Source organism: Diadema antillarum, unplaced genomic scaffold (assembly GCF_040938485.1).
Source record: "Diadema antillarum isolate AM-2024a unplaced genomic scaffold, OU_Dant_1.0 seq00000471_RagTag, whole genome shotgun sequence".
NCBI lineage: Eukaryota > Metazoa > Echinodermata > Echinoidea > Diadematoida > Diadematidae > Diadema > Diadema antillarum.
Genome location: NW_027271439.1, coordinates 752379 through 824467, shown reverse-complemented (window position 1 = coordinate 824467; position 72089 = coordinate 752379). Strand labels below are relative to the sequence as shown.

The 72089-nt window shown below is 39.2% G+C and overlaps 3 protein-coding genes and 1 pseudogene across 3 annotated transcripts in view; 2 read left to right on the top strand and 2 right to left on the bottom strand.

Annotated features, from left to right (window-relative positions):
* Positions 1–10112: 10112 nt before the first annotated feature.
* Positions 10113–23437, bottom strand: LOC139733316 (mitochondrial ribosome-associated GTPase 1-like). The gene is made up of 11 exons (XM_071644153.1): positions 23341–23437; positions 22390–22500; positions 21631–21695; positions 21047–21151; positions 20222–20311; positions 19347–19494; positions 16014–16075; positions 13935–14031; positions 12221–12302; positions 10984–11090; positions 10113–10214 (listed from the first exon to the last, which is right to left on the bottom strand). Exons 2-11 carry the CDS (start codon positions 22472–22474, stop codon positions 10120–10122), a joined length of 936 nt encoding a protein of 311 aa, XP_071500254.1. The 5' UTR covers positions 22475–22500; positions 23341–23437; the 3' UTR covers positions 10113–10119.
* A 1508-nt stretch (positions 23438–24945) lies between these two features.
* LOC139733331 (deoxyhypusine hydroxylase-like) lies at positions 24946–29292 on the top strand. Its single transcript, XM_071644168.1, has 4 exons — positions 24946–25245; positions 27492–27568; positions 28148–28400; positions 28946–29292. The coding sequence occupies exons 1-4, from the start codon at positions 24969–24971 to the stop codon at positions 29290–29292; spliced, it is 954 nt and encodes a 317-aa protein (XP_071500269.1). The 5' UTR covers positions 24946–24968.
* A 5549-nt stretch (positions 29293–34841) lies between these two features.
* LOC139733315 (receptor-type tyrosine-protein phosphatase alpha-like) lies at positions 34842–63555 on the top strand (annotated as a pseudogene).
* A 5281-nt stretch (positions 63556–68836) lies between these two features.
* The window catches only part of LOC139733330 (tyrosine-protein kinase receptor Tie-1-like), an 18618-nt gene continuing 15365 nt past the window's right edge, over positions 68837–72089 (bottom strand). The window contains exons 11-15 of the mRNA XM_071644167.1: positions 71583–71817; positions 70581–70819; positions 70019–70097; positions 69345–69468; positions 68837–68906 (exon numbers count right to left, since the gene is read on the bottom strand). Coding sequence (XP_071500268.1) covers positions 68837–68906; positions 69345–69468; positions 70019–70097; positions 70581–70819; positions 71583–71817 — 747 coding nt within the window. The remainder of the gene's footprint in view (positions 68907–69344; positions 69469–70018; positions 70098–70580; positions 70820–71582; positions 71818–72089) is intronic.

Sequence of the window (72089 nt, the reverse complement as noted above, 5' to 3'; positions counted from 1 at the left end):
ATATTCCATTTCCTTTTTTTACATTTAGGCATGTGCTCAAGTTCGCAATGACTGGGAATTCAGTTACTACAGTGCTAACAACATATTCCCACGTTTACACTTGACAATTTCTCACACCAATTTCCTTAGTACAGTGGACTCCCATTATAATGAAGTTCTCGGGACCGGCAGTTTTTTTTCCGTTATATCGAAATTTCGTTATAACTGAACAAATAAATAATAAAAATATATAGAGTGGATAATGTTGCGGCCTGAATCTTTACTTTGTTGTAACCGGAATTTCGTTATAACCATGTTCGTCATAATGGGAGTGCACTGTATTCAGATCAGTACTTTTCTGTGGTAATTTTTAGGGGTATCTAGTACAATGTACTTACTTTTTCAAATCAAAGACAGTGAAGAGAAAATAGTTTAAGGAATCTGGTCAAAGGAGCCAGTTGCACGAAGCACAGGCATACTGGCAAGTTACTTTGAGAAAACGCAGAGAGAGATTTGTTGTAATTGATATGCAACCAAGTTGCCTGAATGGTTGATCAACAGATGGGCAAGATGTGTCGTGAGCTGGAGGAAGGATCAAGGTAGATTCCCGCCCTTTCACGTCTTTTCCAAGTTCATAGACGAAGAATCGACCATTGCTTGTGATCCTGCTGTCTCGCTTAGCAGTCTTAGAGATGACAAACTGAGACTTACGAAGGAGAAGTTCGACAGAGGAAAGGTTGATCTATGCTCTCTTAGATACCCAATCCGACACCACATTCATACTGGAGTCTACAAAGAATGACTTGGGATTGCGAGGAGTAGATGTGAATCTTCGTTTTTCTACAATGTCGAGCAGAGATGAACGGATCCCAAGTGAGCGTATAGATGGTCTCTTTGTAAGAGCACATGATGGTGAGAAGAGGATAAGTCTACCACCCACTTATACAAGAGACATCATGCCTGCGAACAGAGGACACATACCTACTTGTGAAATGGCTGAATCCATACCCCATCTTCATAAGCTTAGTCAGTATCTTCTTCCGATGCAAGATTGCAAAATTGGACTCTTGATTGGGTACGATTGTGCTACAGCTTTGATGCCTCATGATGTCATTCCAAGCCCACATGATGATGGTCCATATGGCATCAAGACAGACCTTGGATGGAGCATAGTAGGTACTGTGCAACGTGACTATGAAAGGAGAAGTGAAGACCGTTTTGGCATCAGTCACCGTTTGATGGTCAGCGAAGTTCCTGTCAACCTAAGAACGGAAAGGAAAGGAGTCCTTTTCTCTGAGAGAGTGACTGTGAAGGAAGAAATTATCCCCTCAAGGGTAATTAAGGTCATGGAAGCAGACTTTCTCCCAGACAGTCATGAAAAGCCATACTCACAAAATGACAAGAAGTTCTTGAAGGTTATGGGAGAAGGCATTCACGTCACAGAGACAGGTCAATATGAAATGCCATTACTATCCAAGATGGATGATCTGGAATTGCCCAACAATCAGCTCCAGGCTGAAAAGAGACTAGAGAGTCTGAGAAGGAAGTTTTCCAGAGATGTCGTATACCATGCTGAGTATACGAAGGTCATTGATTCTCTTATTGCCAATGACTATGCTGAGTTCATTCCAAATCCTACACTCTATGAGAAGTCTAGATGGTACATCCCCCACCATGGTGTACAACAACCGAATAAACTGAGGGTAGTATTTGACTGCAGTGCCCAGTATAAGGATGAGTCTCTCAACAAGCACCACAGAACTCATTTAACAGGTGCTGAACCCTTCTCCAGCGCTTTCTGGAATACAAGTCCTCTCGAACGAAATGTCCAGGCGGGGGTAGAAGAACCCTTGTTTTCATTGTCAACAGATGATTTGGCGTAATCGGTTCAGGATACCCAGGATCATACAGGTTATCGACTGTCGATGGTCTCCCATTTACTATAGCGGCAGCTTCACACATAAACGTCCGTAGACTCTCATCATCAAGCTGATGGCAGCCTGATGCATCAACCCATCAAGAGCTTGTCGTATTGAGCGGATCTGCCGCTCCCAACTGCTTCCCATATGACTGGCGGAAGGCACGTTGAAGTTGATAAAGTCACATCCCTCTCTCATCAGAAAGTCCTTCACCTTCTCGTGGTTCGTCTGAGCCCATCGTTTGACAGGGTCGCCAACTGTGCCTGCTTGTACGAGATCAGCTTAATGATAAATCACTCAGACTCAGGTTTCTACAGGAGTGTCATAATTTAATCTTGTCTTCTTTTATCGCAACTCACTCCTATCCACTCCACTCCGTGAAAACTGTAACAGAGAATGATATAAACAAAGGCATATAATTAATACATGTGTTAACATACTGGCATAAATGAATGACTCATTTCATGTGTATGCATAGAAAGATAAAGAACTGTTTGTACCGGTACCAATAAATGCATCTTATAAGTTAACACTCAGTATCTGACTCTTTACTTGTGTGTCTTGTTTGCATTTATCTAACTCAAACCTCAACTCTATCTATATTGTTTTCATAATTTCTTATAACATTTCTATTATAACAGTTCTTTCAATCTGAGACTTCGCATATAATTAAAACACATTCAACTTTAATTTCTGTCCTAAGTTGATACGCAACTCTGTGTTTAAAGACAACTCTAAAATACTCAGAAAGTCACCATGGCAACGTTCTGATATTGATAAACCTTCATAAATTCTTCTCAAATTTTGTTAGAATAATTTCAGTGCTGTTTTACTTGGCAGCCTTAACATGTACAATCTGAACAAACAGCTGTGTGTGACTTTGGCTTGACCTTGAGCCTGATTCATTTGACATTTAACTTTCATACGTGCACAAACGTGTTCTCCAATTAAAGGCTTTTCAACTATCTAAATTTTACCAACCAAAACTGCAAGTGCTTGTTGCATAATCGTGTTCTTACACTACACCTAAATTTCTGTAATGTACATGTTAAGGCTGCCAAGTAAAACAGCACTGAAATTATTCTAACTAAATTTGAGAAAATTTTTTGAAGGTTTATCAATATCAGAACGTTGCCATGGTGACTTTCTGAGTATTTTAGAGTTGTCTTTAAACACAGAGTTGCGTATCAACTTAGGACAGAAATTAAAGTTGAATGTGTTTTAATTATATGTGAAGTCTCAGACTGAAAGAACGGTTATAATAGAAATGTTGTAAGAAATTATGAAAGCAATATAGATAGAGTTGAGGTTCGAGTCAGATAAATGCAAACAAGACACACAAGTAAAGAGTCAGATACTGAGTGTTAACTTATAAGATGCATTTATTGGTACAAACAGTTCTTTATCTTTCTATGCATACACATGAAATGAGTCATTCATTTATGCCAGTATGTTAACACATGTATTAATTATATGCCTTTGTTTATATCATTCTCTGTTACAGTTTTCACGGAGTGGAGTGGAGTGGAGTGGAGTGGATTGGAGTGAGTTGCGATAAAAGAAGACAAGATTAAATTATGACACTCCCGTAGAAACCCGAGTCTGAGTGATTTATCATTAACCTGATCTCGTACAAGCAGGCACAACTAGCAAAAAAGTAGGGAAAGTCTAAGAATACATGCTCTGTTTTATAGTTGATACAGTGTGTAGCGGCATAAGAAGTATACTATTGACAACACTATCCCTCAATAGGTAGACAGTGGCACCCCCAAAATATTGCAACAATCCCAAAACCCCAAAATGATGCATGCTCTGTTCAGTACCCTAATTTGCATAGAACACCCAAGCTAATTTGCATAGAGCACCCTCACCCCAAGAGAGTGCATACTCTTTGTTTATATAGCAGAGTGAGTTTGGAAGCTTTAAGGACAAGCAGTGTCTTCTAAGAGTAATGAGGAGAGTTATATTTATTGACCAGGATACATAACAGTTGTGAACCACTTCACTTCATGTTACACATCACTCTACTGTATACACATCACATCACACAGATGACATTATGCTGTTGTGAGCTGCATGAGCCAGATAACTGAATAAAGTCACTTTAATAGCCAGTGGAACGTAAAGGACTGTGTCTATAACAAGTGTTACGATTCAGATTCTGACTGTGCGTGTATGGACAGTGCATTTGCAACGTTAAATCTACAATTGTAGTAAAGGTCCTCTGGACAAGGCTAGATTTTTAAGTTCACACTCAAACTCAAGTCGCTCCCTTGAAACTATATGGATGGTTTCACAAAGGAGAGCAATGAGCATGAATCTGAAATCTCTCAACCAGCTCAAGATGAGATTAGATCATTGTGACAGTCCTGTCAAGGCTACCTGGGTAGCATTACTAGAATGTACAAGAAACTCAAGGTTCTTATGGCGACGTTTGATAACAGAGATGCAGTTTTGAAGAAGTACACTCGTCTTGAAAGTGTATTCCAGCTGTATGAAGGCAGATTCAGAGAATATTATAGCAAGCTAGTTGGTGCTGATGCAGAAGCTGCATTAGAGAAATTTGAATAGAGCAAGGAGAACTTAGAGGAGTTTCGTGGCAGACTGAAGGACTGGAAGGAGGCTGGAGAGAGGCATGGCGCTGAATCGGTTCGACATGACGACAACGCTTCTGTGAGGTCTGCGACCACGACTAGCAGCCGGTCATCTCGAAGGAGCAGTGCGAGTTCATTGTCTACAAGGCTGAGGGAGGTTAAAGTGAAAAAGGAACTGGCCAAACTCACGAAAGAGCAATTTGAAAGATCACAAAGGATGAAATTGGAACAGTTTCAGTTAGGTCAAGAGTTGGCTAGGATGGAGATCGAGGATGAGTTCGCAAATACAGAAGTGTAGAAGAAAAGTTGTGGGCAGAAGAGGTAGTAAATGAAGAACTTCATTCAGGTGAGCCTCTTAAAGAACTTGATGTGCAAAATCAGGATGTTCAAGTAGAGACTAGAAATCTTGAATCCTCCCCAACAGTAAAGAAAGAGTTCAACCCACATACCCCCGTTTTTTCAAGTAGAGATTATAAATGTGAAAATGATGCTGCTACTCTTGATAATAATATGTCTCATATGTTTCAGGCCTTCAATTTGGCAATGAATATGCCAAAACCAGAGCTGGTGACATTCAGTGGTAATCCAGTGGAGTATTGGAGTTTTATGAACAATTTTGATGTATTCGTAGGAGACAAGGCATGTGCTGATCGTATGAGACTAACATACCTGATACGATACTGTACTGGTAAGGCAAGACAAAACATTGAGAATTGTGTTTTGTTGGGTGCAAGGGAAGGTTAGTGTAAGGCCAGAGAGATTTTGGATGAGCAGTTTGGCCAACCATATGCTGTTTCTCATTCCCATATACGGCAGGTTTTGAATCGACCACAGGTGAAGCCGAAAGATGGAGTGAGACTGTGGGTCTTGGCAAGGGACATGCGGCGATGTCAAATGGTCCTCTGCCAAATGGGATTTTCAGCCGATATGAATAGCTCTGACAATCTTCTCCAGATCCAAGACCTCCTACCAATGCACCTACAATCTGAGTGGGCCAAGCAGGCACACAGGATGATGAGCAACGGGGTCTGCCCAAGCTTCGAGAGCATGACTGAGTTCGATGAGCAGTCTGCAAAGCTTGCGAGCAACATGTTTGGACAGACCATAAGGAAGTCATTAAAGACAGCTGTCGGAAGTGGGCCAAAGAAGGAACCTCAACGGATGACTTTCACCACTCAAGCAAGTATGAAGGGTGAGTCTACCAATGCACACCCACAGAGTGTAAAATGTCCTTGCTGTAACCAGCAGCATGGACTCCAGAGATGCCAGAAATTTAAGGAAAGACCCTTTTCTGAGCGCATAAAACTGACCAGGCAACTACATCTGTGTGATAACTGTCTTCAACCTTCTCACTTTGCTGTTGGATGTTTAACAAAACCGCAGTGTGAAAAAGCCGGTCGCCACAAGAAACATCACACACTGCTTCACCCTCCACAAAGCGGAAAGAAGGAAGAAAGACAAAATGATTCCTCCACGCCTACACCTTCTACTGGGACCAGCAGGGTGACTGCAACCAGTGATCCTACGACATCCAAGACAGAAGGAGGTCAATGTCTCAGCACATCTTCATCAAGGAGAAAGGTCTGCCTCCATGTTGTTCCTGTAAATGTTGCAGCAAATGGCCAAGTAATCTTAGCGTGGGGATTACTGGATGAAGGGAGTGACGTGTCTCTCTGCAGTGACAGACGAAGTGACAGACGAAGTGACAGGTGAAGCAGCTACCGTAGGCATACAAGGAGCTCCAAAAGACTTCCAGTTGACCACTGTCAGTAACAGTCTATTAAACCAGAAGGGCTTGGAAGTTGGGCTGATGGTGAGCAACATCACAGACAGAGAGAACATCAATCTTCTGAAGGTTTGGACTGTCAAGGAGATGAATATCTCACACTCTTGCATTCCTACACAGGCAGACTTGGCAGGATAGCCACACTTGAAGGGGATCACACTACCCTGCATTCATGAGGAAGATGTACAGCTTCTGATTGGAGGAGACACCCCAGAAGCTTTCTGGGTGTTAGACCAATGTAGGGGCAATCCTAAGGAGACATATGCTGTGTGCACAACATTGGGATGGAGTCTGTTAGGACCAACGTCATACGTCATCAAAGAGCAGAATCCTCATCAGTTAGTGTCAACTTGTAAGAGACGAAGAAGATCCTCTCCACAGCCAACTGAAAGTTTTGGGAGCTGGCTTTTGGAGGCTATCTGCAGGAGGAGAGGACGGGCATGTCAATCAAGGACCAGCGGGCATTGAAGATGATGGAAAATACAGCAAGGAAGGTTGGTAATCATCATGAAGTCAGCCTACCATGGTGATATTGGCCACCTGAGATGCCGTCCAATCCCTATCTGGCAGAAGTCATCTTGAACTACATGTACCTCACATGGAAGCTGGAGAGGTGAAAGACGAGTCTGATCACCAATCCAAGAGTTCAGACGATGGAGAAAAGAAATCAAAGGAACCTAAGGAGTTGAAGTGGTACCTCCCATGCCATGCAGTCATGCATCCACACAAACCGGTGAAGGTGAGAGTAGTCTTTGATTGCGCTGCTCGCTGTCATGGCACAGCTCTCAACGATCAACTACTACAAGGGCCTGATCTAACCAACAACTTGACTGGAGTACTTACAAGATTCAGGCAGGAACGAGTTGCCTTTGTTGCAGACGTGCAAGGGCTGTTCCACCAATTCAAGGTTTCAGTCAAAGACAGAGATGCGATGAGACTCCTGTGGTAGAGGGATGGTGACCTATCCAAGGAGCCTACAGAATATCGCATGACAGTACATCTTTTTGGTGCGACTTCTTCGCCAAGTTGTGCAGGGTTTGCACGAGGATGCTCGGGGACAGTTCAACAAAGAAGTCATTGATAGAGTCCTGAACAACTTTTACGTTGACGACTGTTTAAAGTCAATGAAGTGCCGAGATGATGCAATGAGTCTAGTGGAAGATCTGAGGCATCTTCAAGCACAAGGAGGTTTCAGACTCACAAAATGGCTCTGCAATGATCGAGACGTCCTTGAGACGTCCATTCCTGAGTCGGAAAGGGTTGAGTCCTGAACAACTTTTACGTTGACGACTGTTTAAAGTCAGTGAAGTGCCGAGATGATGCAATGAGTCTAGTGGAAGATCTGAGGCATCTTCAAGCACAAGGAGGTTTCAGACTCACAAAATGGCTCTGCAATGATCGAGACGTCCTTGAGACGTCCATTCCTGAGTCGGAAAGGGTTGAGTCAGCGCTGAACCTAGATCTAAAGAGGATTTACCAGTTCAACAAACCCTTGGCATCATGTGGAACATGGAAACAGATTCTTTCAAGTTCATGGTCCAGGTAAAGGAGAAGCCGGCAACAAGATGCAGGATTTTGTCTGTTGCAAGCTCCCTCTATGACCCATCGGGTTTCCTCGCCCCATTCGTGCTACCAGCTAAGGTACTCCTACAGAACCTATGCAGATAGGATTCGACTTGGGATGCAAAGATTTCACCGGAAGAAGGAAAACAGTGGCAAGAGTGGCTGAGTGATTTGCCTTTGCTGACCAAGATCCAGATAAGTAGGTGTCTGAAGCAGGAGGGATTCCAAGAACTTGAATCCGCTCAACTCTACCACTTCTGTGATGCATCTGAACTTGGATATGCAGCTGTGTCCTACTTGAGCCTGACAGACAGATCAGGTGAAGTACATTGTGCGTTTGTCTTACGGAGGGCTAGATTAGCACCCATGAAGGTGGTTTCAATTCCAAGACTGCAACTGATGGCTGCTGTCCTTGCAGTGACTATAGACCAATGCATCAAACGTGAGGTGGGAGTCAATATCGATGAGACCGTGTTCTGGACCGATTCTACAGTGGTGCTTCAGTACATACAAAGTAAATGCAGATGGTTCAAGACATTCGTCACAAACAGAGTTGCTCAAATCCACAGAACCTGAACAATGGAGACATGCTGACACCAAATCAAATCCAGCAGATGACGGATCTTGAGGTCTGAAAGCATCAGAGCTTCTCAACAATCAACGATGGATCACCGGACCGGATTTCCTCATGAAGGAATAGAAATTCTGGCCTACACCTCAAGAAGTGCTAAAGCTTGCACGAAGTGACCCAGAAGTGAAGAAAGAAATCCATGTGTATGCTACTTCACTGAGAGGTAACTTGCAAGATCTCTTCAGTAGATATTTTTCATGGAATAAATTGAAGGGTTGAAGGGAGTCGTGGCATGGCTTCTCTGCTACAAGAGGTGGTTTCTCGCCAAGGCAAAGGGTAAACAGAATGGAAAGTTGAAGTCTTCATTGCCAGCAGAAGAGCTGATGCTAGCTGAGAAAGACATCATCAAAATCGTGCAAAGAGGTGTGTTTGGTGATTATCTTGATGGCAAGGATCTGAAAGGCTGTGCTTTGAAAAAGCTGAATCCAATCATAGTAGACAAAATCGTCTGAATAGGTGGCAGGCTCAGCAATGCTCCTTTTGACATCGATGAGAAACATCCCGTCATCTTGCCTCATGAACATCACGTTACGAGGCTCATTTCACACTGTACCATCATCTGGAAGGACACTCTGGAGCAGAAATGACGTGGTCTCCCCTGAAAACCAGGTATTGCGTGATGAGAGGAGTTGCAGTGAGGAAGGTTGTAGGAAAATGTTTCAGGTGCGAGAGGAGGAATGCACCGAGAATGAAACAGATGATGGCAGAGCTTCCGTTGCACAGACTTACACCAGCCAAGCCTTCCTTCACATATGTAGGAGTCGACTATTTCAGACCAATTCTGGTAAAAACAAGGCCATGGCACAGTAAAGAGGTATGGCTGTTTGTTCACCTGCATGAACAGCAGAGCAGTTCATGTTGAAGTCGCTCACTTGCTCGAAATGGATTCTTTCGTCAACGCTTTGAAACGATTCATTGCTAGGAGAAGCAAGCCCGAGAAGATAGTGAGTGACAATGGGACAAATTTTAGGGGCGCAGAAAAATAGTTGCGAGAGAGCTTGGAGTCCCTCAACCAGTCCAAGGTGAACAACTACCTTCTTGATCAAGGAATAAACTGGACTTTAAACACCCCAACGGCAAGTCACATGGGCGGGGTGTGGGAGAGAATGGTGAGGTCAATTCGGAGAGTGAGAAGATCACATATAAAGCAAACTGGGAAAATAAGCTGGAAAAAATGCAATGCCTCCTAGACAACTGGAGGAAAAGAAGTTTGACTTTCTTTGGGAGAGTGATAGTATTGAAAAATTTGGTAGTTAGTCAAATAGTACATTTGCTTATGTTCGATTCAGCTCCAGTAATGATTATGAAAAGGTTGAATATGATGTTTTTTAGATTTTTATGGCAAAGTCAGGCAGAAAAAGGAAGAAGGTGTGATGTTATCAAAAATTATTCAAATAGTGGGAAAAAAATGGTGGATGTGGAAAAGCTGGTGTTAAGTTTTAGAGCCCTTTGTCCATCCACTTTACTGTCCTGCATGTTCCTCTCTCTTCTCTATTTGACAGTTCAATTCATGCCACGTAAAGCCGGAAAATGTCTCCTCTTAGTAGCAAGAAAAGCAAAGGCCACTTGTTTTAAATGTTTCCAGAGACATCTCAAAGTGTGTTGAGTCACTGAGAGACTATAGTTCATGTTTTCTGATCCCACGTTTCAATCCAGCGATATTCTCCCAAGCGCACCATTCCTGAAATCACGCACAAAGATGGCTGCTGCTGCCTCAAGGTTCAGAACCTCTGTCCTTGATCCTGTACGAAAAAAAAAAGGATAAAATTGGGTGCTTTTCAGTTGTAAAGAACTTAGTTATTATCTATCAAATCACAATCCCCTCAGCAACTATCTAATGCACTTTATGATTTTACCAGAAAGAGGCACTCGATATGCACATACACAATGAGTCTGATGAAGAATATTATTACTAAAATTGCAATTCCTCTTTCTCTGGATCATCATATTTCATTTTTTTAACTCATTGAAGACTAGTCCCAAGTATACTTGAGCCTGTGTCTATGGGAAATACATGTTTTAGCAAAATCAGCTGGTCCTCAATGGGTTAATTTTTTTAATTTCTGTATCATTAAGTCTCCTGTGAAAGCAATATATTTTGCATTGTATGTTAGGATGCTGTGTGTGAAGTTCTGCGTGTTAAAGAGCATTTGTCATGAGGTATTGTATGCATATAATGCAAAGGCTGCAGAACATTTTTTAGGGTGGGGGCTGAAAAACAGGAAGAATCTAAGGATGAAACCTTTGGAAATAAATTGGTGTTGTGATTCCCCCCGTCCTTCTTTTTTTGATGAGCCAAAAAAAGGATGAGCCCCCCCATTTTGTTGCCCCTGTAATGGCAGGCTTATCACACATACTGATATCCATAACCTTTTTAGCATTACCCTAGACCATACAGTATCATATATTTTTAGGATAAAACAATACAAGGTTAAAGGTTAAAGAAAGGAAAACTGAGAAACTTGTGCACAGATACATTCACTTGCACTCCCAACTTACAGTAATACATACCCTCATATGTCCGCAGCTTCCTTGTCTTTCCAAACTTTATTGCCACATCTCTGAGCACACTATCGATGCTATCACAAGGCTCTGAAAGGCTGTAAACATCTACATAGCTGGAGAGGGAGAGAGGGACACATGATAGCAGTGAACTCCAGGGCACTCTACTATCACTACTGAGCTTTTTCTGCATGGATTCATCAACTGTGATATAGATATTCCCATCATCTATTCCTCCCCTCTGGAAAAAAAATGACCACATTTTCATATTTCATTCAAGATATCCACATTATACTTTACAGTTTGTGACACTGTCCACTTGTAGAACCATTTTGGTGTGAATCTTACTCACGAGGTCTTTATATAGATACTGTCAGTAATACATTCTCATATTTGGATATGATTTTGCAAAGGAAAACACCACTGTGCTAAATATTATATCAAATATTTCACATTTTGTTATTTTCAAAATACATTTGAAGTGACACATACATCAGTTTCTATTGAAATAACAACTTCAGAAAACATCAATCAGTTTTCTTGACAAGAACAGCAAAATTGAATGATATCACATACATGCTTGCACATTAAACCCGTTGAGGATGGTTTGATTTCGCTACAACACTCATTTCCCAAAGACACCTGCCCCCGAGTATACTCGTCTTCAACGGGTTAAAAAGAAATTAAGTATGACATTTCTTTATTAATTACTGTATATGCTATAATAATTAATTAATGAGTTGAATTTTCTGCACATCGGGACTTTCTGATAATTTTGCTAGGGTTAAATTCATGATCATGGAGTACAGTAATGAATAGAGAAATGTAGGGATACAGAGTACAGGTTGCATTTATGCAGGATCAGAGTTAATATTTTTGTGTGTTGTTAAATTTAAGAGCAGGGGTCGCATTTAACTTTTTTTTTTACTAGCCAGGCGGACTACTTAGAATCAATTTTGACACTGAAGCAATATTTTGGCTAGCCAGACGGACTAGTTACTTCAGAATTTTATGATTTTTAGCTAGTCCGACGTGATTTTGGGTGGCCAATGGCCAGCGGACCATTGCCAATTTCGATCCCTGAAGAGTAGCATGCGACTAAAAAATTTGGCAAGATAAAAACCCCACAAAATAAATGGCGTATACAGCATCATGCAATGATTTTGGTTTGCTTGTTTTCATAATGTTTACCTAACGATATAAGGAATTAACGGGAAAAAAAATCTCTGAAAATTCAGAAACTTACTCAAACTTTTGCATGCTGTTTAATGTGAAGAGGATGTAGTCAGCAATCATGTCCATACCAACCATATGGTCCTGTAACGTTCCTGCATGAAGAAGTAATGATCAATATTGGTTTGTAACTCCCGAACCCCCATACTAGTAATCTAAATCATTGTTGACCAAGTCATTTGAGTCTGCAACAACAGACTAGCCTACTTTGCAGGCACAAACTCTTGTTTGTTGAATAGGAGTCCGTGCCAAGACTAATTAATACATGCACCACTGGGGTAGCATGTGCTGCAGCAATGCTCAGCCGAGGATATCAAATGTTTTAGGATTAGGGTTAGAGTTAGGGTAACATTGTTCTCACTGTCCTAGGGTAATAAACTGAGTAAAATCTAACCCTAATCCTAAAACATATTTCATATCTTCGGCTGAGCATCGCTCCAACATAATGCTTCCCACCGCTGGCACTGCAGCCTCTCTCTCGTTGGGAGAGGCTACAGTACAGGGCCTATATGGGACAGTGCCAGTGCATAATAGTATTGGCATAGACTCCTTTATGACCAACAAGGGTTTGTGCCTGCAAACTAGACTGGCCCTAACTTTATCTGCCTCAAGTCAACAGGCTGCATAGTCTGCATGTTGGCTGCATCAAACAGAAGTGTGGTGACTAGAGCATAATGTACTGACATTTTTGTGAAAGCAAGAGTTTGATATGAAGCACTATACCTGCTAGATATCACAGATATTATAAAGTACTGCAGAAAATGACAAAAATCACATACCCATTAAAAAATTGTTTTACTTTGCATTTATCTGGAGACAAAGCACCAATGCAAAAATCGTACAGGGATGGAAGATGATGTCTGTTGATTGAGAAAACAAACTACATGTGAGCTTTCATCTATAATAATGATCATTTTATGACAGATGCTTATCTGATTCCTCAGTTGAATGACTGGGTTTTGCCACTGACTTCATCCAAGAATCCACCATGTAATCTTGTCTTTCATGACTTCCTGTTAGCAGACCATTATATGTTGTAGACCCAGAGTCAACTACCCTGTTCATTGCCTCATTACTACAGTAGTAACCAAGTGCCAAATCTAGCTTGGTGCTGGATAATAATACACAACTTAAAATGATCATGGCACTCTATTTAAAGTAAAGTGGCAGATTCTCCTTTGAGAATATGACAATACTTATTTTTTACCAATCTTATCATTTTTTTAAACTATATTTGTTTTTTAAAGTAATTTTTTAATGATTATAACGTGTAGTATGTGCAACATAACAAGCCTATTCTGGCTTTCTACCCGCATACCATTTTCCGATCAACCAAACACACAATGTTCACATGAGTTTCTGTTCTTTATGTACCTGTGATATCTGTTTTCCCGATGTGGTTTTTTATTCTTTTGTCTTTATCATAATCTCGCCTTGTTTTGTTGTCATTTCCATTGTTTTTAAACTCACTTTTTGTACAATTTGCTCATATTCACATGTATTTTTGTATATCATATATTGAATCGGAAATAAAGATTGAATTGAATACCAGCTGCATTCATAGAATTGCAGCATGATCTGTGCACTCCCTAATTGAAACAGTAAGAACATTCTTGCTACGTTTGTCCCATTTCACCCTCATTTCAATGCAAGTATAGAAGTTAATCTTGCCAAATTTCCAACACGGCTAAAAATACATTATATCAGAAACTTGTTCAAATTCTCACCCATCATTGCTAGTTTCATGCCAACCTCCACATTGGGTATGTAAGGTGTAGTTATACCAGGTGTATCTAGGAGCCACACTCTGGGTTGTTCGCTCACCTGCATTTGTGGTCAAGAAAAGCAGCGAACATATTATTGTAAGGATAGAAGAATGTATTTTATATGGAAAATTCACTCCCAGAGAACACTTAAAAGAAATCAACGACACAAATTTACAATTATCATGAACATTATTTTGTAAAACCATCCCCACTTACAACTCACAATGAAAACCACAGAAAAACATACGTCCTTATGCTTCTGCAGATCACTTCTTTAACATCGTATCTGTCAAGTACCTCAAGTGTGTGTGTGATACACTGTTACTCCACTGTAAGAACAAAATATGAGGTTCTGTGTCAATATGCAGATACAGTGCACTCCTGTTACAACTAACACAGTTATTAAATAACAAAGCCCTACTTAGACATAGTAAATATTCAAGAACCCAAATTATTGTTTATACCTGTATATGTACATACTTTGTTTGGTTATAATGAAATTTCAATAAAACTAGAAATATCACTTAAGGTGATTAATACCCCCGCCCCGTGACGACAGTCTTACCCAAGGAATGAGCTTTCCTTGATCTTCTGCCATTTAAATGCCGTTACCATGGCAACGCAGCTTCCGACACGTCCGAAAAGTATGTCTTGCACATCTTCCCACCAAGACTATTGTGTGTGCCACATTTCATAAGCTTTTGTCAAAAACTGAGGAAGTAGTTCAATCCACAAGATCTTTCCTTGATCTTCCACCATTAATATGCCGTTACCATGGCAACGCAGCTTCCGACATGTCCAAAAAATATGTCTTGCACATCTTCCCACCAAGACCAATGTGTGTGCCACATTTCATGAGCTTCAGTCGAATACAGAGGAAGTAGTTCAAACTGCAAGATCTTTCCTTGATCTTCTGCCATTTATATGCCGTTACCATGGCAACGCAGCTTCCGACACGTCCGAAAAATATGTCTTCCAAATCTTCCCACCAAGATCAAGGTGTGTGCCACATTTCATAAGCTTTGGTCAAAAAACTGAGGAAGTAGTTAAATCCGCAAGATCTTTCCTTGATCTTCTGCCATTAATATGCCGTTACCATGGCAACGTACTTTCGGGTACTGTCGAAAAATGCGTCTTGCACATCTACAACCAAAGGCACACATCTGTACCAAGTTTCATGGAAATTGGGCAAAAACTGAGGAAGTAGTTTGCAACACAAAATTTTCCATCATTTTGGCTCATAATATGTGAGCTGTTACCATGGCAACATACTTTTTGTCACTGTCAAGAAATGTGTCATGCTGACCTATATCCTAAGACAAACATTCAATATGGATTCCATGAGAATTGGAAGAACACTGATGAAGCAGTTTTGCCATGAAGCATTTTGCCCTATATTTTACCAATAACATGCCGTTACCATGGCAACGCACTTTTTGCCACTGCGGAAATATGTGTCTTGCACATTAACATATTCAGATGAACATCTGTACCTAATTTCATAAAAATTGATCAAAAACTGTGGGAGGAGTTCGCGACGCAAGATTTGTACCCATTTTTGCCCATAATATGCCGTTACCATGGCAACGTACTTTTGGGTACTGTCAAAAAATACGTCTTGCACATCTACAACCCAAGGCACACATCTGTGCCAAGTTTTATGGGAATCGGTTGAAAACAGAGGAAGTAGTTCGCGACGCAAGATTTGCAACGGACTGACCGCCCGACCGCCCGACCGCCCGACCGACCGCCCGACCGCCCGACCGACCGCCCGACCGTCCGACCGACCGCCCGACCGTCCGCTGATTCCTATATACCCCCTTCAAACTTCGTTTGGCGGGGTATAATAAAACAAAAAGATGTCGGTCCCGAGGACTGACTGATAATGGGAATCATCTGTATTGCAAACAAATATGCGAATTGATTTAAATGAAAATGCATCATCACTTCATCTATGTAGCAAACTCCTAACAAGTGTAAGGGTAATTGATTATCATCCACTCTCAAACATTCCTTCCTAAGAGGTATCTTTCAACTCACCAGAATTCTGTTCATAAGAGCCCTGGTTACTCCTGGCAATCGGCCAACTTTAGCTCCTTTTCCTTTTGGGGAAAAAAACAAAACAAAACATATTATGTACATTTTTTTTTTGATGTTGTTACATTTCAAAGGAAACCCCAAGAAAAATTTGTGAGGACTGGAATTATTGAATCAAGGAATTATTGAATCAAAATGCATGGATAGAGAAAGCATGAGGTGCAGGCGTGCCGGAAGCAGTTTTGGATTGGGGGGGCAAATATTGGAGGGGGCTCACGAAAGACCATACGTATGTTACACAATATACACATACACACACACACACACACACACACACACTTCTATATATATATATATATATATATATATATATATATATCTATATATATATATATATATATATTTGTACAGTGGCGTACCGTGGGTCGACACATTGGGGGGGGGGCACCTTGTGGAAAAGTGATTTTGAGGGTGTGTATGCTTGTGCGTGTGTGCGTGCGATGTCAGTCTGCAAACTTAATGGGACTACAATACATTACGGAATGTGATACATTCAACAACGCAGTCATTGAGCAACATTGTAAGTTTTCCTTACATGGATTATGGAATGACGGTGTGAAACGACAAATTACTGTCAGCAACATCAGGAGGATTGCATAACGATAAAATGCGAGCGAGCGGAGCGAGCGAGCTTGAAAATTTTGACATTTTACAGTCCCCAAACTGCCGTTTGTAGCTTAATCTTTCGCTTTGGAAATTGAGGGGGGCGCACCGGGCGCAACTGCAGGCAATTACTGGCAGCAACATTACGAGAATGGCATAACGATTCAATGCGAGCGAGCGAAGCGAGCGAGCTTGAAAATTTTGACATTCTACAGTCCCCAAACTGCCGTTTGTAGATATGTTTTTCGCTTTGGAAATTAAGGGGGAGACGCACCGGGCTCAACTGCTGGCAATTGCTGGCAGCAACATTACGAGAATGGCATAACGATTCAATGCGAGCGAGCGAAGCGAGCGAGCTTGAAAATTTTGACATTCTACAGTCCCAAAACTGCCGTTTGTAGATATGTTTTTCGCTTTGGAAATTAAGGGGGAGACGCACCGGGCTCAACTGCTGGCAATTACTGGCAGCAACATTAGGAGAATGGCATAACGATTAAATGCGAGCAAGCGAAGCGAGCGAGCCTAAAAATTTTGACATTCTACAGTCCAAAAACTGCCGTTTGTAGCTATATCTTTCGTTTTGGAAATTAAGGGGGAGGCGCACCGGGCTCAACTGCTGGCAATTACTGGCAGCAATGTTAGGAGAATGGCATACCGATTAAATGCGAGCGAGCAAAGTGAGCGAGCTTGAAAATGTTGACATTTTACAGTCCCCAAACTGCCATTTGTAGCTATATATATATTTTTTTTTTGCTTTGGAAATTAAGGGGGAGGGGGGCAGCCCAGGCGCAACTGCTGGCAATTACTGGCAGTAACATTCTCTTTTACAATGGCATAGCGATTAAATGCGAGCAAGCTTGAAAATTTTGACATTTTACAGTCCAAAAACTGCCGTTTGTAGCTATATTTTTTTTGCTTTGGAAATTAAGAGGGGGGGGGGGGCGGTGCGGGCGGGGGTTAAAACTATTTTCCGGGAGCGCTACCTACGTCAGGTGTCACGTTAGTAACAACTAGTGGTGGAAGTGGGACGTATGGAAATTTTTTTTTCTCAAGGGGGGGGGGGGCACACGTATAAAAATTACAAAACAAAGAAGAATTTTAAAAAACTTGCTTCAAAAGGAGGGTTGGCATGGGCCAGTTGTGCCCGCCTCTAAATCCGCCAGTGCTTAAAGCTAACATTTTGATATTTACACGATTTTCCATAGCCAAAGGCCTCTAAAAACTGCAATGATTACCGTTGAATGCGGTTGAGATAATCTGCTCACACGCAACGAAAAATGAATGTCTAAACATTTATGAGTTAGAATTGCTAGTGTTAGCTAATAAATTTCCCTATTTGTATTTTATTTACATATTATATATATTTATTTTATTTTATTTATTTCTATTTATTTATTTATTTTTTAATTTTTTTTTTTTTTTTTGGGGGGGGCTTTTTTTTTTGGGGGGGGGGGGGGGGCAAAAATGCGTTTTTGCCCCCCCCACTTTTTGGATTGGGGGGAGCGGCCACCCCCCCTGCCCCCCCCCCCCCCCCCCCCCCCCCCCCACTTCCGGCGCCTATGATGAGGTATACCAGACAAATAATGCCAATGGTGAGAAAATCTAAGTCAAGGTTATGATCAATCATAATGTCCAATGGGCACTCAAAATTCTTCTTGTTGCTTTATTGTGATATGGCTCAAGTAATGCTTTCTACTTTGAAAAATATATACATGCACACTATGTGATTTTTTTTTGTAACCAAAATCTCTATGATTTGAATGAATGTTTTGACTCATTTGATCTCAAAGGTTGTCCAGAAAATATTATTGTCTGAGTCAAGTCAGGGAATAAAACACTACATGAGAGGTAAATATAGTAAAGAGTGAAATGTGATCATAGTCATGACATGGAGGTGGTTGTTTCATAATACCCTTCAGACAGAAATGCAAGAACTGCAATGATTGCCAAATAGTAATTTTCTCAGTATTCATAAAATTTGTCTCATCTACAGAGTTTTATTTCAATCCTTTAAATCAAAATCATTTTCTTTATTCATCTTGCCCTAAGATATAATATTTCTCTAAAACTCTACATCAGCTTAATGGAAAACAGTAGGTAAATCAGGGAACAATTTTCAAGCATTCAAGAAACATTATTATATTGTCATAATTTTCCTGGTATCGCATTGCAATTTAGTATGTATTTTTTATATGACTGCTATACAAATTTGTGTGTGTGTGTGCAGCAGGTTTCTTTACATAATACTGTACAGAACTTTGTTAAAAGTATTGTCCATTAATCAAAACTGCTAATCAACTGAGAAGTAAAATCATTCCTTGTAAATGCATCTTGAAGCCTACAAGGATGTTTGACCTTAAGAATTTGATGCATGAATATGCTTCAATATACTTTTTTTTTTTTCAACATCTGTCTTCAAAATGACTTCAAGTATTGTCCTGTCTTTATGCATGCATGATCTGTACAAATAGCAACTAAATGAATAAAGACAGTACATGAATAAACAAATACATAAATAGTAAATCTATACAAATTAGGTAGACAGATTTATAAGCAATAAGAAAATTATTTAACAAATAAAGAAATTAATAGGTGCACACATACATAAATATTTATACCCTTCTGATCAAAAAAGGGAAAAAATCTTCATGACTGACTGGCAGTTGTTCTGACCTTTCTTGATGTACATCCTCCGGAGGGCGTTGATGAGGGATGACTTGCCTACATTAGGGATACCAACAATCATGATGGAGAATTCCAGGTCCTCGTTGCGATTAAACCTCTCACTGCCCTCAATGATACTCAAGACAGATGGAATCACCTAGAGGGGTGCAAGAAAGATTTTGATCAGCTTCAGGTTTTCCGCTTTTGTTTCTGCTCTGCTGAAAACATAGAAAAATGTCTAAAGGCTAAATTATGAGTTATTTCCTGTGTATTTCCTTTTGATTTTCTAACACAAACAAATTAACAGATGCTGCATGGATGATCAGAAGTGAAGAAATTTAAGTTGCATGGACAAGCATGAAAGAAAGATGTGATATTAATAGAAGGAAATGTGTAAAGTGTGTATTAACTGATAAACCCTCTGTTTATGTTATAACTTTTTAGCTTGGTGAGGACTTCTCTAATTCTGGGTTATCATGCAGAAAACTTCAGCCCTGTCATACAAGATGCACTGTGGGATTCCTGTGTACCATTGTCGCTTCTGGTTGTCTTGCATGTGTCTCAGTTCCCATGGCATGCAAGTCAATGCAATTTCATTTCCTTTTCTTTTGTTGCTGCTTTTTTTCTTTGCTTAGAATTCACCTTAAAAAAAGTTTAACACTTCAAAATTTGACTAATTTGTGGTCACTAGAGTCATGGTTCACTACTGCAAGGCTGGTCACATGATGGAAAGTGAAGAAATCTTCCACAGAAAATACCCCTGGATAAAGCATAGCGCAGCCAAAATCTGGGCAAGTTTGTCCCCTAAGCTATCCCATAATGCATCTAAAATACTGCTCTGCACAGAGCAACTATAGGTATTGGCGATGCCAAGAATCACAAACCTTCTTTGCACTTGGACTGTTTTGCTGTAAGCAGTTTGTGAACATCACATTTCTGATGTCTTCCTTTTCCTGCAGCTGCTGCCGTATGTCCTGGGAGAATATTAGGCATATCATTCAAAACAGTATTGATTGAATTCAACCTCACGCATTGGTTTCCATTCACATCGGGGATATAATTTACAGTGACAGAATGTCTATAGTTTGCAATTTTCTTCAAGAGTCAACAGACTGTCTTCCAAACATTCCTAAAATCATGGTATAAAATCACAAGCTTCCTTTTTTTTCACCTATTTATTTCACCTAATTCCCATAACTAGGTACAAAGGCATGTTTGCTAATGGAATAGTCTTGAAGTAGCAGAAAGTACAATTTGGGTATTAAAAACCATCTTCGGCAGTGAAATATGAAGTTATTTCTTGCATTTCAGCTTCCAAAAATTTCGTTGGAAAGCTCAGGACATCAGCCAGTGACATTTGGATAGATGGCATGGGTGAGACTTCATAAACTTTGATATCAGAGGTCAATATTGTAACAATTCACCTATGAGAATGATTTTACCCGTGTAAACTAAAACTGAACAAGGAAAAAGAGGTAAACAGTTCCTTTATAATTATACAGAGGTTGACTCTAAAGCATCAAGGACAGACTGATTTTGCTACAACACGTATTTCCCATATACACCTGCCTGAGTATACTCTGGACTCGTCCTAAACGGGTTAATAGACAGACAATCAAACAACTAGTACTTGTAGGATGCACACTTTAGAGTGTGACATCGGTGGTTGTTATTTCAATATTTTGTTGTTGACATGGGAGAACACTCACATTGCTTTTGCCCATTTCTGCTAAATCTTTCTTATTGAGGATCAAGAGGTGTGGCTTCACTCCAAAGCTGTCTCTAAATGCTGGGTTCCTTCCTGCAAATGGTAGCTATGGGAACAAAATCATGTGATCACTTTTGTACATGGTCTGTATTAACTAAACAACAAACATGCACACATGGACTCTAAGTAGTTTATCATTATTGTAAACAAAATTTCAGTGCAAATATATAATAAAGTATTTTCATTGTTGCCATGGTAATCAATGCAATTATTTCAACTCTCAGTCATTGCCAAAGTTTTCATGCTAGGCTGAGTTGCATGGCATTACACTGCAGTGGTATCTCTATACACTTGTACACTTGAAAACAAAATTCAGAACTAGAATACATATCAATTCAGGTACAATCTAAACCAACTAAAATAACACTTTACTAAATGGTTCATGAACAAGAATAGTTTTACTGAGTACTCAAAAAGCATTCCTATTCTGATTTGGCATTCATAAAAGTAAAACACCTCCAGGCTCTTGAAAAATGAGGATACTTACAAGGTGAGAAGTCATGTTTTTTTTTTTCACTGTCTTACCCGGGCATCATGGACCTCAATAACACAGTCCACTTTCCTCATCGTAGCCTGCATCTTTTTCAAACCTGAAGACACAAGAGACATTTGCCCATAGTTACTGAATCATCAACTAAATGACAAATCACAAACTCTAAGGATCTGATGGATGAATATGTGTAAATATAGAGCCTACTATTTCTTTTTCTTCAGCATTTGTCTTCTAAATAACTTCATCAAGTATCATACTGTCTTTACGCATGCACATGTACAAGTAGTAACTAAATGAATAAAGACAGTCGATGAACAAAAATACAGAAATAGCAAAACTATAATGGGTAGGAAGATTTATCTGTATAAGCAATCTAAACATTAATAATACGTACGGAAATAAATGGGTACATATACATTCATACACAAATTTGTATCCCAATTGAAAAAAAAGGAAAAATCTTTATCGCTGGCAATTACATACTTTGCTGATGCTGAATTGTTTAATATTTGCCCCCCCCCCCAAAAAAAAAAAATACATACATACATATGATAACGATATTAATGATACGATGAAACAAACTATAAACAAAGAGTAATAGTGATGATATCATAAATTAATGGAAGGGTGATAGCAATGTCAACTACGAAAAGGTGATTGATATACGGCTTACATTGCGATGTTTAGAATAGCAATAAAATGAGGTTAGATAGGAATTATAGCTAAAATATCTTAAATCAATAATAGGAATGGTTGTGAGATTTAAAGGGTGAGACCTCATAGAAACTTACTTCTTGCCATATGAGATGGGAACCAGTGGGTGAGCTCTTTGTGTCCAAAGGTGAAGGCATCTCTGAAGACTTGCTTGGTTGTCATGGTAACTCAAGTGTCTCTGAATAGTTCTATAAAAAACACAACAAAACAAAACAAAAACAAATAGTTACCGTATCCACTTTACTATTACTAAAGCTAGCATTGCATATCAATACTTCCTCAGGGGTCTAGGGCAATTACCCCCTGGGCAATTACCCTGCACCCTTCCCCTGGCCCTAATCCTAATCCTAATCCTGAACCTAACCATAACCCTAACCCAAACTCCTAACCCTAAACCTAACCCTAACCCTAATCTTTACTCTAGTCTCTAACCTTACCATCAACCAGTATTTGGCCGGGGGGTAATTGCCCTCTGGGGGTAATTGCCCGGATACGCTTCCTCAGAATCTGATACCTGTGTACATAACACTAACAGGACATACAGAAATAATAATACTTGCTTTAAAAAAAAAAATTAAAAAAAAAAAAAAATCTCATCAATGTTACTTCTCCTATGTCATGAGACAATCACTACTACTAGAATCTAGGTGACAATGATTGATTGTCCTAAAATACAATCAAAAAGTGATGACTTTCACTCACTGACAATGAAAGTAAAATGTTCTCAACAAACCGTCCATCAGTCACCTGTTACTGTGCAGTGTGTGCCTGTTGGTAAAGCGTGCGGCACTGACATGACGGTCATTTCTCAATTAATGACCCTTTTGAACGTTAGTTAATCAATTGCACTACAGTAATCACAAGCGGAGATACTGTAGTCAGCGCGTCAGCGATTTGGACTCGCACTGCAGCCACGGCACGGGCCAGCGGGCCGGGCACAACGCGACGCCTACGGTCCGGGCGGGCTAGCTACTAACATGCTAACGGTGTTAATTGACGCGGCGAGGGACTTCGATCTGGCTACCTACCAGTGCGAATGATGTCTTCGCCGTAGATTGCCAAACTTTGTTGAGAGACAAACGAAAAGTGCCCGTCATAAGTTGGAGGGTAGCTAATGTGCAAAATATGTGTTCTGTGACCAAAATATCACGGCATGCTGATGGACACGTTGAATTTCTAAGCTGTAGCAACACTGCTGGTTCTTCATGGGGTGATCTCTTATCAGTGCACGGTTTTGAAACAACGCGTAAGTTAGTGATGAAATGTTCATCTAGGGGGGGGGGGCTGCGGCGGCTGCACTTTGTTGGAGCGGTGGCGTTGAACACTTACTTTGAAATTACAAAACTATCAACATCTAGAACCCTTACTTTTGTGCGATATACAATGTATTTATCAGGGTCCGCGAAACAATAGAGGATGGAAGGGGACTGCCACTTCTTTACCATTTTTATTTTGAAAACAAAAAATCAGGGAAAACTGGGGGAAATCCCAAAAGGAAATCACAAAACTCACTTTTCCGTTTGTATTAACAGAATAACGGGGGTGGGCTAGGTCCTACCATGGACCCTTGACTCCCAGCGATCCCCTCCGGCACGCAGCCCCCCTCCCAAAAACAAAAACAAAAACAAAAACAAAACACAAAACAAAACAAAACAAAACAAAAAAAAGAAAAAAAAGAAAAAAAAATGAACCGCAGCTCCTGTTTATGTCTCCTTAACAGAAAACCCATAATTTTGATTAATTCTATCAAAAATCGATACTGCACTTTCTTTTTCCTTAAGAAATTGCAAATACATTTGTTTTGATCTTAAATTGCTAATCAATTGTTTTCCCTCCTATAATAAAATTAATTTCCAAAATATCTTTTTCTTTCATATTTCTCCTCCAACCCATCGGTATATTTTCATAAATACATCTAAACAAAAAATATCTTTAACTCCTAAACCTAAATCTCTAAAATATCTATCACATTTCAGTTCACCATTATTTCCCCTGGGTTTCTTTTTTTTTTTGGGGGGGGGATCTTAAACATCATCGATTGAGGCAGAATCGATCACTCTTTGAGGAAGGCTATTCCAAACGGACACCAATTGACTGCTTAAAAAACAGTAATGATAATGACAATATAACAAACATGAGGAAACATTTCGATTTAGACCCTTTGGAATTTGGTAATAAAGCAATAATTAGTTAGGTAGGCCTAACGAAAAATACTGTAATCGTGAAATGATTAACCAGGGAGGTGCACCTCGCTGGATTAACTGACTGTGGTTCATGGTTTTTCATGTTTTCTCACTACATACGTACCAACTACCAGTATAGACATCACTGACAGGGAATTTATAAAGAAAACGATAAGTGTAATTTCTTAATCTGTATGGGGAAAATGGGGTGGGGTGCTGTGGATCCCTGCTTCAGGGATCGAGGTGCACGTGAGTCACCTCCCAGTACATGCTCAGTGAATATATATTTTTTCACTATCTTAGGCGGCTAGGGTCTTGAAGCAGGATGACATAATCTGAATCATTCATTCCCCGACGACGGCCACATGCACAGCCTCCTTGGAGGATCACGGAAACTTGCTGTGAACTGACCCACCGTCGCGTAGTTTGGAGTTTTCACCACAGATTTACTCCGTATTCTTGATTCCACCATCATGGGTAATGACGAGGACCATATCAGGAAGATAGGAGCAGTCCTGAATGATGAAAATCAGCAGCTATCGGAAAGATTTCGTGCTCTGTTCACGCTGAAAAATCTCGGAGGAACAGCTGCTGTTGAGTGCATAGGGCAGTCGTTTTCGGACTCGTCTGCCCTGCTCAAACACGAAAGTGCATATTGTTTAGGACAAATGCAAAATAAAGAGGCCATTCCAATCCTTACTAGTGTGCTACGAGATGTGGGACAGGAGACTATCGTCAGACATGAAGCTGGTAAGACTTAAAAACAATTCAGTTCGATAGGTGATGGTGTACTTTGTAGTGCTTGTGGCAGTGGTAGTTGCGATCTGCGCGATTGTGTAGTCCCAGACGCTTCGTTTTGTGTTAGGAGTTTTCCAAATGGGAAGATATAGACCCTTGCTGGCCCTCGACCCTCATCTCACTCATATCAGTCCGGGAAACCCGCTCATGAGGACCGCCCCCGCGTACGAGGATGGTCCCTCCTCATGAGGACCTCCCCCCGCCTCATGAGGCCCCCCGGGGAACGCCTCATGAGGCCCCCCATTCACTTCTTATTCATCTCACATCTGACGTATAAATCAGTTCGGGAAACCCACTAACAAGGGGGGCCCCTCCTTATAAGTAACCCGTCCCCCTTATAAGTAACCCCGTCCCCCTTATAAGTAACCCCCGGGGCACCCCTTATAAGGAGTCTCCACGCTTTTTTGCAATGCAACGCGAAAATGAAAGGACTGCGGCAATTCGCTTGATTATGTCCATAAAGCTTCACAAGTTTCCTAGTTACTCACGAAATTTGAGCAAAATCGGTTTGAGGCATCGTATCTAAAATCATGGATTTAAATGCGATGTCAAACGACCCATGCGAATGCTGAAATGCGAGCGATTACTGGCGTGAGTGTCGCCAGGCGCGGCGGGGCGGCAATGCTTGAGTGCAGACGTGGCGACTGAGTATATGTACGGATATGTCGGATCAGGCATCCAGCACATACCAGACTGGTATGTGCTGGATGCGTGATGTGATGCGACGTACGTCGCGTCGCGGGATGATTCCAGAGAAAGCGCCCAAACGGTAAGCGGGCGGCGGAATCGTGGGCGGAATTGACGAAGAAAGTGAACTCGTCATACCTACAAAGTGATTATTTTGCTTACAAACTGGAGTATGTCATCTACCCACCTACTCTATCAGTGTGGAATAGTAATTTGGAATATATGGACAAGATCAGGTTAGTACTGATTTAATTTTTCTCGTTACGAATTTGTGTAAAAAGATGTCAGACTTCAGCTTCACGAGGCTGATTCGTGCGCGGAGAGGTGAGAGCCGCAGAAAAAAGCATCGAAAATATTTAGTCGGATCAGGCCGCTAGGTGCGGCAGTCTTGCATTGTGCGAACGCGCTGGCGCCCATGTTTTGATGGGCGCTCTGCATCGGTTGATTAAAACTCGATTTTTGAAAAAAAAAACAGACAGGATTTTTTCTTCTTTTCATCATGGATAGTGGACATGTGTGTGTAACAAAAAATCACCGTGCAAAGTTGCGACAATTTATACGTCAGATGTGAGATGAATAAGAAGTGAATGGGGGGCCTCATGAGGCGTTCCCCGGGGGGCCTCATGAGGCGGGGGGAGGTCCTCATGAGGAGGGACCATCCTCGTACGCGGGGGCGGTCCTCATGAGCGGGTTTCCCGGACTGATATAGCTCATAGGCGTTCTGTCACTTCTACATCACATACATAATCACGATGATGTAGCCGGACGCGATCTGCACCCCACCACGTCGCTGTCCAGTCAACCCATGATTATGAATGTGCCTCGCCTGCGCAGTGAAGCGAAGGGAAGGCGGTTATCTCAACTGTCGAGCTGTCATTCTAGCAGCAAATGTTTCAATGTTTCAACTTTCAGTGATGATGTTGCCTGTCAGACTACCATTTGTCACTTGTGTGTGCACGTGCAGATGCAGTGATCGAGTTAGGAGTGGTTGTATGTGAAAAGCATTTAGATGTACATGTTTAAAATTGGAGTAGATGGTGTATGATCCCTAGACAGAGTAGAAAAAAAAATATGTGCATGGAGAGAGAGGCGGGGGTGGTAACGGGGATGGGGTGAACCACTTCACATGTGTTTATTAAAGTCAACTGATCGATCAACCACTTTGACAGGTTCTTAACAAATCTGTGTACTTTTTACTAGCTGATAACTATCATAAAAATTTCAAACCAATCTTAATGGAGATATTTAACATGACAGCATGATCATGTTCAGAATTTTCATCAGTTTTTAACATTTTAATGAATAATTTTTCAGAAATGCCTTTCACTGAGATGAAAATTTGTTTTTTACAAACGTAATGGTAATTTGCAGTGCTTTCACACTTAATGTTTCTGCTGTTGTACATATTTGTGGCATTGCAAGTGTTCACGAACAGGCAGATGAGTTCATGCAATCAGTTCATGCTTGACACTAAACATCATGTATACTTTGTACTTTCTCATTCCAAACAGGAGAAGCATTAGGAGCAATCGGATCCCCAGACTGTTTAGAAGTGTTGAAAGAATATGAGGCTGACTCAATACAGGAGGTAAAATTGTGCATTATCAATTGACTTTGGTTGGTATGACTGGTTCTGAATTCTGGTTTGCCTTTATCCACTGTTAAAATTGCTTTTCAAAGGTGGTCTGTGTGTCCCACAAGCTTTTTAATGCGCCACTTTATTCAACCAGTTGTCACATAAGAATTTAACAGTACAAATTTGGCTAGATCTTGCTGTATAATAATCATTTTCCTCCTCATAAATGTCCATGCAGCATAAAGTTTGATTATATCTTGCAAGAACTCCTTTTTCTACTGTACATGTACAATGTGCATTTACTTTTGTCCTCATTCATCATTTACAAACATGGAATCATGTCAATATGCATTTTCATATCCAGAGTCATGGAAGCAAGACAGACATACAACTGTATATTCCAATGGCAGATACAATTGTATGTTGATGTGCACCATGTATTAGTAGATGGTTGGAGGCCGTCATAGTTTTACAATAAGGAAAACACATTCTCCTTCAGCTTTTAATGAAAAGGACACAGTCTGCAGTGCCTGTATTACTTGTCAATAACTATTCACTCAGTAATTGTTTTCTTTTTTGTATATAATACAGATTGCTGAAACATGCCAATTAGCAATCCAGCGGATACAGTGGCTAAGGAGTGAAGACCGAACGCTAGAGGAGTCCAAGCTGAGGGCAAACCCATTCAGTTCAGTGGACCCCGCCCCGCCCGCAGTGGAGACGGGTGTGGAGGAGCTGAGAAAGACTTTGGTAGATCCAAGCAGGAGTCTGTTTGAGAGGTACAGGGCAATGTTTGCCCTCAGGAATCGCAATGATGAGGAGTCAGTGATCGCCCTAGCTGATGGTGAGTTTTCAGCATCTTTCTGTGTTGTTCTTCATGTGGCAGTGCATATGAATGTCCCAGGCCATGTATCTCCCCTGTGTTTATTATTATAGTCAAAATATCAGATAATAATTCAGTAGACAAGGTTGAAAGCTGTAATCAAAGTCACTTTGCACCTTTATTCACCAGATTAGCCAAATTAGATTTTGATGGTTTCAGGCAGTTCTTTTCAATAAGAATTAGTTTGTCAAACTACCAAATGTTGATAAAGAGCCAGATGATACATTGATACATGCACTTCAAGTGCTGCACAGAGCATAATTACTACATGTAGATAGGGGTATCTTGACAGAAATACTGATGTTTTACTTGTAAGAATAACAGATCTGAGAATAAAGACTCAAATAAAAAAAAAAAAGGTAACACCGGATTTTATAAAATGTGGAAACATATTCGGCATGTTATATTGTTGCATTAACAAGTGTAATACAGTTGTCTTGAAAAGGATGAGTACAGTGTCAGAATTGTTTTAACCACTGACTCCACAACCTCTGCCATCCCCTTAGGTTTGAAGTGCACCGACAGTGCCCTCTTCCGTCATGAGATTGCCTACGTCCTGGGTCAGATGCAGCACGAGGCCAGCATCCCTCACCTACAGGCACAGCTCGCCATGGCAACGGAGGACCCCATGGTGAGGCATGAATGTGCAGAGGCTTTGGGTTCAGTGGCTGGACCAAGGTCCTCTGACATGTTGCAGGGCTACCTGGAGGACAAGGAACGTGTTGTGAGGGAGAGCTGCATCATTGCCTTGGACATGTGTGAGCATGAGAACAGTGAAGAATTCCAGTATGCCAACACCCTCAAGAAGCTAGAGGCAGAAACAAAGACTGCACCAAAACAAATTGAGTTATAGCAAGACAGTTGTTCAACATCGCAGGACAATTGATACCTATAAAATCAAACACATACTCATCAAATAGATAATTGGCATAAATTATAAATTGATGCAAAGTGAAATTGAAACATACAATTCAAATCTCAATCATTGTTTGAAAGTCCTTTTAAACCTTCCCATCTGAAGGAAATGGGTGAGTATTGAAAGTGTCATATCATTCTCCTGAAATGTTTAACTGAGAGCCTAAGTATATCACCATGATTGCGTGAACCTGGATAGATTGATAGTCATATGTTTTAGACACAAACAAGTGTTATAATCTTTTGATGATTTTATAACCATAGCAAGAAAAAAGAGGGAAGTAAACTATGAGGTACTGTGTGATACTCAAGAGTTGCTCTTTCCTGTTTGGAAAGTGAAATATTCCCTCGTGCTAAATACTTTTTAAGCATTTAACTACATGATGTATTTCATAATTGAAACATGATAGACAATTTTGCATTGGTTCAGAGGTAACTGAAAACCCCGGTGACAAAAAACAAAAACAACAACAACAAAAAACAGTGTTCAAGGAGCAAAGTTGGCAATTTTGACCTTGAAGACTATAATATGAATGTCAAATACGTATTCCATTTATATTGCAGGAAGCAGCACTATGTTGTCTTGTTAGTTTATGAATGCCAGTCTTGCATATTTGCAAAATGAAACCTTTACAAAGTGTATGACACATACAGTTTACTTTTACTTTTCACTTTTAATACCATGAGGAAATATTTCATCAGGACTTCACCAAACCTCAATGATTTCAGTAATTTGCCTTCTAGTTATCCGGTTAAAGATGAGTCCCGAGTATACTCCTACTCAGGCAGGTGTCTATGGGAGATGCGTGTTGTAGCAAAATCAGCCTGTCCGCCATGGGTTAATAGTGCACGTTCTATCATTTGTCTATTGTCAATCCGTCTCCATCTGAGATCCTGATCATTTATGTACAGTATATCCCTTGCATGTTAGACCCAGGTGAAACAAACTAATCATTATCAAGAGAGATGGTAACATAATCATTCGTGCTTCTCAGTTTTAATACTCATTTAAGAGCTCCTTGTTGAACCTGATTTTGTGTTACATTTATGGAGTTACAGTGGACTCCCGTTATAACGAAATCGTCGGGTCCGGCAGTTTCCTTTCATTATAACTGAACAATTAACAATAAAAATATTTAGAGTGGATAATGTTTCAAACTGAATTTTTACTTTGTTGTAACCGGAATTTCGTTATAATCATGTTTGTTGTAACGGAAGTGCACTGTACTTTGTTGTACTCCATCCATTATGTCTTGAAACTTGTCCCTGAAGCTCTTTGAGCGAACAAAAGCAAATTATTATCATGATTAATATGAATAATAAATACATGTGTATTCTAATTTCCTTGTGTGTAATGTATGTGTTTATGTATTGAGCTAGCATATATAAAAGCTTGCATATAAATGTTTTGTTATTGTATGAATACGAATACACATATGATGTAATTATGTACATTATATATTATAGACTGCAGGAGACATTGTTTCTGTTGACGCTAGTGTTATCTTTTTCTGAGTATTTAATATCAGAGAAGGGAACTAATACTTGGTTTTCCAGGGTCTCCTGTTAGGAGAGCAGATTTTTATTGCATTTTATCATATTCAGGAAAAAATGTGTAAAGATGGTCATATCAAATTCAAAGTGCAAACAGCTGAACGGGGAGTGGTGTTTGAGATGAGTTTATTCACCCCTTTTTAGATTTTATACTAAGTATCTAGAATCTTTCTGAAAAAAAGGGCAAATATAACAAAGTTATGTCAATTCCCAACTGAATCACTCGATATGGCTGTTAGTGCAAATGCGTGTAGTACATGGACAATGTATTTGCAGTCTAAATGTACTCTTCATGAATTGGACTACATTGTCATACGATCACTGATAGAGTTAAGGTTCTGACAAGTTGCTGGTGAAATGTAATTTGAGGTGATTTACAATAGACAAAGTATGTTCCCTCCAACCTATCACGCAGTGATGTTTGAATACTGTGTAGTAGAACACACAACACACACACACACACAAACAAAAAAACAAACAAACAAAACATAATGAGAGTGACATTATAGAGAAGAGGATAATAGGTACATGTATACATCCCTCGAGTTTTAGTAGAGATGGCTGCTTAACGTCTACTTTGTAAGGAGAGAGAGATGCTGACCGAAGAAAGACATAGAGACCAGTTATAATATGGAATGTAATGGAAATGCACATCAATAATGTGTTTACAAGACAGAATATAAATTGCACAAAACAAGTTACAATTGTATTTAGTTTGATCAAACTGAAAAACCAAACAGACATCCGTAACGTCACACTCGGATTCTATGTGAATATCAAACACGCAAACACCCGTGCACATTACCAAATAATCACTAGGGAAAGGAACACGAAAAAATATGTCCTTTGGAATTGCAGGGAATTTTGCAACAACCGAGTCACAGCTTTACAGCTTATAAGTTGTACACTTCCCTCTGCGACGTATGGTCAGTAAGGTAATAAACAGTAAATGTACATGTATGTACATTGTAGTTCGAACTCCCAGGCGGTGAGCTGGGCGTCGCACAAATATGCCTTATCTGTGTCGAGCGTTGAGAGTCAAATGGGAAGAACGAATACATTGTACTCGTAAGTTGTCAAGTTAAGTAATCAACTGATAATATTAACACTGGAATATGAACATTCACTTAATTCAAATATTCATTTCTGTAGATATAGCACTCGTTAAAATACTCATAGGTAGCGGCTGTTAGTGGCCACGCGACTGAGATAATTATCATCAGTCTATAATAGTCATTTGCGTGCCTTATGCCCAGTAGACCGAGAGTACAATATGCTTGAACTGCAGTTTGATTAGATCTACGTACAGTCACACGTCTAAATGGTTGTTTTAGAGAATGAGTGGGTGGGAGTGCAAATAAAGAATGTCGCTGGAAACAGTAATGTTTAGGCGTGAAGAACCTGCCATTTTGTGAATTGGTTTTACTCTCAGAGGAAGGTGAAACACTCGTGGACAAATATAATCCAGTGTAAGATGACTTTTACAGTAGGCGAATATATTCCTATAAGATTATGACCATTTCTCTCCCTTTAATGTGTTTATTCTCTTAGTTGAGAGACATAAATGTACATTATTCATTCTCATTGCGCCACAAGTATCAAAATATATTTCGCACCATTTTACACTTTCTTGAGTATCGTGAAAATATGGCACAGCTGTATACACATTTCGAAAATTTATAAATGAAACAAGGAAAATACCGGGAACTTATGTCGATATTATTAACATAAGTAGCTGTGAGCGCTCAATCTCATTTTTTTTCCAATTCCCCGGCCATCCCGACAGCTTTTTATGTTTCAAAATTTTGTCTCACCAAAAAGTACAGGATCATCAACGTAAAAGTGACTACGGCTGGGGTGACTCGAGTCGGCCAATACTCGATATGCGTTCTGCTGTTATCAAAGATGTTCTAAAATATGACTGTCTCCCCAGTTCTCTCATTCATCTGACTGCCACGATTTGTTTTGGGGCAGTAAAACTTGCACCGAGTTAAAGGTCCTGCATGTTTACCTTTGGAAGCAGTAAAAAAAAAAATTCAAGATATCATATTTGATGCATATGTGTAGATTAGTTGTGTCATAAAACATCCTACCATATAAACATTTTGAAATAAAGCCGAAAATATAAGGAGATATCACTGTTTTTCTCAATAAACCATAACTGTTGACGGTTTAGTCTGGAAACATTTTTATTATAACAATTGTTCACATTTTGTGTATTTAACAAAACTTAGCACCAATTAAACTGATTCAGTTTTTTTTTTTTTTTTTTGCATTGGTTGTTCCTACACATTTTAGAACTATTTTTGAAGCACTAATGCTGGGTGTTTGTTTCATCTGCAAATGGTATTTTTATGCCTTTAAGATGGCTAAGGAGACATTCTGATGAATGAATTATTTTCATACCAGAAGGACCCGGACTGAAACTCAATCGGTCGTGTCAAAAGCAAACCAGTTGTGCTCGAGAAAAGAATGGAGTCAAATATTCTAGGAACTACGTCACAATAAAACCCGTGGGCAGACACTGCTATTGTTAGTTCCATCGCAGGCTGAACGAAGTTGAATTCATTCCAGCGTGCCTCCAACAATAGGCCGGACAGACGTCGACAATAGACACAAAATAGGTGCGACCTGTGGGGATGGTGTTTTCGTTTCATCGCCTCGAATCGTATGTTGGTTTGCACTCATCTTTGGGATTTTTAAACGCACTTGGAATACATACTTCGTACCCTCCGTCACAATCATGTAGCCAACTGTTCTTCGACACTCCGTATAGGCGTGCCCACATGGCGTAGCAAGCTTCCGCTTTTCAGGTAATCATGCAAGTAATGTAGGATTCCCTTTCAATATTTTGGTCTGACGATACAGTGGTCTCTTACGTACAGCTGTAACTGCACTGTGAAAGACCGAGAGGGTAAGAGGTTCATATGTTTTTAGTGAACTGTACATGTACATACGGTACTATGCAGACTTTGTCCCGATGACAAGCAATTCAACTCGCTTAAATGTACGAAAGTATACGTGCTTCATTTCTGTGTTTGTGTGAGTTGTTTAGCAGCAGACGGCTTCGGGGAAAAACCTTGTCGCCGAAGTCTACGACAGACCAAACCACACTTCTGGCTCCCATTTCTACGCAGCGATACTCACATTAACATTCGATCTGGATAATATTACTGCCTGCGCGCTTAACGTTGGATTCACCGATTATTGATACCAACTCGATAGCGGAGACTAACATATTGTGGTTCGGATTGTATAAAATGATATAGCAGGATACTTGTTCGACTTATGCCCGTCGCTGACTGTCTTAATTTAGTTTCTAATCGGGGCAGAACAAAACAGAGTACAACTGTATAAGAAACCATTATGCCAACTTTATCTGATGCAGAAGTTTAATGAGAAATTCGAGTGTACAGCTTTTTTAAAGTTGTTTTCCAGTTTGTGTCTATGTGTTAGGTAGAGTTCGTAAAAAGCTCAAAGAGTAAAAGCAGCCATCAGTGCCTTCTGCTCGGCCTCGGTCTTGCGGATTATCATCATTCCCACTATATACCTAGAGACTGAAGGGAGACAAGTCCTTGCTCGAATGAATGAATCAGTTACTCCCTGGTGTGATCGCAGCTAGTCCGGGAACTGACGAATGAATAGCTGCAATTTGCCGATGAGCCATGCCCTGGACTAATCGCAGATCCAGGAACAAAGACCACTTTCAATATCACTGAACAACAGACAAAATTCTAACAATTGGCGACTTTGGCTGCATGGTCTGTGTGGAGAAACTGGCAAGCGATAAGAGTTAATAGCCTGACGGCAAATCCGCTTCTTTTTTTCTTTTTCCTGATCTCTACTGATAGTTAACTTTTTGGAGGAAATGGATGAACAATCAAGATACCAACTGAGCTGGCATGGATTTCACTGGGTGACGCTGTTCATTAACTTCATCTATTTCAGTGAGTATACTCTTGGACAAGCTGTTGTATAGAAGCCATGGTGTATTATGATTAGGTGATCAAACACTTTAACCTGTCCATTCATCGTCATCAATTAATTCGCAATACCTGTTCAGACAACTATAATATTAATGTGTCATTTGTTCATGTATATATCCTCATGTATATTGACGGGACATTATCAGTAATAGTTTACTAATATATCTATACAGTTTTTTAATGTATATTACATATGCATATATGTATATAAAATCTTAAATGTATATAAGATATATATATATATATATATATATATATATATATATATATGTTATTCATACTAACGAGCATTTCTGTCATGTTTTCATATTTTGCATGTATACAATAGATCAAAACCTACAGAGATATAACGCGGTACTTACTCACCCGTACTTGATTATAGACCAGGCATAATGCGTCATGATATGTACTCGCGTTCACACATTCAGTATTATACTTTAGACAACAGTAAAACGTGATGACAACTATTATATTCTAACAAGCATGCCTACAAAGTTAAACTTTCTCCTTTTTCATTACATTTTTAATCTGTTCGGAGTTCCGGTTTGCACCTCAGATCTCCTTTAATCTGAGACTGAGGTGATCGAATTGTACGGATGTGAACTGTAAGCATGGTAGGAATTACTGTAAATTATAATAAAGCTATACAACCATACATCTTTGTACACCAGTGACTGTAGGCCTACTGATAAGAAATCGCTCAGTTCGCTTTGTGATATCCAAATAAGCAGACATCTTGGATTACTTATCAAAACAACGATGCTCTGCACCGGAAATGTGAACTCTTTGACGGGAAATTATAAGAACTATATGAATGGGACTTTTGTCTTTGAATGTTTATTTTAACACGACTTTCCGCGGCCTTATAGCTCTATGTGAAAATATCCTTATTCATTCAACCATAATGCTATAATAATAACAGGATATATCTCTCATTTTAGACCAGAAGACCGGAGGTAATCCAGACTTATAACGGCAGTATTATTTCAGTTGCGTAATGACATTAGGACCAAGCGGTTATTCCAATTATGTCAAATGACCATACCTGAAACAGCTACGTCTAATAAAGTCCAATATTGTTTTCAGTGTCCTACCATGCCAAATAAGTACAAATGTAACAGAAAAGAAATAAATATTGATATACGGGAAGCAGCAACATTGAAGCCAGTGGTTCAGAATGACTTGGACGGAAGCAGAATAAAGAGTGTACGGATTGTATTTCGCTTGCGACTATCACATTGTTTGCCGTACACATGGAGACCGAGCAAAGTATCGTCATCATAGACTCGTGTACACTGTACTTTGTGCACTATGTGTGTAGCTCTGTCAGTGGGATTTTGTTAAACGATGTCTAAGGTCAAGATGTCGATGTAAAAAGTACATTCTTCAATGTCTGTGCTGTTACTAAGGCGATGAAACAAAAATTCCCCCGTTTCAACAAGAAAGAGGAAAAAATATTTGTTGGTCTATTACGTGCACAAGTCGGTAAAGTGTTCACCAATTATACAAAGAACAGAAATATAAAGAGACGGAACTCGAAGGACATGACAAGAATAGAAAACTAAACAACAAACAAGAAGTACAGAGTGCAGCATCTTGGCCTACTTTCTAAATCTTCTTTTCCAAGTTTTGCGATGACCTCAAAACGTCAACACAGCACTGGGAAATCCCCACATAAAATATTGTGAAATTTTGTGTTTTCTCTCATATTAACCATCATGAGAAAGAAAATTAGTTTGATGTAGTAATGTATATTCTGTTAATGCGAAAGTGACATTAACAAATCTAATTCCTTTAATTACAAAACCCACACATTCATTTTGTCATACGATGTATGCCTACAATATATTGTTCAATCCTGGGTTTTTACATATTTATTTCCTTTTCCTGTTGCCAAATCACTTCACGCGTTTTCATTTTCAATTTTGTTGATACAAAAGGCGCTAATCCACGTTATCTGAGAGAATTTCAACAAAATGTTCAAGATTCTCTGCCAAACTTTCACTTCCTTACCCAAAACGCCAAAATCTGACAAAAGCAATGAAACAAAAACAAAAGTATGTAGAATCAATCAATCAAATCAATCAAGCTATAAATAGTCGATTTCCAAGCCATGACGATTCTCTACAAATCTCAGCTGACGATAGCATCTGGAGTCGAAATAATATGTATATGCACATCAGCACATAAAGTATCCTATATACATAGTATCAGTGTTTGTCAGTAAGAATTCAAAGCGTCCTGAATCCTTGTCAGTTTTAAGCAATCTCAAGTGTCGTGAAAACACTTTGTGTAGATGGGAAATAATGGCATTATTTCTGCCATGAAAACCATATTGAAACATGCTTGTTGCATTGCTTATCTTGTAATGCACGTCACCTGTGCTTGAAATCAATCATTCAACATCAATTATAGAGTTACCGGGTACATGTATTTTCAGTCCAGCTCACAAACTAGTTGAATGTACCAAAGCGCCATCCCTCCTATACTACTGCACCTTGGCCTTAAGTCGGGTTTTGTCCAAATATCAATGTATGTTTCTGTAAGTGAGGTCAGGGACCTTTCAGATGAAATTTACTTCATGTTAGATTAAACTTTGATTTCAGATAACAGATAACAAGCGGAACATCAAACATTTCATTGATCTCGGACATAATAATGAGGTTGTGGATCTTCATACGGATTTTTTTAACGAAAAACTTGAATTGATGGCGATCAGATGTGTAACTATCATTCGATGATGTCATTATCTCTCCATTTTTGCAGTTTCTTACTAAGATATGTCATTTTGTTCCATTTTCAAGGTCTCCTTTGCTAAATTGTAACAGGTCTGTAATGATTGGTTGTGAAAAATATTATCTTTGTTTAAACTTCAAGTGAAGATTTGTGCGCAAAAGAATGGGAGACTGGAGGACGTAATGCCCTCACCTCATTGATTTTCATAGCAACCATGGCAACTGTGACTATATACTTGGAGAAAGCACGAGGATTTTTTTTTTAAATCTCATAACTTTTCGCATTTTATGCGAAGATTCACTGTTTCTGTTTGCCTGATTTTATCTTCTTAAGACAGTCGCCTTATTATAAATGTGGAGTGAGTCCTCACGTTTATATCAAGGCGATAGTTTCCTCCAATGACTATAGTATCGATCTATTTCACTCCTCTCTACATATTCCATGTAGTCCAGTTCCTCCGATTGGTGTGTATTTGTTGTTGATATAAATCCGACCATGCCCCATGTAAAGTTCTCTAGCTTTCAGGAGCATCTTTCTTTCTACTAATGCAAAACATTTTTTTAAATAAAAATGCGTATTAGTTTTAAAACGAGACGTGGGGCGCCTTTCGTATGCCAACCCTATTATATATGCCCTTCATACAAGATGTATGTGTGGTTCTCAACCTAATTTACCAAGTCTGGGTAAGATTTTAAGAGATTATTTTGTGGGGGCGGATCAAAGTTTGTAAAAATATAATTATTTTGCTAATAATATCCTTGATATCTTTTTGGATTAACTCAACTCTTTTAAAAACGTAACCTTTGTCACTTTATATTTTACCTTTTACAATTATGGACAATAGGTCGTCCTGTCAGTGGCATCCCTGTTTTCTAAAGCTATTGTCGAGATCCCACAATGCTGGGCAGTCAAGGAAATCCACCTTGCAATTTTGTATTTACCATCATTTATATCCGGGATATTAAAGAAAAGGTCAGAACATTACAAAAGAAAGCACCTGGCATGCCTAATGGTACGTCGCGTCAACATGGTAGGCATCTCAGTTGCAAATAAATATATACGAGAAGTCTAGAAGTTCCATAACACTTCCTGTTTACAAATCATGGAATCTCCCGTAGGACTTTGTCAAGAAATCTAAACAACATCACTGCTCAAAGGTATCTACTCATTTACACATCACTTTTCAAAAGGGACACTAGTGGGTAAAACATTTTTCTCAAACACGTCAAAGATGTACCCCGGACAGGATTCGATACCGTGATGTTTTAGCGCCCGAGAGCCCCTTTTATAGTCTCATCCGGCTTCAGGCACCGTCAGGTGCTCCGTTAACCGGTGTGACGTAAATAAAACATGACAAGGCACACCAAGCAACGCCGTGAATGAATCAAAAAAGTTTGACTTCTTGCCGTGAGGGTCTAATATTTAATTGCAACAAAAATAGTTGCCCTGGCTATACGAATATAGTTATGGTGAACTAGAATTCAAAAAAAAAAAACTTTTATTTATTTTTTTTTACTTCTGGACTGATATTTCAAGTAATGTCTGAAACTTGCAAATCCCATACCTAACGTCATCAAGAAAAGTAGTGTGCAAATTTGAGAAGGATGCAATAAACAATTTTTAATCCTGTAACATATGGCAGAACGCAATTATTATTCATACCTATGACAGTCAAAATAGCCCGTTTCCAATCCGTCAACTGCTCAGAAATGAACAGAGAGAACTGAAGGTCAGAACTATCACCTGTTGACATCAACAGTATATCTGTGATAAATTATAATTTCTCGATCGCTCATTTTTGTACAGACATTCATTCATCACATATACTTTTCAATACACTGTACATGTGGGTTGCTTGGTGAATGAAAGCGTTGTAAATACAGGTCATGGTTGGGGGAAAAGATCACCTGAAAAGGGATTTGATGGAATTTGACCCAGGTCTTTCGAAAGCCAGAGGCTTGTGCAAAAAAAAAACAAAATGTATTTGAATGATTGAACCTTACACTAAAACCCTTTATGACCTCCCCCTCTTGATCCTTTTTTCTTTTCTTTTCTTTTTTTTTTTTGCGCTAAGCCCCGTATGGGGCATTGTATATAGTGAAATGCTGGTTTTCAAAGTCATCTCACATTAAACAAGAATACATGAACAGGGTGCTGTCCCCGTTAATTAGGACTCCACTGCACCCATTGGCACCCACGATCCTAATTGGCACAACCTGTTAACTTCAAAAGGTAACCACGTCTATCATGTTTATGACCCATTAGTCCCCGGACTAAACAACAACAGAAGTTCATAACGAATTGTTTCACATTTCCTTGAAGATGTTTCATAAATCATATTTGCAAGAAAGTTGGAAAGGAGGGTTTATCTCGTTAGTGTTTGAGTACTGACAATTTAAAAGCAAAAACGATAAGAGTAAGAAAAATCAAATCAAATAGAATGAAAGAGAATTTGGGGAGTGAAGTAATATAGATCTCATGGATGGAGCTGTTGATTGTTAGATTCTATATTCCAGCCTTATACTCTTTTCATACCAATGTCTTTACTGGAATTTCGATAAAAATGTGAGAATATGCAGATTGCATTTTAATTGTTCGGTTGATTCTTTCCGATTGTATTGTAGTGTTTTCCAAAAGGAGTGCAAACATTATAAAAAACTATGAAATATTTGTACTTATTGAATAAGGCCTTGTCATGCTTGGAAATCACACTATAATTAGATGATACGATGTTTGTTCGTACTAAAATCCTTTGAGGACAAAGATTTGTTCTTAGTAGAGGGGGCGGAGTGTCTTAGAAATGCGGCTGATAATAAACTAAAAAAAAAATCAGGATTTAGATATTAAAGCGTTTTCCTTCCAGGGGTGCAGTTGGATTTGTTGACTGAAATATTTTTCCTTGAATAGACTTTATACTGCATACCTGCCTCACAAACTACCATTGACGGTAAACAGAGGGGTGGAACCCGTCCAGGTTCATCCAATTAAGTGACACAATAGACCTGGCAAGGCAAGTTGTATTCATGCAGTAGATTCTGCTTCCCTCTGTCATGCATGACTTCATAAATTCAGACACAGTCTGCAGTCGTGATATGCATACATTGATAAACAAGACTGAATTTTTGTACAGAAGCTCAATCCCATAGCGGAAATTCAGAGTCATGACCCGGTGAATACAAAATTATATTACAATATCAAGAAAAAGCAATATAATGTGCAGTACATTTGTCTGCCCCTCCCTGTATAGTGTGATAATTATGTCGATTTTAAGTACGCAGACATGAGTGTCGACCGGCAAGAACATGATTAGGGATTATTACTTCTTCATATACCCCGCCTATTTGCCTTCATCAATGTTCATAGAGCGATCTTGCAACGGACCCAAACGATGAAGGCCCATAGGTCGATGACATACATGACATACATGTACTTGCTTGTTAAATAAACATTGTGCGATCATCGCAGTCCCGTAAGTACCAGAATGGTTTGGGGAAAAGAGGTGTACATTAATTCAATTAATCTTTATATCGAGACAGTGTGGGCGAATCTCAACTATATATATGGAAATGGAATGAAATGCTATAATCACTTCCATCGTGTAATTGTATACAATGTACCTTGTAAGACAAGGTACACACGATAAAAGTCCCCAGGAGAGCAAATGACGTCTTCATTAAGAATTAAAAAAAAAATAAATAATGATTATGAATGCGAGAGAAGTGACAAATTATGGTGATGATAGTAGTCATAATGGAGACGACATCGATGATGATGATGATGATGATGATGATGATGATGATGAAAATAATAATGCCAACATCACGATCATCGCAATCCAGTCAAGGAATTAAGCAATGCAATTATGTGATCAGTTATTCAATTCGCATGCCATGTGTTAGCTTATAAAGATATGAAAAAAAAATAATTCTTTGTGTAAACTAATAACTCCTTGAGTTCTCATTGAAACAAGGTTATTTAGTTCTGATACAAAAGGTGGAATTACTTACCTTTCGGCAGTATAAATCCCAAATGAATATACTGTATAGCACAGTATAATGCGTTTTGATTAAAGCGTGCGTGGAGGTCACGCCTCTGATTATCAGTATTTTCTGTCGGTGACACGACATTTGCTCCTGCGACAATTGCTCCGGTCTTATTTTCTCTAAGGACTTAGGGTTAGGGTTAGGGTTGTGATAGGGTTTTAGGTTTAGTTTGATGTGAGAATTAGGATTAGGGTTAGGGTTATGTTTATGGGTTGAATTTACGTTTGGCTTAGCATGCAGATATATCATGGGAGTAATTGTCGCAGGAGCAAATGTCATGGAACCTTTCTGTCACTGGTTTTCGTCCTCCTAGTTTCATATCAACTCATTTTTACTTCTGTTGATACACAAGCGCCCACTTATTTTACCTGGAAATTGTATCGTAATCTCTAGATAGACAATCTTTTTCCCAGTCAATATGGAATATAAATACAGCGCGGTTTCTTAATTACAAGAACAGGGGCGTCACCAGCTTTTTTTCAAGGGGGGTGCGTTTTGACACTAAATGTTTACGAGATTTTTTGGACAGACATTTGGAATATAGGAAGCTCTCAATCCCTAGACTTTTACTGTTTTTTGAGGGAAACCAAGCGGGGAAAGGGTTAGGGTATACCCCCTATAAATGGATTATGGAATGACGGTGTGAAACGACAAATTACTGGCAGCGATATCAGGAGAATGGCATGACGACTACATGCGAGCGAGGGGAGCGAGCGAGCTTGAAAATTTTGACATTTTACAGTCCAAAAACTGCCGTTTGTAGCCATATTTTTTTGCTTTGTAAATTAAGGGGGGCGCACCGGGCGCAACTGCTGGCAATTACTGGCAGCAACATCAGGTAAACTGCATAGTAATTAAATGCGAGCGAGCAAAGAGAGCGAGTTTGGAAATTTTGACATTTTACAGTCCAAAAACTGCCATTTGGAGCCATATTTTTTCGCTTTGGAAATAAAGGAGGCGTGGGGGGGGGGGGGGCGCAACGGGCGCAACTGCCGGTAATTACTGGTAGCAACATCAGGAGAATTGCATAACAATTAAATGCGATCGAGGGGAGCGAGCGAGCTTGAAAATTTTGACATTACAGTCCAAAAATTGCCGTTTGTAGCCATATCTACGAGTATTTGCTTTGGAAATTAAGGGGGGCGCACCGGGCGCAACTGCTGGCAAATACTGGCAGCAACATCAGGTGAATGGCATAGCAATTAAATGCGAGCGAGCGAAGAGAGCGAGCTTGAAAATTTTTGACATTTTACAGTCCAAAAACTGCCGTTTGGAGCCATATTTCTTCGCTTTGGAAATAAAGGAGGGGTGGGGGCGCAACGGTGCGCAACTGTCGGTAATTACTGGCAGCAACATCAGGAGAATTGCATAACAATTAAATGCGAGCGAGCGAGCGAGCGAGCTTGAAAATTTTGACATTTTACAGTCCAAAAACTGCCATTTGTAGCCATATTTTTTTTTTGCTTTGGAAATTAAGGGGGGGGGGGCGCACCGGGCGCAACTGCTGGCAATTTTACTGGCAGCAACATCAGGTGAATGGCATAACAATTAAATGCGAGCGAGCGAAGAGAGCGAGCTTGAAAATTTTGACATTTTACAATCTAAAAACTGCCTTTTGGAGCCATATTTTTTCGCTTTGGAAATAAAGGGGGGGGGCGCACCGGGCGCAACTGCCGGCAATTACTGGCAGCAACATCAGGAGAATTGCGTAACAATTAAATGCGAGCGAGCGAGCGAGCGAGCTTGAAAATGTTGACATTTTACAGTAAAAAACAAACAAACTGCCGTTTGTAGCTATATTTCTTCGCTTTAGAATTTAAGGGGGCGCATCGGGCGCAATTGCTGGCAAATACTGGCAGCAATATCAAGAGAGCATAATGATTACATTCGAGCGAGCGGAATGAGCGAGCTTGAAAATTTTGCATTTTACAGTCCAAAAACTGCCGTTCTTAGCCATATTTTTCGCTTTGGAAATTAAGGGGGGGGCGCAACGGGCGCAACTGCAGGCAAGTACTGGCAGCAATATCAGAAGAATGGCATAAAGATTAAATGCGAGCGAGCGAAGAGAGCGAGCTTGAAAATTTTACATTTTACAGTCTAAAAACTGCCGTTCTTAGCCATATTTTTTCGCTTTGGAAATTATGGGGGGGGGGCGCACCGGGCGCAACTGCAGGCAATTACTGGCAGCAACATCAGAAGAATGGCATAAAGATTAAATGCGAGCGAACGGAGCGAGCGAGCTTGAAAATTTTGACATTTTACATTCCCCAAACTGCCGTTTGTAGCTATATTTTTTCGCTTTGGAAATTAAGGGGGGGGGGCGCACCAGACGCAACTGCCGGCAATTACTGGCAGCAACATCAGAAGAATGGCATAAAGATTGAATGCGAGTGAGTGAAGAGAGCGAGCTTGAAAATTTTACATTTTACAGTCTAAAAACTGCCGTTCTTAGCCATATTTTTTCGCTTTGGAAATTAAGGGGGAGGGGCGCACCGGGCGCAACTGCAGGCAATTACTGGCAGCAACATCAGAAGAATGGCATTCAGATTAAATGCGAGCGAACGGAGCGAGCGAGCTTGAAAATTTTGACATTTTACAGTCCCCAAACTGCCGTTTGTAGCTTCAAGTATATGTTTTCGCTTTGGAAATTAAGGGGGGGGGCGCACCAGGCGCAACTGCCGGCAATTACTGGCAGCAACTCCAGGAGAATGGCATTACGACTAAATGCAAGCGAGAGGAGCGAGCAAGCTTGAAAATTTGACATTATTTACTGTCCACAAACTGCCGTTTGCAGCTATTTTTTTTTTTCGCTTTGAAAATTAAAGGGGGGGGGGACGCCCGGTGCGCCCCACCCCCTGGATCCGCCACTGGTAGTCAAGGGTGTGGGTTTATGTTCATGACTGGGGGAGGTATGACCAGCGAGGTGGCGTCGAAGTGACCAAGCGTTGAAAGGATGTCCAAAATCTGCACTTTAGAGCATCCCCTAAACTAATTGTGCGTGTTTGTTTGTGTGTGTGTATATTATATACATGGAAAAGTTAGGAATTAACCCAGGTCAAGTCTTTTTATTGGCAATGCAAGACATTTATATATACATATATATATATATAGACTAGTATGTAAAGCAACACTGCAAAATCAATGATCTAGCTTTGATATAACGAAGCGTAAGGTACAAAGGTGTACATTCTACATCACATTGCGCAACATTGTAGCAGGGAGGTGGAAGCCCCTGATTGTAGCGACTCTTCGTTCGGATTTACTGAGTACACTGCGCACATCCTGCTTATATGCAGAATGCCAACCAGGAATCACAATCTTTTGTCGGGTCCGGGCTTTTTGAACAATGTTTCACACTATATACCTATTTAATCATGGTTAAAAGAAATCATAGAAAGATATCTTATTTCTGGATCACCCTTTCATTCAAAAGCAGTTTACTAACACTTGAACTACTATTTCGGGAAATCCTTTTTTTTTTACCAGCGGATTGGGAGGGGCCGCACCCCCCCCCCCCCCCCTCTCCGTAGTTACGCCATTGCTTTTGGGTGAAATAATTGGACAGATTTCTTGAATTCTAACAAAAAAGCAAGAAAATCTTTTCATCGCGGGAATTATGATTATGTGGGGTGGGGCAAATGGTGCGCTTGCCTTCCAATATTTTCATGGGGGCAACATTTTTGTTTTCTTTCAAAAGCAAGAAAATCTTCTCATTTCGGGAATTATTGATTACGGGGGGGGGGCAATTAATATGCTTGCCCCTCCATTTCTTTTTATTTTTTTTAATGAGGCTAAGGCTCGCTCTTGGGCTGGCAATATGGATTGGTCAGAAGTAACGTACACAGACCCTACATACTTGTAAGTAGCACACGTACATGCAAACGTGTATAAGTGCTCCGTATCGTACGGATGTACAGTATGGTCGATAAATAGTAAACACTGTAGAATACTAATAGATAAGTATAAAATCAGTGCTGCCAGAACCAGGGGTGCGAATTGTTTTTTTTTTTTGTGTGTGTGTGTGTGTGTGTGTGTGTGTGTGTGTGTGTCCCTGGTGCAAAATATTAAAAAAAAAAGTAGAAAAGAATAATTATTTAGCGTCCGGCGTTGAGGTCGCTCGCAGACTATTTTTTTTTTTTTTTTTTTTTTTTTTTTAAGGATCTGAAGGGGGGTGCGTTCGCACCCAACGCACCCCCCCTGGTGACGCCCATGCAAGAATAATCATTAAATAATGCAAAATTCTTTGCAGGAATACTGAATAACATTTCCATTTTAACGGAAATTTACAGACTGCTTTATATGCTCGCTAAAAGTTAGCTATTATAAGTGTGACCTTTACCATATTTTTGCCAGGAATGAGGAAGTATATTGCTCTGTAGACACTCCATGTGACTCTTTCTCCACTCTTTTGAAAGGGGGTTTCCGACCTTTGGCAACGAAACTGAGAGCGATGCTTTCAGAATTTGCTCAAGCTCAGTTATCAGTAGACGACTGTGTAAATGCAATGACAAAAAGTCCATTCAAAGCACGTCTACAAATGCAATGAAGTAAGCCTGGAAGAATGACGAATTTGTCAACAGTATGTTTTACATACTTCCAAAAGTAAATAAGCGCTACGACTCACAAAATAGAACTAACTTTTTTCATAGACCACACTATCAAACAAAATATTAAAGGACAAGTTCACCTTCATAAACATAAGGATTGAGAGAATGCAGCAATATTAGTAGAACACATCATTGAAAGTTTGAGGAAAATCGGACAATCCGTTCAAAAGTTATGAATTTTTGAAGTTTTTGTGCAGTAACCGCTGGATGAGAAGACTACTGCAGTGTGCGAAAAACTTAGATGTCACATGCGTACAACAATATAAGGAAAATATAAAGAGAATTTCACAAAATTTCATCTTATGAAAAAAGTACACATTCCCCCGACTCGTTACCGACAAATGTTATGGGTAATATTATTCCCCCTGCCTTTAGAAAGAGGCAAGTCAAGTGCTCTTTTATTATGCGAAAAAAAGTGAAAATATGTTGAATTTTCTTTATATTTTCTTTATACTGTTGTACGCATATGACTCACAAGCTGTAGTAGTCTCCTCATCCAGCGGTTCCAAAACAAAAATTTTAAAAATTCATAACTTTTGCATCGATTGTCCAATTTTCCTCAAACTTTCACTGATGTGTTCTACTAATATTGTTGCATTCTCTCAATCGTTATGTTTATGAAGGTGAACTTGTCCTTTAAGATACAATACTTTCATGCGGTATTACGCCAAAATCAAACATTCAGCAACACAGTACAAAATAAACATACATACAGCGAATGTGAGTCTACATCCTGTTGTTGCATCGCCGCCATTGATTACATCAGGAAAACGCTCTCCTTAGTGGTCCGTTTCAGGGGGACTTTTGTTTAAGTTACGAGTTCAATCGAGCCTTTCTTCATATCATAATTAGCTTCGATTTCATTTCTGCCTGTCCGTGCAGAAAGACGGACAAAGAGATAGAAATGGTAACTTAGAAAACTCATTTCCACGTAATGGTTATCTGTAGACAGGGTAAAAAGGGAATTGAATATATACTTTTAAATTGCTCAGCCAAAGGTTTTTCTTCAGTGAGTTTAAAAACATAATTGCAAACTATCAAACTACAAAAATGAAAGTTTATATAATCTAATAATCAAATATAAGTTACAACGGAAATAAAAACGATTCATTTGTACATAACATAAACAATAAAGATGTATGCAAGGTGGAAATATATACCGTTAAATCAGAAAGTAAATACAAATTTTCATAACACAATAATGATATGAATATTGTATAGATAGGTCATACAACTGATCAAAATATTTTTTTTTCTGATACGATACAAATACTGTCAGAATGTGAAAAAAATGTTTACATCTGAGGGCGTCTTCCAATTTATAGTCACAGAGTTGACAGCTGGTTGAGGGTCTCTGTTCTTGGGTACCATCTCAGCATCCTTCGTAAGCAGTACGTATCTTTTCCCTCCAAGATCCTCCTGTATCATTTGCCCTTTGTATCTTTTTTTTTCAGTTCCTTTGCAGCAGCAGTGTATCGCCGTCACTACCAATGGCCCGTCGTCCAGACCCGCTACCACTTCTCCCCCGTCGAATATCACGCAAGAGCCAGACTTTATCTTCGGGATCGTAGCCGCTATCGTCCTCCTACTTCTTGCCGTGGGCATCGTCGTCCTCGGTGTCAATCTGTGGCAGAGAACGTAAGCTCGACATCAGCAACATTGTAATATCATCAACGAGTGCGTGGACGATTGCAATCAAATTGTTATATAAGACGATTTTTTTTTTACCTGCTTCGATTATTAACCAGCATTTTATGGTAATATTATATGGACAATTGAATCAGCTCAATCAACTCCACATGATAAATAACTAAATGATGAAAGCATGAAGTAAATGAATGAATACCAGAGTGAACGTTCAAAAGAACAAACAAACAAATCAATTAATAGCAATAGGTCAACATTATCAACCAAAGTCATGATTTCTGAAATAGTAACGTTTTTGCGCGCTCGATTGGACGAGTTGTGAGTTAGTGACATCATCACGTCAGCTAATTTGAATAATGTGGTTGCGACCTTAAAGGACAAGTTCACCTTCATAAACATAAGGATTGAGAGAATGTAGCAATATTAGTAGAACACATCATTGAAAGTTTGAGGAAAATCAGACAATCCGTTCAAAAGTTATGAATTTTTGAAGTTTTTGTGCAGTACCCGCTGGATGAGAAGACTACTGCAGTGTATGAATAACTTAGATGTCACATGCGTACAACAATATAAGGAAAATATAAAGAGAATTTCACAAAATTCCATCTATTGAAAAAAGTACACATTCCCCTGACTCGTTACCGACAAATGTTATGGGTAATATTATTCCCCCTGCCTTTAGAAAGAGGCAAGTCAAGTGCTCTATTATTATGCGAAAAAAGTGAAAATATGTTGAATTTTCTTTTACATTTTCTTTATACTGTTGTACGCATATGACTCACAAGCTGTAGTAGTCTCCTCATCCAGCGGTTCCAACACAAAAATTTTAAAAATTCATAACTTTTGCATCGATTGTCCAATTTTCCTCAAACTTTCACTGATGTGTTCTACTAATATTGTTGCATTTTCTCAATCCTTATGTTTATGAAGGTGAACTTGTCCTTTAACTGACTCACTAAAGTCAGTCAAAATGTGAGAAACTTTGAAACTGCCAGATTTTTTGTCTGTTATGGTAAGTTAGATGAAACCTGAAAACACGCTGTTCGTCTATTTTTTTTTTCATTTGTCAGGAATATGTATTTTTGTATATTAAGTGTAACATGTTCAGCCCACGAGGGGAGAGAAAGTTTCGAGGCTTTTCGGGCTGACTATGGAGCTCGAGGGGAGGAATAAAGTTCAGTTGCTGTTACTCCAAGAAAGTTTGGTGGTGATCCGTTTTGTGTCACTGATGATAATATTTATGTGTGACGTGTTGTTGAGTTGCCACCATCTTTTCTCCCCTCCATAACATATTCATCAATTTCGATTTCCACATGTTGTGGAATAACAACACTTCAGTATGACTTCATTCTGATCTGACATTTAGGAGGAAAAAGAGGCACCAGATTGCTGGAAACGAAGAAAGAGGGATGACCGAACTCGAGCTGGTTAGAGCTGGGGAGCTGCAGAATGGAAACTCTATCACGCACGCCAATGGTATTGTTCTCTATTAAGCCTTATACAGACACGCTTATTGACAGACCAAGACATGTACGATAAAAGACAGAAAGGTGGAAAAAAGAACAAAATGAAGAATGAGAAGTAATGAGAGATGGCCCTATGCAGGATTTTGTAAAGGGTGACAAGATTATATTCAATATTTGGGGAAAAAGCTCGAGCAATGTCAAGCGAGGGAGTGTAGTGATCGAACGTTTGTTTGTTTGTTTGTTTGTTTGTTTGTTTGTTTGTTTGTTTGTTTGTTTGTTTGTTTTGGGGGACCCTGTGTGTGAGAAAAGGAGATTAAGAGAGAGAGAGAAAGATGTATATAAAGGAATATGTATATGATTACATTTCGATTATTTCAATCAGGTGGTGTGGACCACGTACCAAAGGACAAGGATTCGAGACTTAGCTACTACACCCGGTATGAATCTGTGAAAATTCGCGACTCTCCGTCGGGCATACCAGTGGACGAGTTCCCAAACTTTGTTCATCTCAACAGACAGTCATTGGAACTCATTGAGGAATTCGAGGTAACTATTTTATATTCTTTATTAACAAAAAATACACAATGAACAGGAAATGAACTCAGAATCATGTTTTCTGAGAAGGGAGGGTTTGTCATCAACAGCAGTTGTTGGAAAAGCAATTCAACCATGTCAACCGCATACTTGAAATCGCTCTGTTTTGTAGTTCTTTCCTTGTGGTATATACTGTCTTTCTTTAAGGACACATAATCGTCAGGTATGAATTGTTATTTCTTAAGTGTATATTTCTCATTTGCAAGGAGGTCATAGGGCTAATGATAAATTGAGAAAAAATACCGTGCTAAAATTTACTTTGAAATACAACCAAACAGAAATGGGAGAGATTCATTGTGCATCCGAATAATGATGTCGGGCCATCAGTTTGTGAGGCAATACTTTCGTTGCTTTCTCTAAAGTGCACATCACGTGAATGTGACCGATTATACCGATTCTAAGAAATATGTTAACCTTCAAAATTCCACTATTTTTTCTTCATGTTCGTCCAATTTCCAGGGACGTTAATCAGTCTTCTCTTTCACTTTCCTCTAATTGTCAAAGTCAACATGGATAAAAGAGGAGAGTTTTCCTTAAACAAGTCAAGTTATCAACCTTGTTTTCAGATGCCTGGAACGCGATAAACTGTAGACTAGCTTGCTTCATGGAATCCTGTCCTTTCTAACCGAACCCATTTTAGCGGTAACCCTTTGTGTGCTTGGAGCCGTATGGCACATAAAACTCCTTACACATACAGTCTGACCTCTCCTATATCCGGCCTCCCTTTATCCAGATCTCTGTATCCGGATGTGATCTCAGCGTGATTTTTTTTTTAATCTAATAATTAATTATTCTTTAAAGGCTCACTATGATTTCAGTATCCAAAAGAGTTCGGGTTTTGTGAATCTACGGCGAAACCGACGTAGTCCCTTACAGTAAATAAATGTCAATAAAAGCGTGTCAAGCCTCCAAACGTTTAGTTCAAATCTTTAAAACTGCAATCCGTGTTTTCTTCTATTATTAAGCATCTTCCTGGTGTAAACACAGAGCGCCAGTCGTACGCGAAGGAAGAAGCCAACAAGCCGAAGAACAGATACAGGAATATTTTGCCTTGTAAGTCTACAGTGAAGCTCGTTGTCTCCTTACATTTTGTTCACCGGTCGGGCGGTAAAAATAAATGAGGACAAGAAATTTCAGGTTGTTCAGATTATGTGGAAGACTCTTTTACTTCATTCGGATTGCTTTAAGGCACTCTGTCTCTCACCTCAATCTTTCTATTTTCAATGAATGGAAGTCTGTCATTTCTTCTTCTTTATATTTGCAAAGAATATATCATTTGTGTACGTATGAGCAAATCAACAGTAGATGAATGACGAAAAAAGAGCAACTTCAGATAATAGCTACTAGAAGTGAGGGGGAAAAGGATTAACAAGCGTAGCAGTATAATGTGCATTAACTTTCTAACAGTTTTAATGATTATGATGTTTGTTATCATTAGTGAACTTTTTAAGTTTTTAGTGTCGTTGTTATTGTTGATACCGTCATCGCTTTTATTATTAGTTTTAAGCAATATGTAGTTATAGTAGTAGCAGTAGTAGCAGTAGTAGTAGTAACCTATATTCCTAATTATCGTCTCCATCTCAACAAAGGTATAATTGCGCAATATTGTGACGTCACTTTGTTGTTTTTATGTCCCCCTCTTCAGATAATAATACTCGAGTAGTCCTTGAAAAACTGATGGTGATCCCTACTCAGATTACATCAACGCATCGTACATTGACGTAAGTTTTGTTGTTATTCTTATTTCTTCTCCGTTCCTCTATCTACCTATTTCTCCCTTTATCAATCTCTTTCTCGCCCCATCTATCTTTTTCTCTCCCTTTATATCTATCTCTATCTCTCCTCATCTATCTTTTTCTCTCCCTTTATATCTATCTCTATCTCTCCTCATCTATCTCTTTCTCTCCCTTTATATCTATCTCTATCTCTCCTCATCTATCTCTTTCTCTCCCTTTATATCTATCTCTATCTCTCCTTATCTATATCTTTCTCTCCCTATATATCTCTTTCTCAATCTATCAATCTTTATCTCCTTTTTATCTCTTTCTCTCCATGTCTATCTCTCTCTGCCTATCGCTTTCTCACCATATCTGTCTATTTCTCTACCTATCTAGGACCCTATCTCTTTATCTACCTATATATCTCTTTCTCTCCCTGTCTATCTTTTTCTGTCTTTCCCCCTCTCTTTCCCTATCTAGCTCTTTCTCTATCTCATCCTTTCTCTCCCTATCAATCTGTTCCTCTGTATATCTATCTCTTTCTGTCTCTATCAATCTCTTTCCTTTATCTACCTCTTTTCTATCCTTTATTTACCTCTCTGTCTATCTCGTTGTCTGTCTATTTCTTTCTCTCTATATCTATCTCTCCTTTTTTGTCTGTTTGTCTACCTATATGGGTACGTATATAGATAGCTATCTGCCCGTCTGCTTATCATTCTCGTACCCTTCATCTTTTTTCTTACCTCTATGTTTATTTTTTTTCTCTCTCTCTCTCTCTTATTCTATTTCTCTGTCTGTCTGTCCCTCTCTCTCTCTCTCTCTCTCTCTCTCTCTCTCTTGTTTGTCTCACGATATAATTTTTTTTCTTCCATGCCTTGGGACAACTATTTGGAAATTACAAGTTTTAATTCCACGAATTTGGCAGTAATCGGCTATGCGAGTGTGAGGACATCGTTTTCATTTTTACACAGCGCCATTTCTTTTCTTCTTTTTTAAGAAAATGAGTTTCCTTTCGTATGATAAGTAAATAAACATTTAATAAACAATAAACAGTAAGTAAACATTTTTAGGGACTACTTTCCAATATTTTGATATTTTGATCACACATGTGTTCGTGAAATGCATCTGAAAAGGCAAACTCTTGCTATACTTCCCACCATACAATGTACATATCATGGCATCTGTCGATATTATGGTATTTGAATATTTCAGAGACAACAATGTCTGTTTCCTGTTCTGCCCTTAATTGACGTCATATTTTCTGTTATTCTTCTATACTTCAGAGTTTTGACCGTGAAAAAGCGTATATTTGCACACAAGGTAAGTTCTCCCCTTAAAGTACTGTTATTTTTCCATATGATATATAAGCAACAGTATGAACTTAGTTCCCTTTCCAGTTGTCCTAATAATAAAGGCATGGAATGATTAGAAAGACATCGTTGTTTTGTAAGCTGTCATAACAAAATTTAAACCTTGGGGTACTGTTAGTTTCGATGCAAGAACTATCGTATATGGTGCTGGTAAAGGTAGCTGGTATTGTAATAAGGGTAACCTGTACTATATTCGCAATTTTATTTTGATTATTTGTAGTGACTTTCTGTTTGTCCTTACTTCGCAAACGTTTATAGAAAATGCCACTTATATATATATATAAAAAAACGTTAATCGCAATGAGACACCAAGATCCATTCGTCGTCATTAAACATGTAACAGCTGTAAGATTGATAGCTGGGAATTCTATGATTGCGTTTCATCGTTTTTGTAAAGGCCATATGTTTTACATTAAAGTCGTGTCATCACCCTCTTTACCTAATGCTTGATGTTTTAGAATTTGATTTACTCCTAATTTCCCTTACTACAGGTCCAAAGAACAACACGATTAGTGATTTCTGGCGAATGGTTTGGCAGGAGAAGGTACGAGTTATTGCCATGGTAACCAACTTGGAGGAAGGATTAAAGGTGAGTTCATCTTTACGATGGTTTCGTTATTTTGTAATGAAATGAAAAAAAAAACATAATAATGTGATAATGACAAAATTACAAATTTGGCTTCTAAAGGGTAGAGGATGCAGGCCACATTTCTTATTCATTGACCACACCTCATCTGAATAGAAGATGTTGTTCCCGTCCATCTTACTATTTCGTGTATGCATTTCTGGAATTTTCAATTCCTTTGCTTCTTGAAGTACGAAGATTTCCTATTCAACCTTCGCTTGATATTGCTGCAAACTGAAGGTGCAGTTGAATGGATCTGCCCTTTAAGTTTGTTGTCAGACCACAGCAACTGCAACCATAATCACTCAATCTTACCGTCATGACTCATTTTTTGATAGGTATCGGAACATAGACCATAAAGAAATGATTGCAGCAAAGAGCATTAGCGACCCCCCTCAGCTGATAGTATTTGTTCCAGTCTTTTCTTTTATTACATGCTTCGCCCCAATCCTTGTCAAAAGACTATCTAGATGTAACTGCACTTGTTACGACCAGATTCGGAGATTATACAGAGTGCAATGTACTTATGCTGTTAGAAGTGAAGCTCTTGTTGATTATGAGTGTTTACCATGTCCTGCTTTTTAATTTGCTTCTGATTTGACAGAAAAAGTGTGAATGCTACTGGCCGTCTGGAGACGAGGTTGGGAAATACGGTGACGTCACGGTGTCTGCCCGACAAACAGAGGAGAGAGAGTTTGGCTTCGTCAGGAAATTCGTTGTTGAAAAGGTTTTGAATGCACTCTTTGTCATTATCATAATATCATAACATATCATTCTCTTTTTCCTTCGAGTGTTTGTCCTTTTTCACACTCGTACACTCACACAATCCTACGTGGGATCTTGTGGTAGACAAGACAGCCTACCGTGACAGCTTTAATTTCTTTTCCAACCCTTCTTTTAAAGTCACTGTGAAAGTAATAATAGTCTTGAAACTACAGGACTACGAACTACTTGAGGTAAAACAAAAATAATTATTCAGTTAGTTCCTATGCCTCTTTGTCAGGCTTTAATTTATGGGGAACTATTACAAATTTCTATTTCAATTTCCTCTATAAGTTAATTTTTCTTTTATGAAAAAATACGAAGTTTATTTCGATTTTCAAAACCGTAAAAGATCATGTGAGATCTGTTTGGTGTTGTCGAACTTTTGAATCTAACCTCATGCTGAATACATAGCGCCTCATTATATTCTTTTATCTTCAATCTTTCAGTTATATCTTGACATTCGTTTTTTTCTTTTCTTACTCCTTTCATTCATTTATTCATCCTTGTGTAGAGTGAAGAATCCAGGAGCTTAATTCACTTCCAGTTTACCAAATGGCCAGACAAATCCGTTCCCAAACAGACGTCACTGTTGCTACGATACCTGCAGGAGGTTAAAGCCGAGTACGCTACGGACGATTCGGCGCCGCTCCTCGTCCACTGCAGGTGAGCACGGAAAGTGGCTACACTTAATACCCCATCCTCTGAAGGCATCGGACACCATGCAGCGGTGTTTAGAAAGATGCTGATAGTTTAAATGCAATGTCTGTCGTCGCATTGATGGTAGTTATTACTGTGCGTGTTCTTGGGGCAAGCGTGTGCGTTTGTGTGTGTATACGTGGATGTATTTTGATGTGTGTATGGGTGTGAATATGTTGGTGTGGGGTGTGGAACGTGGGTGTGGGGTATTTCTAGCGATTCCCTATGAGAGCGACTCTTTATACCTTGTATCCTGTAGATGGCGACAAAAATTATGATCTATCATCCTAATAAGTTTCATTACCCTCCACATGAAGCAGATCTCCTTATATCCAGTATACAGAAACTTGCAACACGGGATCTTGCTTCTAAATTTATGGGAGAATCACTAATAGGCATTCAATGAATATCAATTGTTCGTCAATTTTCAACAGAATATTTTTTTTTCAGATTCCCCTAGGCATTCTTATACCAGCTTCGATAAAGATATCAAACTTACGCGACAACATGCTACATTGAATTACCTACTGTGAGGTATTTTTGTGCGAATGATAGCTGCTTGTACACTCCAGTAATTTGTTGTCATCTCTATGGAATGTCCTCCACCCATACAGTGCCGGCATCGGACGTACGGGAGTCATCATCACACTCGACAGCGTCGTCGAGCAAGCGAAGAAGACTGGGAAGGTGAACATCCACGGCTTCGTGCAGGCGATCAGAGAGTCGAGACAGAACATGGTTCAGACAGATGTAAGTTTCCTTCCAAGCTGATCACGTGATCTCTCTCTCTCTCTCTCTCTCTCTCTCTCTCTCTCTCCCTCCAAAGCAGACTAGAGTTTAATTCTATGTTCCCTTATACCTCCATACCACGCAAAGCAGTGAAAGATAATAGGATCGGTTTCACCTCATAAAATTATAAGGATGCGTGAATGGTTTCTATCTCTGCTGTATTGAGTTGTGATTTGTTCTCGCAGCCCGAAGCCACGCAGCACAGTGAATGTTATTTCAGCGACTTAAAAGATGCTTCAATGTTTAACGTTAATCTCGCTAAATATAAGAAGAAGGCTATCAAATTAAGTTCTAAGTACAAGGATATACAGCCGCGACAGTGAGTAAGTATCAGTGGTACGTGATGAAGACTTCAATTAATGGAATTCATCTTTCAAGTATAAACGTTTTGTCTTAATCTGCATCACTTTATTGGACAAGAAAATGCATAAAAACCCAATGGTAGCAAATATCACACGCACTTAAGCGTGCGCGCACACACGCACACACATATAAACATTACTTGTTTCTTCTGGAAGGGATCGAGTGGCCGGGGTAAAGTCAAATGTTGAGATCTCATAGAATAACTACGAATTTGATGTCTAAACTTCTTGAAAAATGCAAACGATGGTGTTGACACGTCTTACTCTCTGTTGAATTCATGTTGGGTTGTGGATGTTTCAGGAGATGAATCATGTTCACCTATCTCATCAATAGCATCTATCTTTCTTCCTCTTACTCTCGGTCATATCCTGGTAGGAGCAATACGTGTTCGTTCACGAGGCCGTCCTCGAGTCGCTCTTGTTCGTCGACACCGTCATCCCCATCGACCGGTTCTCGGAGCGACTGAAAGAGTTAAGGGAAAGCCAGTCGGGCAGCAGAGTAACACTCTTGGACAAAGAATTTTCGGTAAGTTTCTTAGAAGTACATCAGTCTGAATGGTAGTCTATTCTTATGACCTCTAGAATTTGCTAGATTTGTCATTGTCAAAAGCTGCTGCATACCTACAACAACAAGAAAAATGTAACACTCATATAGATGTAGACGAAATCCCACAATTTTGAAAACACGAGCCAAAACAATCAAATTAACACACAAAACAAAAACCAGCCTATAACATGCAATTTAAAAATATGCATTTCCCTATGAGTAGAAATGCATTATGAGTTGAATTTGACCCGGTAACTGTTTCTTAGCAGATTTAACTTTAGGCTCCCTTTTTAATGCCAACCTCCTTTAAAGCTGTGCAGGTCAAAACTGCTATTATTTTCAAATTGAGTGTAATCCTAATTGCCCCAGAAAAAAAGGGATAAAGGGAGATGATAAAACTCACGATTCTTGGATAATTTTTTTTTCTACTCCAGACACTCTTGAAGCTGTGCCCCGACCCGGCCGCCCTGGCCACACGAACAGGCAGCAGACACGAGAACACGCTTAAAAACAGGGACGCCTACATCTTACCGAGTAAGTCGCTGCTCGGTGGGGAGAAAAATCTAGCGGGGAGAAAAAAATCGATCATTTTTCTATTGCGAGATCCCAAAAGGAATGCTTCTGCGAGCGCCATGCTGAAGAAAATTCGAGGGTCTATGAGAATCTTAGAATCCCATTGATAACTTTGCATTCATCAGCAAGAAATATGCCCTGCCAAAAAGAGCACAGTGGCCCACAGTGTGTTCACAGTCAAGGACAGTGTGTTCACACAGACAACTCTGTAAACACATTATGTCGAACACTGGACCATCTATGAACAGTGTGTTCATGGGCGACTCTGTGAACACACTGTGTTGAACCCTGTACCATCTATAAACAGTGTGCTCATAGCCGATCAATTCTGTGAACACACTGTGTTGAACCCAGTACCATCTATAAACAGTGTGTTCATTTGTTAGCCGACTCTGTGAACACACTGTGTCGAACCCTGGATCATCTGTTTACACAGTGTGTTCATAGAGTTAAATATGTGTACACACTGTGAACGCTCTGAACACAAAGTGGAACACTGTGTTCACATTGATATCGTTACAATTTAACACAGTGTCTCACACTGTGTTCTTTCCATCAGGGACAGTTGCTAGCGCCATGACTGAACCATGTCAAAAAGTTCGAAATATTCCGCTTGATCATATCTTAAGCCCGCCGCACACTACACGATTTTGCCCCGATTCACCGGTCTTAAGACCTTAAGACTAGAAGTGTGACGTCACAGTCTTGCCATTTTCTAGTCGTACGACTGGGTCTTAGCGCCAGTCGTAGAGATTTGACATGTTGAATTTCTACCGACTGGTCGTGGGCTTTCAGCCATTCACAATGCAGTAAAATGCAAGCGCACGCATGTGCGCACTGCGCGCGCTTTACAGTCGGGTCGTATAGTGTGCGGTGTCCGGTCGTACGACTGGTCTTAGACCCAGCTTGGCTTAAGACTTTAAGACCAGTCTGATCGTGTAGTGTGCGGTGGCCTTTAAACATTCAGCCGATATGTATACTGTATCCCCTTTTTATGACATGTGCTAATCAAGCAAATGACAAAAGAAAATGACATTTTTGTCTGTTAGCATTATTACATCCGTTAAGATAATGATTTATTATTAAATCTGATGAGAGCTGTAAATGAGATAAATCAAATCACCTCAACCCTAATCAAGGGAATGCATATGATCACGAACACCACGTCTTTGTTGCTCGTAGCTTAAGAAAGCAATAATATTCAGTATTCCCAATTTGATCCCTACTTTGATTTTTAGATGTTAATCCAGTTGTTTTGTCATATTGTGTGCTTGCCAGTTGAAAGGAATCGAGCCATGTTACAAACACGTGTCAACAGCGACACAGCTGCAGACTACATCAATGCAAGTTTCGTGAGAGTGAGTACCTTGGAATGATTGATTTTTATCGATATGTACCTTATTCTACATGATTTAGTCTTATTCGTTTCTGTGACACATATTACATTTGTTACTTACAATTACCGTTTGTCAAATCACACTTTCCTGACTTTGAAATTCAGCGTCTATTCTTGAACTTGTACTCGTGCGAGGGGAAGAAAGTTGGTGTTTTCTTTCCAATCTTCTTTGATCAGATGATTGTATCACACACCTTAAAAAGCTTTACTTCATAAACAGTCTAAACAGTTTGTGTTACATCATGTTACTTGAACGGAATCATGTTGTATGTATATTTGGAGGAGCGTGTGTGATTGTGTGTGCATTCATTCATGCATGTATGCAGGGCTTAACATCAGCGGTGGTCCGGTGCCACTAAAAACTGATGTTGGGCCACCAAATTCTCAACAAGGCTATCTTTTTTTGGCCCGATCGGGCGCTTAAGATTCAAAATCTATTGTTATGCTTCTGTTTATTTATTGCCAATACATTGCTATTTCGGGCCACCAAAGTTTCAGATTAAAAGATTTAGTGGCCCGCGGACAGGCCATCAGAAAAAAGAGTTAGTGTCAAGTCCTTATGTATGTTTGCAGACCTTATGTATGCATATCTGATTATATGGGTGTACATGTGCATGTATGTATGTATAATATGTATGTATGTATGTATGTACGTATGTGAGAATATAATTATGAATGTGTGTTTATTATGTTTATATGTTTCTTATTGTGAATGTCGAAAATGGCGTCAAAGTAACATTTTCCTTTTGACTGTATGCCAGTCCGGTGACGAGCACCCTTTCATCGTGACCCAGATGCCTCTTCCTGACACCGTGGTCGACTTCTGGTCCCTAATCTATGACTACAAGCCGACCAGGATCGTCATGCTGAACGAGTTCGAAAGGGAAGACCCGGTAAGCCATGATTGGCTTGGATATATATATAGCAGAGGTTTTCCCCTTTTCTTGAAATATGCTCAATATAAATTTCATGTCATGAAAATATCACTATGATAATTGCAATTTTAACGCAATTTTAACGCCTCGAAAACTGGTTGAGGTTAAACTAGAATTCCCAGAACAGGTGCGGACGTGCACTGCAATACACTGTTGTTTATTTGAGACAAATTTGGTACAATATAACATCGATTCGAAATTAATGTCCATATCTCAGAAATTAAGTTACGTAGGTAGAAACAATTTAGTGCTCCTGAGAGTGATGCTTCTGATGTGGTCGGCTAAATAGATTGCACAAGGAGAGAACATAACTAATGGTTTTACTCTACTATAAGGTCGGTCATGCAGCATCATGTGTATGTAGGTTTAGGTGTGTGTGGGTCCAATTAAAGCCGATTACAAAAATCCCACGCAAACTATCGCAGACTCGTCAGAACTGACACATCCGTTGTTTGAGTCGTTTGAACAAGACTTTTGCACACATGCCTTTCATCATCATTTGCAATAGGCGTGTTATCGGTGTGTATACGCAATATAGCTAACCTAGAAACATGCTTTATTAGGTAGAGCACAACTTTATTAGTTCGCTATGACTAATCGTTCTTGATTTCTTGTGTGTGTTTTTGTTTGTTTATTCATGTTTGTTGTTCTTTCTTGCTTGTTTGTTTACATTCAATCTGATATCGTACTCCCCTCAGACATGTGCCCAGTACTGGCCTGACGGTGGGTCGACCCAGTACGGACCCTTCACCGTATCCACAACGTCTACAGAGAAAGACAAGGGATTGATCGTTCGGACGCTACAGGTGCAGTTAACCGGCACGCAGGTTGGTGTTCCCCTGTTAGCCCCATCCAAATCAAGTGCGAGTGATTAAATATATATATATATATATATATATATATATATATATATATATATATATAGTGAGAACTTTGAGCAAAGAAAATGGGTTTTCATCGGGATTCGAACCCGAGACCTCCGGATTACTAGACCGGTGCTCTACCGACTGAGCTATTGAAAGCCCTAGATCGGTGTTCGTCCCAAACCCTTAACTCTCTTTGCTCGTGTGGTCAGAAGCTATAGTGTGTGTATGTGTGCCACACACACACACATTAACCTTCTTGTTTCAATATATATTACAAAAAGCTGCATCGCTTCGGCGATCCCTCGCATTTATTCCAAAGTTGATTTACATCCTTTGGGTTTATGTCAGGTTGATGTGTGTGTGTGTGTGGCACACATACACACACTATAGCTTCTGACCACACGAGCAAAGAGAGAAAGGGTTTGGGACGAACACCGATCTAGGGCTTTCAATAGCTCAGTCGGTAGAGCACCGGTCTAGTAATCCGGAGGTCTCGGGTTCGAATTCCGATGAAAACCCATTTTCTTTGCTCAAAGTTCTTACTATTTATTATTTGTTTCTGGTCAGTTTTCCCTTTCTCGTTTCAATATATATATATATATATATATATATATATATATATATGTGTGTATATTGATAAAGTGAAAGTTTAACTTCACCTTTCATCTTCATCATCTCTGTGGTAGTTTCATCAAACACTGTCCAATAATATCAACTTACAGAAAGAGTAGGTACCACAATGGCAGTCAGAAGGTAGTCACTGAAATCTGTCTATAGTGGCAGCCGTATCAACTGCGATCCTAAAGTTACAATAGTCAATATTCTCGATCGTGTCCAGAGATTGGTCAGTCTTGAAAACAGTATGCTATCTATAGCCTCATGTACAGTCGTTTATTTTATTGCTCAGAACGTGCGCGTGGTCCGTCAGTACCAGTTCCTCGGCTGGCCCGGGGATGACAGCCGATTCGACGACCAGAACAAGAGTCTACTCCTTGACCTCATCGAGGCGGTTTACTCCTCGGCGTCAGGCATCGAGCCATCTTCCAAAGTGCTCGTCCACTGCATGTAAGCCAAGTCTTGTACATTGTGTCATAATATACATGAATAGGAAGCCCGTCTTTTAAAGTCTGGTTTATTTTACTTCATTGTTCAACGACGGAAAGGCACCTTGACAGAATGCTGATGTAGTAATAGATTATACACCAAGACATTAGCTGTTTGTAGTCCACCAATGTAAAATCAGAGACAATTGTCTGAGTTTTGGGTTCTTTAATTTGTTGTGCAGCTATGTAACAATTTTCTCGTGAGTTTTTTTTTTTTGTAAGTCAAGATGATTTTATACGTGAACCAGACACCTTTGGTAAGAGTTTTAGGTATTGAAGTATTATTCATGGTTAATCCTTCGAAAATGAACAAAGGAAGTTTGGAAATTAACGCAACGAAACAAAAACCTTATTGTTATAATAATGCTCGAAGGAAGAAGGAAAACTCGTTATAGCAGTCATAATTTGTAACGTTTTTCAAAAGACAGTAAGAGTAGGGCTGCATTAATGAATCTTTTAGTGGTCTTGTGGTAAGATAGGTCTTGTCTACCGTTTGTTCGTATCCATGGTGACAGGAATGGGGCGGGTCGCAGCGGAGTGTTTTGCGCGGTCAGAATGTGTCTGGACCAGATGACCCAAGAAGGTACAGTGGACGTCTTCCAGGCGGTCAAAGCACTTCGAGCTGACCGGATGAGAATGGTCACTTCAGTGGTAAGTTGTGAGATCCACTGTGTTCTTTGTTTTTGATTTTCAAAAAGTAAATAACTTAAACACACCGTGTTAATATTACACACCTTAGATGGTAACAAAGAAAAAAATAGAACAGGTGTACACGTCAGTAGAGGTTAGAAGATAATGGGTGGGAAACTTATATGAAATAAATGATGACGGTTCTAACAGTAATTATTGAAGATTACTTGGAGAATGCGGATGTGAGAGATGCCATATGATGGCTGAAAATACAATTTAGGATGACACTCAGGACGTGGCAGGTATATTATCTCAGATTACTTCTCTGGTAGTGCAGAATCACATTATTTCCCCCAAAGCATTTATTAACACGGAGGTATAACCTAAACAGTAACATCAATATGTGGGAACAATGTAGAGATCGTACAACTGCCTTTCCACACTACACACATTAAAACCATTGGTTTGGTTAAACATTCTCATATCTCCCAATTCTCGTGTAAGCTCAGTGACAATTATGGAGTACCCTTCTACACGATACGTAAGGAACTGCTATAAGTTTCACAAAATCCTGAATTGAAATGTTTGGAAGGCATGCATTCGGGTGTCCCTCACTCACTTTGGCTAGTTGAAAAGCTTGTCTCCGGAGGATATAGGAGGCTGATCCCAACATTTACATTAATTCATGTCTCTCAGGAGGAATATCTCTTTTGCTACGAAGTCCTTGAGGAATACATCAAACGTAAGGACACTGACGAAGAAGATGACCATTCGGATGACGACGTCGAAGCCACGACTGAAAGCCACGATGTTGATAAAGACGAGGATAAGAGCGCATTGATTGACAAGGTCGACGAGAACGAAGCCATAGACCCTGATGAGGGAATCGAAAACGTAGCCTTCGTTGGAGACGACTGAAGTTCATATCCCTTCATTGTCTTTGTCTAGTATTCCTATAGATACAGCCATAGAGCCATCATCAGACTTCTCTTTCAAGGAGGAAGGTAATTAGAATTACACGGTTTTAAAAAGATACAGTAATTACAGGGTTTTACTCAATCGTGCTTCACAATTGAATGTCCTCTATTATTCCAATCAATAACCAGTTTGTGTACAACATCATGTACATTTTTAGCATTGGTCTCAACAGGGTTAAAAAAAAACCTTTTTGGCTGCAAAATGAGCTGTGAGGAGCTTCCTACTTCCCCCCCCTCCCCCCTCGTCAACAGCGATATTAGCTTTTGATTTCTTATGTTTGCATTGAGCAGTGTGATATCATTTTGCTCTATTTTTCTCTACGGATAATTTTTATACTTTTATTCGGACTGTGAGGCTGATTCGATGTTGTGTATAGAATATAATCACATCACCAAAGATGAAAGATTCTTGTCTTATATTCAGGAATCGCAACTTCTGCAGTTCAAATGAAATGATCCACAATATTCACAATGTCCCAGATTCTATGTTAATGACCACATCTACGTTATTGTTAGAAAGAAATCAGCACAATACCGCCTATATATAGTTAGGGCACGGAATATAATTAAGCAATGTTTGTGTCAACTTCAATGTCTGTTGGCAGGCATATATTAATGTTCTTCCGCACATGCATGCTTTGTTATACCGATCATGCCCTTGCAATGTCTGCCTTGATTTATTAAAATGGCAAAGGAGAAATGAACTACTTCCTCTCCGTAGACTGAAATATTGTAATCTGAGTTCTCATCTAAGTTACTGAAACGAAATGATTACCACTGCGAACTGAATCCACTAAAAAGGAGACACTAATGTGAACCTGTACAATGTTGTAGGATATAGAAGTGAAATCGTATCACGCATGCTCAATACGTACTCTGTAAAGAGCACATTCCTCTTACATGTCTTATTGTTACCCACATGAGTGTTGTCTCTGCAGAGCTGAGAAAGCATTCTCTATTCATTTCTTTATTTGAGTTTTTTCTCAAGTTTTAGTGGAGCGTCTGATTAATTAGCGATTAGTCTAGGACATCCACATATAGTATCTGATGAAAGGAGGTTTCCTGTGTTTGTGTATGGCAGACTTATTAGATGCTTATTTGATTTGACCAGACGGTAGTGCCTTACAATCAATATCATGTCTTGTCATTTGGGGCTGACATAATACAGGTACGTAGAAATAATTTCTGTTATCCCATTAGTATATTTTATATTCAAATTTGTCTTTTATACTCCATTATTTTATTGAATTTTCTTTTTGCAAATGTCTGATTGTATATTTGATACCAATTTATTTTTGTAATCGTTTGTACATACAAGCATAGGGGGTGTGATTAGAGCTTTGGTATTGCACACTCACAATAGCCGGGTTCACACGTGCACCAATTAGCGGGATACAAATCTCGAGATTTGCATCGCGATCGTCATCCCGCTATTTTGTACGAGTGAACCCGGCTATTACGTCGGGTGAGAATGAGAAGGGCATTGTTTTATGCAAAGGTTCTGGATGTATATTTTGGAGGGTGATTATTGGGAGCAGGAAAGCGTGTATTCGATTTTAATTCAGTATAAAGCGATGCATGTGCCAGAAATATAATTGAAAATGTTTTTAGAATTGTATTCTTGACCTCAACTATTATGTTGAAAATGATATAATATACAGACGGTGATTTATATTCGGGTTGTTTTTTTTTTCACAAATTCAGATTAAAGACCAATATATTCAGGTGAAGGAATTTTTGAAATCATTTACATTGCTTCGTCCTGTTCGCTTCTTGCTCATTTATTTTCTTAAGGTGCAATTGAAGAAATTGTAATTTTTCTTACTTATGTAGTGCTTTTTTATTGATTTTATGCCACGATTACTGTCACTGAAATTATATCTAGTCATTTGCACGTCGGAGCTCCACAATGTTTGTGGATTACACACTAGTAAGATATGCGAACAGGAAAGACAACAAACTCTGCTGGTGTATTCAAGAAACCACAGTAATCAGCTGGTAATATTTATGATACAGACAAAATACCTCACGACAAGTTGGGTGTCTTCTTTTATAATGTTGATGGTTGTCAATGATACGACAGACGACATAAAGTGTGTTGTAAAGTTTGTCTCTCAAGAGTATCAATTCAAAATATTCGAATTTGGCAAAAGTTTTCACACACTCTGTCATTATACGATTTGTAGTGTGATTATTTATTTCCTTCTTTTACGCCGTCGAAAAGGAATAACAAATGTGAATGATGCTTTCTTCAAATATTTTTTTTTGGCATGGTCATGTTGGCGACAGACAAAGCAGATCAAATAAGATATATTTTGGAAGTAACCTGGTTCTCTAGATAACTGTAATTGCAGAATTTTGATACTGAAATGATAGAAGCGATTCAGTTTCAGTTCTTACACTTGATTGGAGAATGTAAAGGGTGATAGTATTATAATGAATTTCATTTGATTTTCTTAAAGGTGATTATACGATGGTGTAATATCTGGAACTATTTGACAAGATATGTTTATGCGATGCCGGTGTTATAGTAGAGGCGCTTATTTTATGTCAATTGTTACACACTTAGTGGAAAAAATATAAGGGTCATAATATAAATTTTGTTTTCTTTTCTTAATTTCAGATCTGTTTGTGACCCGTTGAGAATTTTTTTTTAAGCGTTACACTGTTGCACAAAGAGGTATTAGGGCAAAATATATTCATGACTTGTACATGGCCACTCGTGGTCGGCGTTCTGAACGAAACCCAAGACGCAAGCGTAAACGAGAGCACTGATCATGACGCGTTGTCGGGTGGTTGAAGAAAACCAAACAAAGAAAAACTTTGACCTGTAGTACCACTTTGACATGAACTAGAAAAAAATAAAGAACATTATGACTATCTTTTTTTTCCGTATCACTTTAAACTGGGTTTAAACTGGAATTACAGTAGTCTTTAAAGATCATGGAGTTCTGTGATCGTTGCGGTGTCAACTATATGGTTATCTTTACATCATTAAGTTGTTATAATCTTTAAGTGACACTGTGATATGTCAGTAGATAAAAGTGAGTAATCGAATATGTACGTAGATTTATCCCAGCCAAATACTTGTGTAGATGTTTACATATCTGAGTGTCCAATGGATTTCACGAGCGTGAATCAAACACTATACACAGCTCAGCCACTGATCATCACGAACAACTCCTCATCCATGTCATGGTCCCCATATCAACCAGATGATATCTATAGAAAAAGGATTCTTGGAGAAGACTGTAAGACACAGTGTCCATTTTGTATGTGTGTGTTTGCTATTAATGATTTCACTCTAAATGCAGGAGCCCGTGTCTGGTGACAAAATGAACGAATGCATGAATGCCAAATTCTGTTTTCGACCATTTTTTAAAGATTTTGATATGACATTTACCTTTTGAAAACATTGATGTTATGTAGAAAATGTGCTTTCAGGTGTTGGTATAGAGAATTTTATGATAGGAAGATGTACAACAGATCTATTGCGCATAGGTATAGCGGTGTTAGGAATTCTTCAGCGGAAGTATACCTGCTGAGTAGAAAAGCTCGTATTGAACCTTTCTTCCCGTTATGAATTCATATCAAGTATTATATTCAGAAAACCATTAAATAGTGACATCGTAATAATTCAAAACTTTGCCTCAAGAAGAGAAAGATAGTTAAGTTGACGATGGCAATGATAAATTAGTTCTGAACAACATAGCAACAAAATGGCGACTCTTCGCAGACAGACCGAAAGTTTCGTGTCCTGAAATAATTTCTTTAACTTGATGTATGCTTTATTGATCTGACTAGCAGCGTTTCATATTTCTGAGTGTATATTCATAGCAACACAGATATTACTGGGTGGTGTATATAATTCTATATACGCCAATACTTTTATCTTTTATCTGTGTAAATACAATCAACGAAAATAAGATAATAAAATGTATTTTTAGAATATAAAGGTTATTGAAGTACAAGCGAAATAAAATGATATTCTATATTTGAAAATTAGCGAGTAATCTTTGTTCTCATATTTTTATCGACGTGGCTGATCTAGATGGCTGTTATTACTGAGCATATACATGCATATTTCGTATGAATATAAACTTTATATGCATATTTATACTGTGAGTGTGTGTTTGCGTGTGCATAGTTGAATGATGAATGGTTGCTTTAACTTCGATGTTTAAGGAATTAGGTGGAAGAATTATCAGCTGTAGAATACTTTCGTGTAAAGCATGAATGAGGACTATGTTATGAATTCGAGTGTGTAGGAGTCAATTCAATAATATTACATTTACGAAGAGCGAGAGCTTTTGCAGTTTAATGGGTGTATATACAACTCTTTCCATGAACACCTATAAGTACCGGCTGATCTGGAGATGATGTTATGGTATACATCAGCACAACTGGCAAGGAAGAATTTCAGTAATGTAATTCTAATGACTCACCATGCCTTTTATTTCTTACACGTTTAGTCTTTCATCTTATAGGCGTCGTTTTGTTTTTATGATCATGAACGACGAGATTATCGGCGTCAGGAGTCCTCGACGAGGGATCGAACTGATCGAGAGATTGGAGGTGTGGGTGATTTTTGCATCAAAATCGATTTGTACAAAATCACTGCGGATGTTATGATTGCAACCAATTTTCATGTAGGTCAGGTTAAATGTCCTTTTTGGTTCATAAGCTAAATATATACATATTCAAATTTATGGATACCTATATAACAAAGGCCGTTAGAGACAACCATAAAACTTGTCTAAGGCTTGTTCGATATTGCAACAGCTAATATATGTACATTGCATCCTTCTAAGATTCATTCATATTCATATTCATTCATCAATTTGAATACACTAGTAAACCTTGCAATTGATAAAGAACTTCAAACAGAAAAGCTTAAAAAATACACAGGCACATTTATAGTACGAACTGAAACTTTTTCGAAATCTAGAGCCATCTAAGAACTAAAATCTGCATAGACATCTGATCGGAAGATGGTTGCCATCGTTACCTCGACTCGACCTCGACTCTCGGTGGTTACGAAAAACTTCGGATACCGTCCACTCCTCCGCAACACACAGTCATACACAATTACATACGTCCAGAGAACGCACTGTCAAAAGAGTTCGAAGAACCTCTGAAGGATCGGGTATCAATTAAAGCTTGATACTGATTCTTGCAAGCGAGAAAATAACCTCAATCGTAGTACATGGTCTCATACATCAAGACATTAGTTTGTGGCTCTGAATAACTTCATGTACCACGAGCCTAGGAAGATGTCTTGCGATCATATTTTTTTTTTCTTTTTAACTACAGTTGCAAGCGACAACGATATCTACAGAATTACAATGAAACTGTGACGGCAGAAGGAAATCAAATGTTTCGAGGGTAATTATTACAATCTGGTATATTGAGGTAAATAAATTCCGAAATGTTAAATCAATGTCCTCTCTTATGTTACAGTGTTGATTGCAAGGACACAGAGCTTGTTCACACGTTGTTACTTCTTATTGGTTTTTCCCTTCGCTTTCGACGCAGCACCCGGCTTGCCTTCAGGTTTCCTTTTTCGACTGTTTCAATGAAAGGGGAAAGTAAAGAAAGTTAAAGAAAGAGGGAAAATGATATAAAGTAGTAGATAAACTGTGATGGTCAATCAGTCAACTGCAATCAAAGTCTCATTCTAAAGTTAGAGTCTGGAATTTTAGAGACGCTTCTTTAATCAACCTCTGACTTGTGGTTATGAGCAAACGTCATGCAGTAGCAATTTCAGTGTTAATATTTCCAGCATTGCATGGTTTTTTGATAATGATTGCAACTGACTCAGTTCAGAAACGTCGTAAAATTTTGACTAGGCCTAAATGAGAAGTATGCAGAAGTTTATAATGTCATGCAAAATGTGCATAGAATTTAATGAATATCAGGTATATGACCATTGTCTGAAAATGAAACTTCTGCAATGTATCTCCTGCAAATAAACGCAATGTTAACGGTCCTTGTTGGAATGTTACCTCCTGTAGAAGAGAAAGCCAACGATGACCGCTACGAGTAAGGCAGCTGCGGCGCCTCCGATGCTTGCCGGCAGGACGGATTTGTGAAGGTGACGGTTGGTCGAGGATCCCCGGTTGGTTTCAGCTGACGAGGGAAAATAACCAGAAAAATGTCATAACAAGGAAATCAGAGATCAAGGATAGAAAAACGCATTCTTACATTTTGGTTCTAATGTTTGATGTTGTGTAATTTCCAAATAAAAAGGTTTAGCAAATTGAAAGACTCGTGAACCCTAGCCACAAAAACAAAATCAAATTCATTTTTGTTTGAGACAATCCCAGCTCTCATAAACTCATCAAAGGTTAGAGAAGCATTCACAGTCATATTCCAGTTATGTTGTCAGAACTTCAGCTTTGAATCTGTGTTAGTGTGGCGTCAATGATCACGGAGCTTCACCAAAGGACAACTGGATCTGTTGATAGTGGAGGGGAAGTTTCTACGAGCTGTCCGCATGTTTTAAATGTGTCAATAACCCTCACTTTTTTTTTTCACGAGGCTCTCAGGAAGAGTTTAAGGCTATGAGAACCACTGAAAGGCAGGTTCAAAGAAACACAACACCTACACACAAACACACGTAATCGGACATACGCACAAGCACACACACAATTCCAACTGATGACGTAAGCCAACTTACATGGATGAAGACTGCTCCTTGTCTTGGCTACCATGGGCGAGGACCATGGACCAGAGCCAGCTCCGTTTAATAATCTGGCCTGTTTAAAGCACAACATTATGATATAACGTTGCGTTCGACATGTTTATAATCATTCAGACAAAATTCTGGTCCTTTATGATGATTCAAATTCCATTAGCCTTTCTTGAATTGGTGATTTTAGTTGCTATTTTCATACATACCATATCTATACTATTATGTACAAGCATGACACTAAGGAAAGATAGTTAACAAAGAATTTGGTGGAATAACCAACTACTTGCTTCACCATGTTTGAGATAATCATGCTATATCTTGTTAGTTTTGAGAGATTATGTTTTTTTATTTCGCACTTGATGTACACAGATTACAAATCTTTACTTTCATCAAAGATTAAATTCAGCTTCTAAACGAGTTAGACTTAAGCAAAGGCAGTTTTCTATGAACATGTGTTTCCATGGCTATAGTAAAAGACCTCATCTTAGAAAGTTGACAGAATATAATCATAGTGAAGAAAGAAAAACGAGCACGTTGCATGTCGTACCTGTATTGAATAGGTCGTATTACGTGCTAAATCGTTGATGACGTAGAAAATCTCGCTCAGCGTGGTCTTTCTGGTGACGTGTTTACCCGCCGGTTCTGGGTCGGGGTGTATTCGTCGATACTCAACCTGGTAGGCAACGATCCGACCATTCAGATTGAGGGGCTGTGCAGCTTTCAGCAGAAGTTTAAGGGACGTTACCGAGCTATCGACCACACGGACGACATCCGGGGCAGGCGGGGCTGGATAGTGTGATACAAAAAAAAAAAAGATCCACCGAATCAAACAATGCTACTGGAAATTCTTTCACATGACCCAACAACCGTCTTGGTAAATTTGTTACAGGGATCTGTACATGACGCCCCAACGAAATGACAGGGCAACTTACATCTCATAGAAATCCCTAAAACTGCCAAACGTTGAAAACAAGCAGATGCGTACAGGATTAAGAATTTTATTCCTTTTTAACAACTGTTGTCGCCAGATGAAATCACGTCGTTTTCCTCGATGAAGACAATATCCACATCATCACAGTGCTTTAGGAACACACGAGCCGTCCTCTAATAGTCACACCGGTCCTACTACAGTGGCATGAGGGATCTTGCAGACATTTAGATAATTCTGATAATGGGAGCTATGATAATTTGACAATTTCTTTACGTTGGAAGTGTTTATACAAACATTTGTTTATAATGAACACCAAGCAAGGCGAAAGGACAATAGAACTACATCTTCTGCATATTTTTGAGACTAATACGTCATACGCAAGACGTCAGGCATCTCTATGAACAAAATGTGAAAATAAGAAAAAGAAATGAATCAAAAGAATCACCCTCTGCAAAGTTTAACATTGCAAACATCTTATACTTTTGAATACAATAAGTCACCGAATAAGTTAAGTTAGCCCTTGGTCATGTATTCCTCGGAATGATTGAGTCTGCTACAGAAAAGCTTCAAGATCCCTGTAAAGTACTCAATAGTACCGTCATTTGAAACAGGATTTACCTTCTTCAGCTGTCCTGGCAGTGATTAATTCACTGGCTGAACTGGTTGTGTCCTTGTTCGCTGCTGTCAAGAAGAGTGAATACTCCGTATATGTCCCTAGGGCTGTCAGAGTGCAGGATGAGGTAGCATCGAAATCGACAACTTCGGTGCGCTCTTCGTTGGTCGCTGTATCAATGTAATGGATGGTGACGTTGGTAAAGCCACTGCGACATCGAGCTGCGCTCTGGGGAGGTTTCTAGAGACAGATAAGATGTCGACATGAATGACTGGTAATGTTATATACTTGGTCAGCGTATTGTCTCCAACCTTAGTCACTGCGGAAAGAGCCGCGTGACCAGGCAAAGTCGTCATCACTCGATCTGCACCTATATTTTGTTTGTAGAAGAAACTACCAAATCTATGATTATTTCATGAAAGCTAACAAAGCTTTCATATGCATCGATGAACAGAAGTCTCATAATTGTGCTGGAATCATTGTCTCATGAAATCGATTTCTCACAAATCATA

What these genes read in the sequence shown, in the direction of transcription:
- LOC139733331 (XM_071644168.1), top strand. Translation starts at nt 24,969, where the DNA reads ATGGGTAATGACGAGGACCATATCAGGAAGATAGGAGCAGTCCTGAAT. An exon ending in AGGCTGACTCAATACAGGAG is followed by an intron (nt 27,569 to 28,147) that starts GTAAAATTGTGC and finishes TATATAATACAG; the next exon opens with ATTGCTGAAACATGCCAATT. An exon ending in AGTGATCGCCCTAGCTGATG is followed by an intron (nt 28,401 to 28,945) that starts GTGAGTTTTCAG and finishes CCATCCCCTTAG; the next exon opens with GTTTGAAGTGCACCGACAGT.
- LOC139733316 (XM_071644153.1), bottom strand. Translation starts at nt 22,474, where the DNA reads ATGACAACCAAGCAAGTCTTCAGAGATGCCTTCACCTTTGGACACAAA. An exon ending in TTGAGGTCCATGATGCCCGG is followed by an intron (nt 21,152 to 21,630) that starts GTAAGACAGTGA and finishes TTGTTCCCATAG; the next exon opens with CTACCATTTGCAGGAAGGAA. An exon ending in CAGAAATGGGCAAAAGCAAT is followed by an intron (nt 20,312 to 21,046) that starts GTGAGTGTTCTC and finishes ATATTCTCCCAG; the next exon opens with GACATACGGCAGCAGCTGCA.